The sequence below is a fragment of the Olea europaea genome, unplaced genomic scaffold, assembly GCF_002742605.1.
Source record: "Olea europaea var. sylvestris unplaced genomic scaffold, O_europaea_v1 scaffold364, whole genome shotgun sequence".
Lineage (NCBI taxonomy): Eukaryota > Viridiplantae > Streptophyta > Magnoliopsida > Lamiales > Oleaceae > Olea > Olea europaea.
In genome coordinates, this window is record NW_019255650.1 from 110,135 (window position 1) to 182,223 (window position 72,089).

Genomic DNA, 72,089 nt, shown 5'->3' on the forward strand with positions numbered 1-72,089 from the left:
GGACCTTAGCTACATTCAACAGGTTCCATGCTTCGGGTCGTGGGCCTCGGTAGTTGGACTTCGGCAGACTCGCGTACATCGGATAGAGGAGCCTCGATGGATGGACCTCGGCTTGAAGCACTTCGGATATAATCCACCTCGGCAATGTGTGCCACCTCGGCAGGAATGCCATGTGGATCAGGATGAGTGGGCCATTGGCCCAGGTGGGTAGGACAGGTGTGACAACACGCAACAATAGCCCCCCAAGTCCAAGTATAATCATTAATGTAATGCGTGGACTTTAATGGAGTAAAAGTTGAAAGAATTTTTGAACCCCAAATAATAGTCCCCCAAGTCCAAGTATAGATATTTATATCATGGTTGGAGTTTGAGAAGTGTTGCTATGGGTGAGCGATAAAGTAGGCGAGGTTTTTGAACTCTGAAGATGAGCCGAGGTGGTTGAGTAGCCGAACCTGCGAGGCTTTGATGCTGAATGGTGAAGAGGAAGCCGAGGTGGTTGAGTAGCCGAACCTGCGAGGCTTTGATGCTGAATGGTGAAGAGGAAGCCGAGGTGGTTGAGGAACCGAACCTACGAGGCTTTATTGCTGAATGGTGAAGAGGAAGCCGAGGTGGTTGAGGAACCGAACCTGCGAGGCTTCATTGCTGAATGGCGAAGAGGAAGCCGAGGTGGTTGAGGAACCGAACCTGCGAGGCTTTATTGCTGAATGGCGAAGAGGAAGCCGAGGTGGTTGAGGAACCGAACCTGTGAGGCTTGATTGCTGAATGGTGAAGAGGAAGCCGAGGTGGTTGAGGAACCCAACCTGCGAGGTTTTATTGCTGAATGGCGAAGAGGAAGCCGAGGTGGTTGAGGAACCGAACCTGCGAGGTTTTATTGCTAAATGGCGAAGAGGAAGCTGAGGTGGTTGAGGAACCGAACCTACGAGGCTTTGATTACTGAATGGCGAAGAGGAAGCCGAGGTCCAATGGTAATGATTGTGCCTTGGCTGCTGTGCCAATGATTTGATGTTTTGTGCTTGTTTTCGAGGAAAAGTGGCTGAACCGTTACAACTTCCAAGGCGTTGCTGTCGTCGAATTAAAAATGCAATTATGAGGGCAGCTGGCACTTCTAGAAGCAGACGCGTTGGAGAGGTGTGTGGGAGGCACGCATAAATTTGAAGCGTAGGATTTAAAAATCGTTTGAATTCAACGCCTCAGATTAGATCTGAAATGGAGGGCTCGGATTGACTGAAATTTGATCTGACGGCTGGGGTTCGACTTGGACCTTTATAAAAGGTAAGAAAATCCCAATTTTCAGGATTTTTGAACACTTTGCACTCTGAAACTCTCTCAAATCTCCAAATTTTCCAGCGTCGAGGTTGACTGTAATATTAAATTTCGGCCAGTCTCCGTTTGTGTCGAATTCCCTTAGGTATTGTTTGCACAAAAACCCTTCTTACTGCCTTTTTACTGAGAAAATGGAGTCCACTTCGGGTAGGGAGCTTGTTACAGTGGCGTCTTTAGACTATGGGGTCGGTCACGGGGGGATGTCTGAGGTGGATAGGTATGCCATGACCGAGGAGCCTGTAGATTATACCCAGGAGTGAAGGGCTTCTAGGGTGCCTTCGAATATGACGTGGAAGAGGTTGGGAAACTTAGGGAGAGGTACAGTATACCCCACTACATAGAAATGTTAGTCCCTGAGCCGAACGAGCGGGTCTGCTATCCGAGGCCCGGCTGCGTGGCCATTAGTGAATACCTGTTCAAGGCAGGTATACGTCTTTCTCTGTACCCCTTCTTTAGGGCGGTGCTTAGGAACTTCATGCTGTAGCCGACCCAGGTTCTGCCGAATGGGTGGAGCCAGCTGGTCGGCTCGTACTTCCTGTGGAAGGAAGTGTCACTTGGGGAGGACATGCCTCTTCATGTGTTCATGACCCTGTTCCAGCCCCGGGTAATTGGGAAGGAGTCAAGGGGGTGGTACTACCTCACTCCTTGGGGAGCTCACGCACCCTTTGTGGTGGGACTTCCTTCCTCTATCAAGGGGTGGAAGGAGTCCCGGTTCTGGGTGCGAGGTAAATGGTAGGTAGTGGAGGGGGACAAAGCCCTGTCATGCACAGTGCTGACCCAGTACTACAAAGCTCATGAGTCTCCCGACCTCTGCTTGTCTTTTGAAGTCAAAATATGAATTCGTCCAACTGTTGGGGGTTCCTTTGCAGATAGTAGTACGAGGTTCGAGCTCAATAGGGAGGAATTCGAGGTGATAGAGGACATTTACAAGAGGCCTCTGAAGCTTCACCACTTCGATCACCTGATTGATAGGAGCAGATACTTTCTGGACTTCGAACTGATGGCATCCAGAGATACGAAGACCCAACACTTAAATTTTCCTGTCCCTTGTTTTTATACTGATGCTGATCTGACCTATTGTGCAGATAAATTCAGGAAGAGGGAGTACCCAGCTCCAGACATGGCCTCTATCTTGAAGGCCATGTCTACTGTGAAGGCAAGGCCCCTGAAGCCTGGGTCCAGCGGGGCAAAGGAAGTCCGAGGCAGGGTTGAGCGACTGTCCAAGGACTGTACTCTCAGGGCTTCGGAGGAGGCAACTCCTCAGAGGCCAGAGAAGCCGAAGGAGCCTCGGGGCAAGGAGAAAGTCCCTGAGGAGACTAAGAAGAGGAAGTTGGTGCACATCTCCAGCTCAGCTGGAAAGTTTGGGACCTCAGTGTCCTATAGGGCCGAACAGACTGGCGAGCCGAAGCTTCTTGCTGCAGCCTCCAAAGCCATCAAAATGGAGATGGTTAGAGAGGTAGAGGCTGAAGAGGCTAGAGCAGAGGCCGCAGGGCGAGCTGCAGAAGCTGCCGAGGAGGAGGCAATAAAGGAGAAGCCGGTGCGGGAAAAGGGAAAGTCTCCGAGCTTCCTGGCTAGGAAGGAGGAGGCACTGGCCCCAACCTTGGTGGAGGCTCTCCCTGAAGAAATCAGAAGTGCCACCGAGAGCTTTTACAAGTTCTGGACAGAGAGGTGGCAGCTGCATGCCTCCTCTTGCGATGCCACCGACTTGACAAGGGCATTGGTGAGCCAGAGCGTCCGAACTTTTGGCCTCGCGCTCGAATGTAGGGAGGCTTGAGCGAATTTCAGATAAGGACCCAGGCCTTGGAGGGGAAGACTGCCTCCCTCGCAGAGGAGGTGAAAGCTACTAAGGCTGAGGCCGAAGAAGCCAAGGCCCAGAGAGTTGAAGAGGCGGCGAAGCTTGAGTCTGCTATGGCCCAGATTGAGGCCTTAAAGAAGGAAGTGTATGAGTCACAGTGCGAGGTGGCCTCCTTGACAAAGAAGGTGGAGGTCTCCAATGAGCACCAAAAGGTGACTGCTGAGGCCCTTAAGAAGACGAATCTCTCCTTGGCTGGTGTTCAAGATGCTTATCAGTTTCTCGAAGGCCAGGCGAACTGGTACATGAACGACGCCTCTGTTGCAAGATAAGAGGCCCGAACTGCAAGGGAGGAGGCGGTGAAGGAATACATCGCCAATTTCCACACTACAGAGGAGTATAAGAGCTTCAGTTCATACTGGAGGAACTTCGCCTATACCGAAGTGCTGGAGCGGGCAGAGGAGCTGTATCCCAATTTGGACCTGGCTCAACTTAGGTCCGAATTTGTGGATGAGGTACCTCATACCCCAGCTGAGGAGGTCCATGGTGATGAAGAAGTTGATGCCGAAGCCCCAAGTGCTAAGGCAGAGGAAGCAACTACTGATGCCCAAGTTGCCGAAGCCCCAAGTGCTGAGGCGCCTCCGTCATCTAGCCAGGCATAGACTAGGTTTTACTTTTCAGTCTTTTGGATGTAATGGCCAGAGGCCCTCCTTTGTAATCTTCTTTGAAATATCAATATAATGTCTTTCTTCTTTCATGTTGTTCTTTGTCCAAGTTTTTACACCTCGTCAAACAAATGAACTGGAACTTGATAGAAGCATGAACTAAATAACTTTAACTTGGTACTTTGGCTCCAATCAATCAACTTTGTGAGCCTCGGACTGAAATAAACGAACATAACTTGAGTGACTGAACTGTGCGAACCTCGGACTTAAGCAAATTAACATGACTTAAGGAGATGAACAGCGTGAACCTCAGACTTAAGCACATTAACATGACTTAAGGAGATGAACTGTGCGAACCTCGGACTTAAGCAAATTAACATGACTTAAGGAGATGAACAGTGTGAACCTCGGACTTAAGCACATTAACATAACTTAAGGAGATGAACTGTGTGAGCCTCGGACTGTAGCGGTTGTGGCTTCTCCCCTCGGCGTTCAGCAAGGCCAAAGGGAGGCATGTAGTATCGCCTCGGAGTTCAAGCAAGGTAGCCCAGAGGTGGGTCTCGAGCCTCTCCTTCGAGGTGACGACGCATCCCAGACATGGTGGATGGTGTAGCCATGTTGAGGCTTCTCCCCTTGGCGTTCAGCAAGGCCAAAGGGAGGCATGTGCTAGCGCCTCGGAGTTCAAGCGAGGTGGCCCAGAGGTGGGTCCCGAGCCTCTCCTCCGAGGTGACGACGCATCCCAGACATGGTAAATGGTGCAGCCATGTTGAGGCTTCTCCCATTGGCGTTCAGCAAGGCCAAAAGGAGGCATGTGCTAGCGCCTCGGAGTTTAAGCGAGGTGGCCCAGAGGTGGGTCCCGAGCCTCTCCTCCGAGGTGACGACGCATCCCAGACATGGTGGATGGTGCAGCCATGTTGGGGCTTCTCCCCTTGGCGTTCAGCAAGGCCAAAGGGAGGCATGTGCTAGCGCCTCGGAGTTCAAGCGAGGTGGCCCAGAGGTGGGTCCCAAGCCTCTCCTCCGAGGTGACGACGCATCCCAGACATGGTGGATGGTGTAGCCATGTTGAGGCTTCTCCCATTGGCGTTCAGGAAGGCCAAAAGGAGGCATGTGCTAGCGCCTCGGAGTTCAAGCGAGGTGGCCCAGAGGTGGGTCCCGAGCCTCTCCTCCGAGGTGACAACGCATCCCAGACATGGTGGATGGTGCAGCCATGTTGAGGCTTCTCCCATTGGCGTTCAGCAAGGCCAAAAGGAGGCATGTGCTAGTTCCTCGGAGTTCAAGCGAGGTGGCCCAGAGGTAGGTCCCGAGCCTCTCCTCCGAGGTGACAACGCAGTACGACACGTTGATTTAATCAATGCATTTTATTGAGCCATAGAAATATTACAAAGGCTGGGGAAAGTCATCCAGCATGGTATAATTCATTGATAATAGATTCTGAGCTGTTCAATGTTCCATGGACGGGGTTGCGCCTTGCCGTCCATGTCTTCAATCCAGTAGGTTCCAGGTCGGATTTCTTCTCTGATTTTGTACGGACCTTCCCAATTCGAGCCTAGGGAACCGGAACCAGGTTCTTTTGAAGATAGGAAGACCCTCCTAAGCACAAGATCGTTGATTCGGAACGACTTCTTCTTGACTTTGGAGTTGAAGTACCTTGTCATCTTTCTTTGATAGGTGCCAAGCTTCAGCTGGGAGTCATCCCTTCTCTCCTCAATGAAATCGAGGTCGAGCCTCCGGAGCTCGTCGTTGGTCACTTCGCTGAAGTGCAGACATCGTGGAGATGGAAGTTCGACCTCCACGGGGCTCATCGCCTCAGTCCCATATGCCATGAGAAAAGGGGTCTCCCCAGTTGGGATCCTGGTGGTGGTTCAGATTGCCCAAAGTACTTGGGGCAGCTCATCAACCCAAGCTCCCTTGGATACATCAAGCTTCCTTTTCAGGACGTGCTTGATTGTCTTGTTTACGGCTTCAACTTGGCCATTAGCTTGTGGGTGGTGAGGTGTAGAGAAGTACTTCTTTATGCCGAGCTCTTCACACAGTTCTCTAACCTTCTTGTAATCGAATTGTATGATATTGTCTGAGACGATCGAGTAGGAAATTTCAAACCGGCAAATAATATTCTTCCATAGGAACTTGGAGGTGTTTGCTTCTGTGATTTTTGCCAGTGGTTCAGCTTCTACCCACTTTGTGAAGTAATCAATGGCCACTATTGCAAAACTTGCACCTCCTCTACCCTTAGGTAGAGGGCCTATGAGGTCCACACCCCATTTTGAAAAAGGCCAGGAGCTGGAGACTGCAGTCAAATCCTGTGATGGTCGTCTTTGTATAGGAGAGAATCGTTGGCATTTATCACATTTTCGCACGAATTCGACGGTATCCCGTTTCAGGGTAGGCCAGTAGTACCCTTGCCTCGGTATTTTTTGTGCCAGAGATAGGCCTCCAGAGTGGTTGTCGCACACTTCCTCGTGGACTTCTCTTAGTATGTAGGTAGCCTCTTCTCCTCCGACGCATCGTAAGAGTGGAGAGGCGAAGCTTCTCTTGTAGAGAATGTCATCAATGAAGAGGAAGTGGGCTGACCTCCTTCTCAGCTTATAAGCCTCATACTTGTCGGTGGGTAGCACCTGGTCTTTCAGATATGCTATGATTGGTTGCATCCAGGTGGGAGTTCCACCGACCCACATCACATTAGGGCCTCGGTAGAAGGTAGGAGGAGGTGCTCGATAAGCACTACAGTGAGTAGCTTTGAGTCTTTACTACTAGCAAGCTTGAAGAGTGCATCCGCATGAGCATTTTCGATGTAGAGAATCTGGGTTAACTCGAACTTTTCAAGGGATAGGATGAGGTTCATCACCATTTTCAGATAGGAGGCCATCGTTTTGTCTTTGGCTGAGAAGTTACCATTGACTTGGCTAACAACCAGCTGGGAGTCACTACTGACGAGTAGCTTCTTTACTTGCATTTCCTTGGCCAGTCTGAAGCCTGCAAGGAGTGCTTCATACTCTGCAACATTGTTGGTGGCTTTGAATCCAAACCTCACGGCCAAGGTGAGTTTGTGACCCTTTGGGCTGAGGAGGACAACCTCGGCACCTGAGCCAACCTCCCCAGCTGAGCCATCGACGAAGAGGCTCCACTTGGGGGGTTTGACGGATTCCATGATTTCATCTACCTCGGGTAGGTTGGCGAATTCAACAACAAAGTTAGCTAAGGCTTGCCTTTTGATGGCTGCCCTAGCTTTGAACATAAGGTCAAATTCACTTAGTTCCACTGCCCATTTCAACAATCTTCCCGAGGCATCGGGCTTTTGGAGTACTTGCCTCAGGGGAAAATTTGTAAGTACATGGATGGTATGAGCTTGGAAGTAGGGTCTCAATTTCCTAGAGGCCGTGATTAAGGCCAAAGCAAGCTTCTCCATATCGGGGTATCGGGTCTCCGGCGATAGGAGCACTTTACTCGTATAGTAGACGGAAAGTTGGGTGGACCCTTCTTCTCGAATCAGAACCGAACTAATGGCGTCATTGGAGACGACAAGATATAGTTGCAAGATGTCACCGAGCTTCGGTTTGGAGAGGGAGAGGGCCTACCCCAAATGCCTTTTCAGTCCTTGGAAGGCCTCTTCACATTCCGCAGTCCATTGGAATTTCTTCCCAACCTTGAGCACTTTGAAAAATGGGAGGCACTTGTCAGCTGCTTTGGAGATGAAGCAACTAAGTGCTGCCACTCGTCCAGTTAAGCTTTGCACCTCCTTTGGCTTTTGAGGGGACCTCATCTAGCACAGAGCCTCAATCTTCTCGGGATTTGCTTCAATTCCGCGCTGGTTGACCATGTACCCCAAGAACTTGCCGGAAGCCACCCCAAAGGCACATTTCAAGGGGTTGAGCCTCATCCTGTACCTTTTCAGGATTTGGAAGGTGTTGTTGAGGTGCGCTATGTGGTTCTCTGCTTCTAAGCTCTTCACCAGCATGTCATTCACGTAGACCTCCATTGTCTTGCCAATGAGGTCGGTAAACATTTTGTTCACGAGTCTTTGGTAGGTTGCTCCAGCGTTTTTCAATCCAAAGGGCATCATTCTATAGCAATAGAGGCCTCGGTCCGTGATGAAAGAGGTATGCTCTTCATCGGCCGGGTGCATGGGGATTTGGTTGTAGCCAGAGTATGCATCCATGAAGCTCAACAACTCGTGCCCAGCCTGGAGTCCACCAATTGGTCAATCCTTGGAAGCGGAAAGCTGTCTTTCGGGCAAGCTCTATTGAGGTTGGTAAAGTCGATGCATACCCTCCATTTTCCATTGTGTTTCTTAACCAAGACCGGGTTGGAGACCCACCTCGGATAGGTGGCCTCCCTGATGAAGCCATTTTGGATGAGCTTCTGAACCTCTTCCTTTAGGGCCTCATACCTCTCAGGGTTGAGGGCTCTCCTTTTTTGTCTATGCGGGGCAACATTAGGATCAATTTTTAAGTGGTGGCAGCTGATCTTAGGGTCTATGCCCACCATGTCCTCATGCCTCCAAGCAAAGACGTCAAGGTTCTTGCCTAGGAAGTCCTTAATCTTTTCTCTCAAAATGTTGGATAGGCCTCTGCCTACTTTAAACACCTTGGACGGATCTCGGGGGTCGGCTGAGAAGCTCTCAAGTTCCTCTACAGGGGATGCTTGAGGCTCATGTTCCATTACGCAGGGGTCGATCTCATCAACAATCAGCACCTCCTGATTAAGCGGTGCGTCAATCATATCAACATTTTCTTGATCAGTGGGAGCGTCACCTTGGACATCCGCCATGACCACATCAGCCATGATCACGTGGACGTCCCGGGGCTCTACCTTCTTAATGGAGCTTAGATAGCACTCTCTCGAGCCTCTCTGGTCGCCTCTCACCGTTGCCACCCCATTTTCTGTTGGGAATTTCATGCATAGGTGGTGGATGGAGGTGACTGCTCCCGATTCCTTTAGGGCCGGACTGCCCAAGACTCCGTGGTAAGCCGACCGGCTGTCAACTACGAGGAATTCCATGAAGTTCATCGTAGTTTGAGGAGATTCTCCCATCTCCACTGCCAGTGTTATCTTTCCCCTCGGAGTGATGCTATCTCCGGTAAATCCATACAATGGAGTGGTGGTGGGCATCAACTGATGGTCCAATATCATCTTGTCAAAGGCGGACCCGAATAGAATGTTGACGGAGCTGCCGTTGTCGACTAGCATTCATTTGAGCCCATTTCGGGCTATGACAGCCCTCACCACCAGCGCATCGTAGTAGGGGTAATGAACTCCTTCGGCGTCTTCCTGGGTGAAGACAATAGGTGGTACTTGGTTTCTTCGAGAGCTACTGTCCACGATGTAACTCGTCTGAGGGGGTGCTTAGCCTCCCTAGCATAATTTCTTTTGGCGTTTCGTGTTTCACCGCCAACATAAGGGCCTCCAAATATGTTATCTATCTCGTGGATAGGGGCCTCATCTTGAGCTTGCCTATTTCTTCGGTGTCTACGCCCTTTCCTGGGCCTCTCTGTGTCTTGCTCTCTTCGCCTTGGGGATACATCCCTTTGACGAGGAGCGGCCGTCTCACGCCCATGTCGGTTGTCGTGCCTGGGCGGGGGCCTGTTCGCCTGGGACGAGTCATGTCTTTCTCTGGCGGGTTCCTGCCGGGAGCGGTGTGCATAGTCTCTACAATCCACGATGTCGTGCCCGTAGGACCTGTGGTGCAAACAGTATCCTGGGAGGTTCGAATTGGACCTATTTCTAGGTACAAAACATCGGCCTCGGCCTCGGCCTCTCCCTCTACGGGGTCCCTGCTGGGCCTCCATCTGATGTAGGTCAGCAGTTGGGTTGACATCCTCATATGCCAAGGTAGGAAACGCGTTCAGAGTTGTGGTGGCCAGAGCTTGGCCGGAGTTCTCATTTCCGGCTCAGTTCATCTGGTAGTCCATGAGGTGGGAGGTCGGACCCCTACCTCGCTGTCTTTGAGGAAGTGGGAGGCCTCTGCTTGCCCTGTTCCTATGCTCAATCAATTCTTCATTGATTATCTCCCTTCTCATCATCTCTAGTAGGGCGTCATAGGTGGTGGGGTCTTGATTCTGCACATCCCTCCAGAATAGGGTGTTCATGTTCAAGCCTCCTCTCAATGCAGATAGTGTTTCTCTATCGGTGACTTGTACGCAGTAGGTCATCTCATCAATGAAGCGGGATAGGAAGCTTTTTAGGGACTCGCCATGCGCCTGTCTCATGTCTTGGAGACGCTGGATGGGGGCCTCTCCTTCCTTGCTCACTGCGAACCTCTTCAAGAAGGTAGTCTTGAACTCAGGTCAGCTTCGGATGCTCCCAGGTGGTAGCCTACTATACCAGGTTTCAGCCGCTCCACTGAGGGTTAAATGGAATGCTCTGCACTTCACGGCTGGGGTGGCGCCCCTCAGGCTCATGTGAGTTTTGTAAGCATTGAGGTATTTTTCTGGGTCACCTCTTCCATCATACTTTGGTATTTTTGGCATGACATAGTGGCTCGGGACCTGGGCATTTCTTAGTTCTCTTGAGAATGGCAGGTTCTCATCTTTATCGTCCAAGTCACAGGACCTCTGCTGCTCATCAGAATCATAGTCATCGACCTCGTACCTTGGTTGTTGGTGAGAGGGCCCGGGCCGGTTCCTAGCCTCTTCCTCCCTCCTCTGCGGCCTACTTCTAGGCAGGACAGCGCGAGAGGCATTTTCATGCCTTCTCTCCGACTGCTGGGGCATCGGAGGTGGAGGCTATGGCCTCGTCCGAGGCTACTAAGCCTGCTGTTGACTGGGCCTTGGTTTGACAGGGCTGATTCTGTCAAAAACACTTCCTGCTCTCCTATGTCTTGAGTCTTGCTCATATGGAGGTGGAAAGTTATCATGGCTCATTTGGACCTCAGTGGGTCGGCCAGATGCATAGTTGGAGGAAATGTTGACTCCCACTTCCCTCTCGAATGGGCTTTCACCTCAGCCACAGTCTGGCGAGGCAGCCCTATGACTCTGAACCTCGTCCTCTTGCTGATAGTGCTCGTGGGGGGCATATGGAGGAATGGGAAAGCCTCCCTGGCCTTGCATTTGGGCCATGAGCTCCCTTATGGCCAAGTTTTGGTTGGCTATATCTCTCATGTTGGCTGCCATGGTAGCCATTTCTCTTAATAGTCGTGTTGTCGCACGCATCCTACCTCTCCTTTGGTGGTGGTGGAGCCTCGACTGAGCTGCTGGGGCAGCAGGCTGGGGAGGCACATTCGTGCTTTCTCTTACCCTCCTTGGGGGAGTATCTTCGTTAGAACTCATTTTTCTTTTATCAAACTTAGATTTCTCTAAGTGATAGGGGTTCCTCCTGTTCTTTTTCAAGAACAAATCCTTTTTCAAGGGGGTTGCCCAAATGTTTTTCAGTAAGCTTCTACCACAAGGTTGCTCGTGGTTATGGTATGGTTTCCCACAAACGGCACCAATCTGTTGACCCCAAAAAGTGCGTCAATAGATGCCGGTCCCACCCGCGCTTGCGTGGGCGAATGTCCAACACGCTAAGACACGTGGACAGTCTAAAATGAGCGGTTCAAAGGGGCGTGGGAGTAGCCCAACGACGCAGGACGGTGATGTTCGGAATCCGACGGGTTGTTCGTAATCCGATTGTACAATAATTACCGACCGGTGCTCGTAAATGTATATGTAAAAGTGTATAAACTCGATTTGTGTATTGCAAGTAAATGAGAGAGAGTTGAGTAAATGTAGTCTTTAGTATTGATTCTTGCATTAGCCTTTGACATTACACAATGGAAGTATTTATAGTGATACATATGAAATGAGAGCCCTTGGATGAAGTGGCACGTGGCCTCATCTCTTTAGTTCAAATGTCTTTTCGTAGGTATGGGGCTTGACTTGCTAGCTTACGGCGCATTTATTGCTTGCGCATGTCCTCCATACTAGTGACAAGACTTGACCTTTATGCTTGTGACAAACGTTCCATCAGTCATTCGAATAAGATCTCTGAGCAGGCGATCTCTTGGGAGAAGTGACTGTGGAGGAAGCTCCTTGTGGTTAAGAGGCTCGTGCATCAGCTTCAGAGCTTCGACCATTTGACAAATACTTCCACTTGAGGAACTCAGCTACATTCAACAGGTTCCACGCTTCAAGTCGTGGGCCTCAGTAGTTGGACTTCGGCAGACTCGCGTACATCGAATCGAGGAGCCTCAGCGGATGGACCTCGGCTTGAAGCACTTTGGATATAACCCACTTCGGCAATGTGTGCCACCTCGGCAGGAATGCCACGTGGATCAGGATGAGTGGGCCAAGGTGGGTAGGACAGGTGTGACAACACGCAACAATGACAATATTTCAATTGGGTTAATTAATGAATACTTTATAAAAATCTAATATACAAAATATTGAATGATCGGGTCTTTTATTTAGTAACAATGCAAACAATCTAGATATGTTGTCTCTCATCAATACTTTGTTGATTGTTCTACGTAGACCTACATTAAATTATTTGTTTAATTGAACCTCCTATGCCAAATTTGAAAGATCTATTTAATTCATAATTCATTGAAAATGTAAAAACATAGGCTTACGAGTGACATGATGGTTATGTACTCAAATCAATAATATGGACCAACTATTATGGGACTTAATCAATAATATTCTACGACCTAGTTCCGACTCCCATTGTGGAAGTTTGTATTTTACAGGGAAAAGTGATTATAAGAGATCATGTGATCACATCAACGGACCACTTCGAAATCGTCACTCTTTGATTTACTCTGATACAGCACTTAGCACAAACAGATGTGCATGCCCACAATTGTCTAGTGAAATTATTGCACCATTATTAACAAATTCTGGAGAAGTCAATTCATATAAATTTTTCCCTAAAATTGTTCTATTTCCGAGCACCTGAATAATCCACAGCCAACTTAACAATAGAGACATAACGAAGAAGAACAAGCTATTTTCTCTTGCTACATATATCAAACTACATATTAAAACGACCCCATACTTCGTCTCAGTAAACTACAAACTTGCACGCAACAAGATTAAAATGATGTCCATGAAAACGTTTGCACGAAACTATCCGCTACAAAAAAGTTCTTATTGCTGCCAGATCACCCAACAAAACTTCAAAACACTTTTTAAAACTTTCAAAGTCATTAAAGTGCTCTCTAGCAATAAAACATCACATCCTTGACATTATCCTTGATTGCAGGCAGTGAGCGAACTTCCAAATTCCTCTCCCTTGTTGCCACGTCTCTTCCAGGGGCAGATCCACTGTTAGAGAGCTTGCCACCTTCGACATAGTATCGAGCACGGAATGCAGCCAAATGGGCATAACAAACAGGAGGAACTACACCGTAACCCAAATAAATCTCAGCAATTTAAAATCTTGATCTTCACAATAATTAAACCGAGTAAAATGAACACAATGAAAAGAGGCTTAACTAACCTATAGAGACTGATCGAGTACACCTAGCATACCTGAAAGAGGGAGAATTCAAGTAAAATAATGAACCAAGTAAAGCTCTTCACTCATAACTCGAAAAATTTAAATTTCATTACAAAGATTGGCAGTGGAATCTTACGTATAACACAAACTGTTGGTTAACAGCTGCAGAGCATCAGCACTGAATCCGTGACATCAAACAGCACATGGTAATGTGTGGGGCGGCTGGTTCCCTGTTTGAGGTATAGAAATATATCAGAAATCTAAAGCAAAGCATTAATACTTATCCTATTAAAGATAATCTGTGCTCTAAATGCATTTCTTATGAAGCAAATGCTCCAACGAAATAATGCCTGAATCCCAGCATGGCTATGAATCGAAGTACCTGAATCCCAGCATGGCTACAGAGGTAAAAATCGAACTCGCTGGGGTGCCATATCTTGGTATCAATGACAGTACCTGGTCATCGAAGCAAACCATGCGATCAAATGCAGGAAAAACAAGTGACAGATGCTGCTCCATATACGAACCAAAAAATTTCATACCTGGCAAAATATTTCCACTCTTGTCTGTTGTATTTCGATTCCCATGATTGGCAGGGAAGAGACGTGTATGGTGCCTTTTTTGAACCACAATAAAGGAAACACGTGGTAGATAACCATCTCTAATTGAAACACAAGCCTGACGAAAGCTCCAATTGAGATATAGTATTATGACAAGGAACACATCAGAATACATTTAAAAGGAAAAAATAAATAAAAAGAACCAAAAGATCACATGCCTTGGATTGCATTCATTTCATGCAAAAGAACTTGGTTAAACTGCCCTTCACTAACTCCATCACTGTCATTCAAAAATTATCAGCAATACATTTCATAGCATGTGTAGCAAAATGCAGGAACAATTGAAAGAATAGTTCGAGTCTCTTAACCGGTTGAAGATAATTCTTTCAGGCATACAACCAGTAGACTTGCAGAATGCAATCAACAGTTCCCTACAAAATGGAAGTGAATGGTAAGACAGGAAGAGGAAAAACATTAGACTTAAGAGGTAATGTTAAGGGCTTTCTGACCTTATCATGCCACTATGAACAATGCCACTATTAGGATCTTCAGTTTTTTTGTAGAGATCTTGTATAATCTCTTCCCGGTGAGATTGTGCAGAAACCAACGCTCTGTACGTTGATACTTGTGGCCAGTCAACTGAAGCCACTACCTGTAAATATTAAGGTCTCAACTCTTATCTTTCCTTTTCAAAAGAGGGGAGGAGCAACAGAGAGAAGAAGTTTCAACGTACCGCAGCAATAGAAGGGCTTGAAGACGCCCTGGATGAGGATGAGTTACATCGGCCCCAAATATGATTGTATGGAGATCAGTTAGATAAGGAATTATTCCACTAATTGGGGGTTCCAGAACAGTATTTCGGCCACCAACCTATTTGGAAATATAACCATGAAAAAAATAGAGATAAAATAAGAAGCATTGTAGAGTAGAAAGGAAGTTGAAGATCAAAGTAGACTATTTGGGCACATGATATCCTAGCAAACCTTCACATTGACTATTAGAGCAACATTCAAAAGATATTGTTTATTGTATCTGGATGCATTCTTGGGCTGACAACATTGCGAGATGATTCCCAACTCTGTTTCGTAAACTCGCTTGATCTCACCTGAAAAACAGAATACCATAATTCAAGAAAATGAATAGCTTTAGAAATTTGGAATCCGAAAGGTTTATAGCTAACCATAAGACCCCTTGACATCAGGCAAAATGACTATTAGCAACTGAAGTTGTTTCCCAGTCAGTTTCAAGCTTGCCAGTCTAGTTGAAGAATCAGTGTGCAAATCAAAGAGGGCCTTCTCTATCTGATGAGGATCAGCAGATCGAATAGAAACCAAAGGTCTTGGATTGAATTCCTAAAAGCAAGCACAAGATTCCAGTGCGGTAACTAACATTTGAAGTGCAGTGAATGCTTGTCAAAGCACAACTCAATGCAGAAATTAAAAGGCCATACCACCCCTTTGCTATTACACATGCCAATTAAATCATTGCAGAATAAATCAACATTAAAACTCGATGAGAAGTTTATGCATGTCCAGAATTCCACTTTGCCACCATAATTACGAAGGAAAAATCCTCCATAATACGGAGGCTTGATCTCTTCATAATATGGAGAGATCAAGTCTCCATAATAAATATGGAGAGATTCCTTTGATATATATTTTTTATTTAAATGATATTTTATTTATAGATCATCTATTTAACATATAAGTTAATATTTAATTTTAAAACTTAAAAGGATTTTGAAAGGTCTTAGAGTTGAGCTTAATCATACAGAGCATGTCAAACGTTACAAAATATCAGGAGTGTCAACTGTACCAGCACAACAACTGATGTAAACTCATTCATTTCTCATTGCGTTAAATTTGTATTAATTTGGGTGCGATAGAATAGTGTGGGGACATTTCAAAAGGCGTTAACATGTAGCAAATTTTTTTAGTTATTATCTTGTAGAAAGAAATATCTTATCCTTTCCTTATAATCATTTTCAATTTTCATCATCTCTTCTCTGTAGCCAGGCATTTTCAGTTTACAGTAACTATTTTATAATTATTAACTGATTTGCTTTTTGTAGTTGAATCATGCTATAATTCAATATTTGTTTTTTGACTCTTTTCCTTCCAACCGAGTAGGTTTTCCTTGGATGATACGGGGGCAAAAATATCAGTAGTGCAGTATTTTCGACAAAAGTACAATATTGCGCTCAAGTTTCCTCACTTGCCTATAATTCAGGCTGGCAGTGATACAAAGCCTATTTATTTTCCAATGGAGGTTTGTTTTGATTATTCTGTCTGCGATATTCCATGGACCCTGCCTCTGGATTTAGCTATAATGGTGTGTTCTTTCTATACAGGTTTGTAAGATTGTTGATGGGCAAAGGTATTCACAGAAGTTGAATGAGAAACAAGTTACTGCACTTTTAAAAGCTACCTGCCAACATCCACAACAAAGAGAACGAAGCATCATTGAGGCATTGATAATTAAGATCCCAGCATTTTTTCTTTTCTCTTTTATTTCTATATAGTTATATCTTAACAATTATTTCGATAAAGGAACTATTGGTTTTATGATAATTTGGTTTACTTGTAGATGGTTAACTCTAACAATTACAATGGTGACATGCTTGTGAACAAAGAGTTTGGGATTCAAGTTAGGCCTGAACTCTCATCCATTGAAGCAAGGGTTTTGCCAGCTCCGATGGTAAGTTTTCTCAATATTTGTTTTCTGAATTTATTAATCACACTTCTTTGGCGACTTCTGACATTCTGCTGCTTTGGATGTCAGCTAAGATATCATGACACTGGACGTGAGTCTCGTGTTGAGCCAAGAGTAGGAGTATGGAATATGATTAACAAGGTGCGGACCCAAGCGGGGTCTTGGGGAGTCACGTAATCCCCAACTCTTGAGATTTTTTTTTTGAGTGACTATTCGTAACTGAATGATGTCTTCAGGTTGTTTTAAGCCTGTCACCATAGTTATTATCATCATTAGATGCATAGTGGGATTTATTTCTTTATTCACATGCATGAAAGTTCAATAAGTGAATTGAATGAGCACATATGAAACAATTAAATCATTACCCAATTACTTCACGCTGAGTTATAATTTGTAGATGATGTTGAATTGTACTTTTTGAATATTATTGCTTTTTTCTATTGTTAAAGTTGTCTTCAATTAAAACATTTGTGTTCTTGTTTAGAAAATGGTTGATGGTGGCGAAGTGGAATTCTGGACATGCATAAACTTCTCGCCGAGTTTCAATGTTGATTTATTCTGCAATGATTTAATTGGCATGTATAATAGTAAAGGGATGGTATGACCTTTTAATTTCTGCATTGAATTGTGCTTTGACAAGCATTCACTGCATTTCAAATGTTAGTTACCGCACTGGAATCTTGTGCTTGCTTTTAGGAATTCAATCCAAGACCTTTAGTTCCTATTCGATCTGCTGATCCTCGTCAGATAGAGAAGGCCCTCTTTGATTTGCACACTGATTCTTCAACTAGACTATTGAGATAATTAACCTGTTTGACAGAGCTTTAACTTTTAAGGAGATGGTAACATAGGAGCAAAAGGAAAAGAAATATACTATTTGTACATAACGCGATGTCATAAAAGTGTCTACTCCCCTCATATGGAGGGAACCACTCCAGATAAATTATATCTTAGTCGGAGTGGGTCCCCCTCCATGTAAGAGGGTGGACACCGTTATAAATATCCTGATGTACATGTAGGATCATCCGAAAAGAAATTAGAGTTAGTTACTAGGTACATGTTTGACTAAATGGGAACTAGGGTGGGCATTTGTAGAGATAAAATATGTATTGAGGAGTAAAATTATCCCACCAAATTGTCTATAATACTTGGAATCTTCCAACTTTTCCAAACATCAGGTAGGGCATCAAAACTAGTATTTGATATATCTAATGAATTATAAAAATATTCAACAGAGAAAGGCTGTTTATTTACTATTATAACTAGAAACATCCAAGTTTAATGAATGGAATAAAGTACTATAAAGACCTTAGATATACATGTATGGAGTAGATATATAATTGTTATCCTTAATATCAAAAGCATATGTTTGAAAGATAAACTAAAAAAAATTACGGGTTTCTCAGAAAACTGTCATTGTTAGAACTCCAGATTCTTCAAAACACAAGGGAATTCATGCCATAGCGGTGTAAAGGACCCCAAGTCATCGGGTTTTTTCATTGTACCGGATTCTACATTATAATAGAGGAGACTTTCCTTTGAAACAAAAACCAGCTTTTCAACATGACCCACCAATACCCTTATTATTAGTGGCACAATGGTGTTGCATATAGATGGAAAATTGATGTAATATTCTAAAACCCAAACACTATTTTTGGGTCCTTGAGCCTCCAAATTTTCACAATCATTTTTTTCCTCCCAACAGCGTGCCAAGTATAAACACTCATTTAACTCTGCCAAGTAAGCACTGACATAAGGAATTGAATTAATTGGCTTGCAAAGGGATGGTATGGGCTGTTAATTTCTGCTTAATTTTGATTTATCAAGCATATGAAACATCTCAAATAGTTAAAGAACAATGCCCTGCGTACAGGGCACTGTTCTACAGGGGGCTTACAGGGCCCCTCACTGTAGCTGCAGGTCGGTCCCACTGACCTGCATTAAAAAAATAATAATAATAAATTGTGCGGGCCCCGCCCTTGTGTCAGCCCTGGCCGACCCTTGTAAGTGCCTCCTTGAACATAAAGCACGATTCATAGTTAAAAGTACTTGTATTTAGGAATTCAATCTTTCTGTTGCTCCTCCCCTCTTCTGAAAGGGAAAGATAAAAGAGTTAAGTCAATATTGTTTACAGGTAAAGCGCAGAGGGTTGGTTTCTGCACAACCTCACCGGGAAGAGATCACAAAGATCTCTATAACACAACAAAAACTCTTTCCATCATCGACTCAATGAACATTCCCTGTTCGTACAATTTATGTCCCTTAGAAAAGTCGTCTTCTATAAATAAACTTGGTATAAGTACAACTATCATCGCATAGGGAACGTAGGATTCCCGTATAAATCTAGACTAATAACAAAGGAGCAACAGACAGCTATAGTTAAATATAGATGACAGACCTGCTGGTCATTCATGGATGCTATCGAAATGTATAGATCCCAAAGACTAAAACATGCAACAACAAAGCTACAAAGGCAGTTGGTACTGGATTGTAGTAATTGCAGGTTGGTGAACTGTTACCAATTTCTCCAGCATTGACAAATTCAGTTTTACCATTACGGGTAGTTGTCGAGACATTGACAGACGATGAACCTGTATGATATAAAGTCAAATAGTTGAATTAGAATTAGGATCAAGATACTACTTTGAGGCTGCTACTAAGGGTAATTGGCACAAAACGTCTCTAACTTTCGAGTCTATTGGGAAAAATATCCCTACATTTCATTTTTTGGCATTTTTGCCCTTATTTCAACTTTTCGTTGCACAAAACGTCATTTTCACTGTTTTTGAACCTAAAATGACAATTATACCCTCTTATTTAAAACGAAAAACCAAAAAAGAAAAAAATAAATAAAGCACAAATTGCAATCATACTCCCAAATATTTTGAAAAAATGTAAATCAATCCAATAAATTATTAAAATATTAAAAATTAGAAAAATTCTATCTTTCTTCTCTCCTCCTCCCCCCTCCTCCACGACCAAAACTCCACCCTCAGGCCACTTTGGGCACCAGACTAACATACCACCTTGAAGCGTAACTTCCCTCTTCGAAACCCGCCCATGCTCCGACTATAACTCCAATTGATTTGGCTGGAAATTCAAGCCAAAATAGGCTGCCATACAACAAATGATGAAATAATCAAAAACCTGAGGTAGGTGTGTGTAATTTGATGAAATGAATATCCTAAAATGTACATTATCGGAGCCGGAAAATCCGCAATCCCCTTGGCGATCCATCACCACCACCATGAGCTCAATCACTTCTCTGTACTCATCCCCTTAACAGTCCACATATAAAACCCTCTTTTTTCCAAATTTTCCTAAATTTCGAATTTCAATTTCCAATTATCAAATTGGTTCTCGATTTCAAGGTCCAGCTACGATGAGCTGCGGAGTAGCCGGAGGGGGGATTTATTGGGTCAGAAGTCAGGACATTAATTGTACTGAAGAGTTGAAAAATCAAGGGAATAATTTTGATTTTCGCATGGGTATCCTCAATTACTGAAAGCCAATTGAAGGATTATGTCAATTTCTATACTTCTCTTGGATGGAACTCTGTGGTTTGCCAATCCCATTTTCTCAATCCGTTTGCTCTTCCCGTTATATATATGTATATATATATATATCATTATAATCACACCACAATTGAAATCTATTTTTAATAAATCCACCGCAACAATTTACAATTATATTCTTAATCAAATAAAAATAAGTACTTATCATTTATCAATCATCATCCCAATATTAGCATTCATCTTCATCATGTATATCTGTATGTATATTTGAGAAAAGCCAAAAAAATCTGAACCTGTCGTTGAGCAAACCCATTCATCTCTCTTCTTTTCCCTCAATTACCGATGAACTCCGGCAATCAGTGAGATCTCCATTTGTATTGATTTCACTCATTCATTAGCTCTTTAATTATAAAGAAAGATGAGATTTTTCATCTGGATTTTTTCATCTGGCTATTGAATTTCTTCCACTGAATAAGAATTGGATTCAACGCATGTGCTGTGGAAAGTTTAGAGCGACATTTCCTACTAACTCACAAGACACTAGATATTTGGTGAAGGATCTTCTTGTGTTAAAACCAACTAATTTTTTTGGAGTTCCTAGACTTGGAATATATGATCGAATACAGACATTATTCAAAATTATTATTTTCTGAGATTTCTTGGTTAATTTGGCTCCTTTCTTTTTCTTTTGATTTTGTTACAAATCCTTCGTGGATCTCTCTCTCTCTCTCTCTCTCTCACTCTGTGTGTGTGTGTGTTTCCCCGGCAAGCTTTCACCCATAAAGTCAATTCAAGTCCTAGAGGCATTACCTGAAGGTCTCAAACCAGAGCTTACGCCTAAACACGTTACCATCATTTTGGACGGTAATTTAGATGGGCCAAGGACATATGATTTCTGGACTTCTTTTGTTGCTGCATTTTCTTGAGTATTCAAGTTAAGATATTCCACATCACAAATTACTATGGTGTAGGATGAGGTTGACATTCTCATGGGCCTATTTGAAGAGGAAACACAAACTTTTATGGAGGAAGATTTGAGGAACTCTTTAAATGTTTATACTATTCTATGATTTAGCACCATTTTTAGTTTATTAAAACCCTAATTATGAGATGTTGAGGAAAAAGAAAGAAAGAAATTAAGTTTTATATTTGTGGTGTAACAATAATTTATTTAACTAAAAAGTATATTAAAACCCTATAAGTAATTTTACTTGAGGATATTTAAGTAAATAAAGAAATTGTGGTGTAGTTAATAATTTTTATAGTGGTAATATAATTACCCATATATATTGAGTGTGTGTTTAATTGTGGGGGAGAAGGAGAGAAGAAAGATAGAATTTTTCTAATTTTTAATATTTTAATAATTTATTGGAGGGATTTACATTTTTTCAAAACGTTAGGGAAGATGATTGCAATTTATGTTTTATTTTTCTTTTCTTTTTTGATTTTTTTCTGTTTTAAGTAAGAGGGTATAATAGTCATTTTTCGTTCAAAGCCAGTGAAAAGGACGTTTTGCTCAACGAAATGTTGAAATAAGAGCAAAAATGTCAAAAAATGAAAGGTGGGGACGTTTTCCACAATAGACTCGAAAGGTAGGGAAGTTTTGTGCCAATTACCCCGCTACTGAATACACCTTCCGAAAGCAGGTATCTTGTACCTAAACTATTGATACATAGGTGAAGAAGGAATCAATCTTACAGTCATAATCGGTCCATCCAATCCGTTGACCAGCCAAATCATAAACAACAATCTTATTTTGCATAAGGAGGTCTGCAAAAAGATGAACCAAACAAAGAGAAAAAGGGAAGATTAAATATAAGACACTAATGAATGAACACTACAAAGGGTAATTATATTACCACTACAAAATTTAATTACTACACCACATTTTTCTTATATTCTAAAATAGCCTTGAGTAAAATTAAGATAAATTATTATTCCACCACAAATAAAAAACTTTTTTTTTTCAAACGTAATTGAGCATTCAAGCTAGCACACAATAACCAATTTCATCTTCTTATTAGTTTCTGAAAGATTACCGTATAAAAAGATGGAAAGAAAAAACAAAAACACAAGTGATGCCAGATTGGAAGCACTTCTTAAAGTAGCGGAAGGAAATTTATTCCAGAAAGTTAGAAGAAGAACGTGAAAAAGATGGCCGGCAAACTCATAGACGTAGAAAGAGTGGGAAAGTGTAATTACAAATTGATTAGAACACAGGACCAAGAACCAAAGTGAAAATGTGGAGGTGGTAGAGGCGGAGAAGGTGGTGCCGCCAGTGGTCCTGTGCTTTGGAAGGTGATTCGAGACAACACATGACTGGGCTTATAAAAAAGGTGAGGCGGAGAAGATGATTCGAGACAACACAGGACCAATCTGCAGGCTTCCTGGTTCCATGATTGGGCTTATAATGGGAGGAGCTTCTCCTTTGGAAACCTGCAGATTGTGGTGATGAACATATTAATAGGGGCTTCAACTGAGCAGCATTCTGTCGACATATATACCTCTGTTGGCCAAACGTTTTCACTAAAACTTATCAGCCTGAAACGAGTATTCTCTTTGGATTGAGGTTTGAAGAGGATGAGAAAAATTAGAAGTAAAGTTAGAATGATAAATACACCACAATATTATTGTATTTTTATTTTTTATTTTAGTTTTTGTTCAATTAGGAGTATAATTGTAAATTTATAGTGGTGTATTTATTAAAAATATATTTTATTTGTGGTTTAGGAATTAAATTTTGTTGTGGTAATATAATTACCCAACTACAAAATGCCCTTAACATAACGGAAATATGAAAATTTTGCCACTGGAAATTTAGAAAAACAAGGGACAAGTTGAAAATAGGTATTTCTAGTAGGAATGTAACTTGCGTATAGAGGTATATGTATCTGTGCTCGTGCAAACAGGGCAGGGAGCAGAAAAATGTATCTATTATATGTGTTTCCATGCTGGAAATGAATCTCAAGCCGAGATCAATTTTGTTTTCCTTCCGAACCTTGAATTTTTTGAAGCCAATGCCTCAAACTGCACAAGAAAATAATGGCAAATAAATTACAATATTCTGTTTTAGACTTTCAGTTGAAAAGAATACCATAACAAAAAATACTCTACCCCATAAACAGTGTGTACAAGAATCTCAAAGACAGATGGTAAATTATTAGCAATGAAATTACTATATTTATATTTAAGGTCAAATACATTTAAGCATTCTCTACAATCCAGATTTGTAAAAGATGTGGAACTAGAAAGTCATCAGCTGGAATTTAAAATAAGACTCGTAGGACCATTGACAGATTTGCAAATTTCATCAACGAGGATAGAAAAAGATATCAGTCTAACTTGTTGAGTTTGCCAGAATCTTGAAAATTAATGCAGGTGAAGCACAAACTCTCAGTAAATCAGCAATTTTCAAATTTAGATTGCATCAAAGGAGGGATAGAAGGGGCCATGCATCCTGGCCAAAATCAGTGATAAATTCTGGGAACTAAGGCATTAATTCAAACAGATGTTAAACATGACTTACAACTAAGTTCTGCTGTAAAAGGTAATCCTCAGGCTTTAGTGTCATCGATGCACTGCCAGCAAAGTTTAAACTAACCAGTGGAAATGCCACAGAGACACTGGAGATATTAAAAAAAAAAAAAAAAAAGAATGAAAAGTTAGATTCTCATATTAAAAGGAAAAGTGACAAATCTTCTACCTCTCATCATAACCTTTCTGACTCGAGTTATTAAGTTTGTAAAGGTATTTAAAAATTTGGTGTTATATAGTCATTTGATTTGGGTACATGCATCATTTAGAAAGCTTAAAAAGAGAAGTCTTGTACAGGAGATGTAAAAAAATGATCTAAATAATCAAAATTGAGATGTGTTGGCTAAAGACTTTGAGATGTAAACTCTAGGGTTAGCAGTGTGACTTTAAGACACATTTACCACATTTTTCCTAGGTTTACATATATCCAAACCACTTGAGTGAAAAATGCATTATTATAATTTTTAGAAACCCATATGTGCTAGAAGTACCTCGTGCTTTGGGAGAAAACATATGGATTGATCATGCACGAGAGGCGTGAGGAAAAACTGACCACAAGAGAATTGGGATTGTGCATAAATCAACATTACTCTATTAGCTGTGTTCTGAGTGATACATATAATTGCGCCACATTGAAATAAAGAAAAGTAGCACCACAAAGCCAACCGATATGTACTATAAAATCATTGAAAATCAAGATTGAGCAATAAATGCACGGTTAAAACTACAAAAAGAAAAGGATTGCATCTCAGGTTTTCCAAAACGTAAGAACTTGTAAATATATTTGCTCATTTTAGCACGTAAGCAAACTAAATATATATCTTATAAACTAAAATTTATTGTTATCATGCTGTACCTTTGCTAAATCAAAACCAAGTTGTAAAGCACATCATGTTTATTGTTCTTTCTTGATTTATTCACTGTCTTCTTTTTCATTCTAGTTATAGTGGGAAGGAGTGAAGGAGATAAATTTGCGACTAATATCCCCCTTCTATTTTCTCTTTTTCCACTATTTAGAATAATCAGCCAAATAATCCCGCTTTCAGAAATCAAAACCTCGAGGACTTGAGTGCGGCTCGTTGTCTTTCCAGTTTCTCAGTTCCCAAGTAAAGATAAAACTTCAAAGCCATAACAGTTTCTTGGCACCAAATCATGAAGACTCCACAACTAGCCTGTTTACTTTTCACTATCCAACATTTAATATTAGAAAAAAATGGCCACAAAATTTAAATCAAATAAATGATGTGCAAGAGAATCTGTCCATACAACTTTCTCTGAAAGAATTAAGTCAATCATGTAGAAGTATTAACAGTGAAATCACACCAAGCAAGCAAAATCAAACTTTCAAGATCTCAAGTAAACAAGTACTAAACGTAATCAGATTCCAATAGTCAAGGGATTAAACTGAAAATTAATGCCAGTCACGAAAATTGTCAAACAGATTGAATACATACTGTGATGGGACTAGTGGGGTGTAGACTCTGTTTGGCTCCACAATCTGTCCCAGCACCAATATACCACCTCCACCATTATCTCCATTCAAGCAATGAGAAAATGCATTAGGGGCAACTCCCTGTGAAAAAAGTTGTGAAACCACAGATAAGCCCTGCTGTCCTAAGCCAAATATACCATCGACTGCCCTTTCAGATTTAGTAAGATCCCCAGTCTGTGATGTGCTACAACTGTGTCAAAACAGCACAGGAAAGTACAAGATTAGACGTGATTAAAGAAGAGATTTATAAAAATATTGTTTGTCGTCCAGTATTGTCCACTCTAATGTACAAAACATATAGATAAGGAGGTTACCCAAAAACAACAAGTGCTGATGAATTTGAAGTCGATGAATCGCCAACAATTGTGTCGAAATATATCAAGTCTGATACATAATAACCTGATGCTCCACTTCGATCACCATATTGGAACTTGTAACCACATTGGTTCTGATTTAAACAGCTAGAAACAGAAGACTCTTCTCCCAAAGCACACATTTGGTCTGAACACGATATAAGAGAAGTTGTCGATGAGGTCGAAGGATCAAAGAACTCAAGCTGAATCTGTTACCAGTGAATTGATATAGCTTGTGTTTGATGCACATTTTAATCTCTTTTTTTTTTGAAATCTCATTTTGCTACAGTACCAACCAGACAAATAAATACAGCAGGTTCTGATTTTGTCAGGAATATAGTGCAGTTGAAAATCGATGGACTATTTCGCCCCCAGGAACAATTGAAAATTACATCCTCTGCCATTTTTTTCTGTAGGCACCAAAGGTTATTAGAAGGGCATTTTTGGCAAGTGCAAAGTTCTGAAATGAATCTTACAGTTGACCGTCCTGTTGTCTAACTGGGGCCCACAACTGTTGAGAAAAAATTTGGAAAGAATTGGAAAAAAATGGATACCAAACACAAGCATACTGTGTAAAATTTCAAACAGAAATTAAGGGGAAAATTTTTCATTAACAATCGATGTATTTACATTTGTAAGCCCAACAAAAAATGGTAGAAAGTCACGGTTAAAACCTAGAAAGGGCATACAAGACTACAAGTATAGGATTTAGTAACAAGCCCTTTCAAATAGAGAAATATATTACAATAACTCTAGATCACATTAAATAGTTTGAGTAGAAAGGGCCAAAATTTATTACAATATAATACTGCACCTTTAATAAATATATATACATACATGCATACATATATATTTTATAGAGATAGAAACGACGTGAAATCATATATATGCCTACCCCACAAGAAACGGATCATCGGTGCCTTCAACAGGGAAATCAATGACTCTAGAAGGACGTTGCTGCAAGATTCTGCCGTGTCTATGTTGGGAATTAGCTTATTATGCACAGTGAAAAATTAAAACAATTTCAATTCTCACCCCAGTATCTCTTTGTGTTTAGATAGGAATTATGATAAAAGTAATACATTTTCCTAGATCTGAGATTTCCTTTGCTTTTCTTGGATTCCAGCAACCTCGATCTGTCACCCACGGCTGTCCCATTGTCCAGCATCCAACGGTGATCCACACAGAGAACAACATTGTAGAATTAGGACTTTCTTCTTGTGCTAACAAGAATAATGAATCTATACAAAACCCTAAACCATAGCCACTTATTTATGCAAGCCCATACGGGCTTGACCCATCTTCTAACCCAGTCCAAATTTAATTAACCCATTTAATTAAATTTGGTCCCTGAATTAATTAATCCAATTAATTCGAGCCAATAAATAAGTAACCCAATGAATTAATTTATACAACCCTTGTTAAATTAATTAATTGATAAAACACAATCTTCAAATTCTCTTTTTGTGTGTGACCCATCAGGTTCCCAATCACGATGTCTAACGACGTGAATTATTATTTTGATCTAATCAAAATCGATAAATTAAAACACCATTTTAATTTATCACCAATTCACACTCGTCGTCCTAGATTAACATTTAGCAATGTGTCAGGGCAATACATGTGACGAGAAATGTCACGTGGTATGACAAAACCAAATTTGATCGTTTACCGTGAAACTATAATCTTTCGTCAATATGATACAATCAATTACGAGATATGGAATTGTGTCAATCTCAATTATTGATCATATCTTTCATCCACTATTAAGTCAATATAAGTTGAAAACTCCTTTTCGATTTATGAGTACACCTTTGCCAAGAATTTCGCTATCGATTTAATTGAATGAAATGCAGATCATAATCTCTTACTATCTAAGAATGATGAATCCTCTATTAGTCATTCACAACCTTCATACGATTCTTGACATACCCGAGCGATGCCGTATTAGCGGCTCTTGACAAAGCAACATCCAACACCGTCAAAACATGACTGTCCTCGTATAAGGTACTATGACAACCTCAAGTCAAATGACCGATTCCATTACCAAACGTTGGAGATTAACCACTGACATTCAAATAGTTATCTATGTGGAATCTCTCAGCGGGTCTCCAATATTTTGTTTTATAACAAAACATCCACGTTTTCATTCAAGTGTCACCACAATTTAGCTTGTGAGATCAGCTACTTACTTCACAAGTAAGAAATATCACACGTGATGATCTATCCGTAATATCGATATCCGTATTTCGTTATTACTTACGACCACGAACAATTAAGATTCAATCATATATAATTTGTATCTCACAATCACAACTCCTTGTGATTAACAAATTACGAAGATTTGAATCTACGGACTCTATTATTTAATTCAATTGTCTATTAATTAAATAATAGATCTGCCATTAAATTGCATTAATTATATATATTAAAAGTATTTATGTCGAAGATTAATTGGACTTAGGGCATAACACTGACAAACTCTCACTTATGTATCCTATATCATAACAGTCTACATGACGGATAACGATCATGTTTATGCTACAATAACTTTTTGTCAGTGGATCTGCAATATTGTCAAATGTGGGAATTCGTTCTTTCTTTACGTCATTTCTATATATTATCTCTCTGATGAGATTATACTGCCTTAATACATGTTTGAATTATTGATGAGATCCTAGTTCTTTCGCTTTCGCGATGGCTCTATTGATATCACAATACAATAGTATGTAATCAGCAATATTAGGAACTACTCCAAGTTCATTAATGGACATCTTGATCTACATTGCAACTCTTTACTGCTTCTGAAGCAATCGTGTAATAGGTTTTCGCTATTAAATCAATAATTATTTCATGTTTGGAATCTTTCCAACACACCATTTAAGAGTAAACCAATTTCTCTATATAGATTGGGATGCGTTAAGTAATCTTCTAAATCTATAGATCAAGTTGCTTCCCCATATCGTTCATGAATAAATCATTTAACAACCATTATTTCAATGATTGAAATATAGGGATGTCGTTTCCTACAATATCAGGAATGGTTTCCTACAATATCAGGAATGCGATAATGCTCCCACTATCTTCTTATAAACACACAATTCGTCTTCATATTTGATAAAATCAAACATTTTGATTTTTTCATCAAATCGAAGATTTCAACTCCAAGAGATTTGTTTTAACCCATAGTCATGGTATGCAACTATTACAATCAAAATACGAATGGACCTCAGCATGGCTACAAGCAAAAGGTTCATCAAGGTCAACACATTTTCTTTATTTGTTACCTTTTGCTACTTGCATTACTTTGTATGTATGAACATTTCCATCTATGTCAACCTTTTATTATAAACAATTTACAGCCTATGGGTTTTCTCCCATCAGGAGGGTTGACCAAGGTCCAAACCTTGTTCACATACGTCGAGTTTATCTCGAGTTTCATGGCCTTTTGCTATCTCTTTTAAGTCAATACTTGACTTTATTTTTGTGCAATTAGTAGATCCATCATCCCGGATTAGTAATACCTAACTAGTAATCGTGGATTCGTACCTTCTTTAAGGTTGAATGATCCTACTAAATTTAAATGGAGCTATCATGTCATCAGGAGTCTCTACTTCCTGATCAAGAGTATGTCCTATATCAGATATGGGATCAAACTCGAATTTATTTACTTGGTTAACTATATCTGTGGACTCTTGAACTCTTTCAAATTCTATTTTGCTCCCATTGTCCTTCTCTAGAGTAAACATTTTCTCTAAGAAGACGATATGTCGTGAAATGAAGACTTTTTTCACAATAATAGAATTTATATTCAAATATCAGCTTTGAATATCCCACAAATATGTATTTATCGAATTTAGTCTCAAACTTATCCGATTCAAGGCCCTTCAAATAAGCGTCATGGCCCCAAACTATCATATGAGATAAATTGGGACTATTACTTTTCCATAACTCGTATGGAGTTCGATTAAACCAACTTAAATGTGATATGATTTAATGTGTTGTACACTGCAATCAGTACATGACCCCAAAACGATTTTGGAAGATTTGCATGGCTTGTTATTAATCGCACTATATCTGATAGTTAACGATTCCTCCTTTTAGATACATCACTATGTTGCTGTGTATATAGAGGAGTCCACTGTAAGAAAATCTCATTCTCTCTTTGATAATCTAAATTTTATATTTAAGATACTCTCACTTCGATCGGATCTTAATGTGAGAGTATCTTCAACTATTTGTTTCTCTTCTTCTAACTTGAATCCTTGAATCTTTCAAGAACTTCAGGCTTGAATTACATCAAGTATACATGATAATTGATGACATAAAAGAAACATCATTTGATATTAATTGACATAGGTCCATATACATCACTATGTATTAGACCAGTAATCATGCAGATATTTCTCCCTTTCAAGTAAAAGGAGATTCAGCCATTGTACCTAACGAGCATGATTTGCACTTGTCAAATGATTCAAAATCAATTGACTCCACGTATACGTCTTTATGTAATTTCGGAATTCCATTTCATCTATATGACCAAATCTGCAAAGTCAAATGTAGGTATTATTCAGATTATCATTTTTATGCCTTTTAACTTCTATATTCGTTATCGAATCCGCAGTATTAAAGAATATAAACGTCGTTTTGTAATTTACCATAACCATTAGGTTCTTTATCAAGATAAGCAGGAATAACAATTGTCCTTAACATTAAAACAGTTCATGTCCGAACATGAAATTTATAATGTTCCAGCTATGGTGAGTACAAAGCAATATTTCTTTAATTCCAATAATAAACCTAAAGGCAACGGTAAGAAGTACGCTAAATCCATACTTGACTCCCAGTGGACTGGGATTCCATTTGTTATATTAAGACCTTGGGTATATTCATCAAGCCTTAATAAAATATTTGTGTAGATACTATTATCAATTGTATCTCCATACAACTCTCAGATCATTAAACTGACAACTCTTTGTCTTTAGTCACTCTTCACACATTTTATGTGTTAGCTTAACATGTCTTTAAAATTTATCTCCTTGAGTGTATTCAACAAAAGATAAATTTTAGTTAAGTCGAACCCATCATTCAGAAATATTTAATATTTCATAGTGGCAAATATAAATGTGACTTAATATTTTATTAAGGGGTTTTGCATGCAACTCCCATATCATTAAGCTGACAATTCCTTGTCTTCACACATCTTAACATGCCTCTAAAATTTATCTTTTTGAGTGTACTCAACAAAAGATAAACTTAGTTAAGTCGAACCCATCATTTTGAAATATTTGATATTTTATAGTGTCAAACATATCCATAATAGATCAGTCTTGAGTGTACTCAACAAGCTGAGATCGATTTAGAACTCTGATTTTCCACTATAATGATGGAAGATGAATGTAAAATGTGATTTAATATTTTATTGGGGTTTTTGCATGCATAGGTCTCATCAATATCGATATAATCACACACACATGTGTGTGTGTAGATGATTATGGATTTTTACTATCTAGTCTTTTCGAGCCATAAAGAAGACTAATTGGTTAATTCCTATGGGGTATTGCATTGAATCAGCATCAATGCACCATTTCCATGGCTTTCTCTTCTTCTTGCATCTTCAATTAGACCAACTGCAACATGTATCATATACTAGTTGACACACAGACCCATAATAATTATAACAATAACGGACTCGTAGATCCAAAAGTGATTAAGAGCTCACAGACCCATAATAATAACAATAATAACGGGCTTGCAGGCCCAAAATAATTAAGAACTCCCAGACTCATAAAACATCAAGAATAAAATTAACTATTCAACACATCCACATGGTTGAGTCCATAATCATCCACTAATAATACATTCATCACATAAATGTATTTCTATATAATATCTAATATTATATACAAATGTATCTCAAATTTCTAGCAATTAATGTCATCTAAACTTTTTAGACAAATGGATTGGAACAATTAAATAATTAATTAATCATATTAATAAATTAATTGAATTAGCGGGTATATTAGATTAAAATCAAATTTTAATTAAATATCGAATTAGAGTCCAACTCTAATTGCATAATCATAACGCGGGATTAATTAATTAAAATCAAATTTTAATTAAATATCAAATTACAGTCCAACTCTAATTTCAAAACTCAAAACGGTTAAATTTAATCAAAATCAAATTTCAACTAAATAGCAAGATTAGAGTCCAACTCTAATCCTAAAATTTAGGATGAATTTATTTAATTAAAATCAAATTTTAATTAAACAAAATGTTAGAGTCCAACTCTAATTTTAAGAAAAAATTTGGGGCAAGAAAATTTAATTAAAATCAAATTTTAATTAGTGGTAATTACACCAGGGCAGAATTTTTAAAATTCAATTTCAAAAATCAGACAGTCATCAAGATTGTTAATACAAAAATCAGAGTTTAATTCAAAATCCATCACAAACCCTAATTGCTATATCCTTACATTTCTTTCTCTACATACCCATCCTTCTCTTTCTCTCAAGGTAGCTGACTGCGAGATCTGCACAGCTACAGGAGACTAACGTTGACGCTGCAATGAGAGGACTGGAGCCACCACCAACTGCGAGCCCTGCTGTGCCGCTGAAGGAGGAGCGCCGTCGAAAGGTCTCTGCTACTGCAAGAGACTGGCACTGTCAGAAAGAGGAGCGCGCAACTTCTACCTAGGAGGGTGGACGGCGATATGATATCGCCGCTTGCAGGAAGGTAGGTAGCGATTTCAACATTGCACGATAGGAAGGTGGGTTCTTTTGACATGGTTGGATTTTTTATGGTTTCCGGCGACTGCTTCGCTACTGCGGCGATGGTCTTGGGGTGATTTTTGTGATTGTTGGTTGGCGGTGGATTTCGAATGGTGGTGATGGTGCTTATAGTGATAATGACTGAGATTGATGGTGGAACTCGTGGCGGCGGCGACGACGGTGACGGTGGACGGTAGTGGTGGTTGTGGTGATGCTGCGGTAGTGGTGTAGGTGTTGTTGGTATTGTGGTGGTGCGGCGGTGGTGGCGGCAGTGTGTTGTGCAACTGTTTGGTGTGATTGGAGGTGGCGGTCGTGGTGGTTTCTGGACGCGGTAGAGGTTGTTGGTTTCGGAGTTTGGTGTGTGGTGGTGATTTTGCAATCTGATGTGGTCGGGGTAGATGGATGGGACGTGGGGGTGTTTGTGAACAATTACTTGATTGTGACCCATAAATTAGTTAATTTGTGTTCAATAAATAATATGTGACTTAAAAAATGTAATCGTGACTCGTAATTTATTAAAGTTGTGACTATAAAATTAATTTTGACCAATAAAAATTTTGATTTTGTGACCAATCAATGAAATGTGACTTGCGAAATTTTTGTTTTGTGACCGACAAATGAGTTGTGGCCAATAGAAATTTTGATTTTGTCCCTAATCAATGGATTGTGACTTACGAAATTTTTGATTTGTGATTGATAAATAAGGTGACGAATAAAAATTTTGATTTTGTGATCGATTAATGAATTGTGATATATGAAATTTTTTATTTGTCACCAATTAATGAATTGTGACCAATGAAATTTTTTATTTGTGATCAAAAAATAATGTGTAACCTATAACATTTTCGATTTGTGACTTAGGAATAATTGTATCCAATTAATTATATAGATTTGTGACCTTAATATGTTTAATTAATGAAACATTTTTTAATCAATTATTTCATAAATAAATTTAAATAGTATTTGAATTTTGAAATTGGAAACTATCTTTTCTTAGTTTTGAAATGGACTATAGTTAAACTCTTATAAATGAATTTTTCTCTTTTAATTAAACATCAAATTAGATTCCAATTCTAATTTCTAGAATATGTTCGGGTGAATTATTTAATTAAAATCAAATTTTAATTAAATACTTAAACTAGAGTCCAACTCTAATTTGAATTGAAATAATATTTTAATTTAGGACAAAACTCCTAAATAAAACAAAATTCAATTTGAGGTCAAATTTAATATTTAAGTTAAAATCTGATTTTAACTAAAACATAAAAAGTCGTCAATTTTTAAATAAATTTTCATTTGGGTCAAAATTAATATTATATGTCAAAGTGTCATACCCATTTAAAATATGATTTTAAAACCATTTTAAAATTCAAATTCAAAACAATTTTGAAATTGTAGTTTGACCCAAATTTGAATTTATAATCAGGACCTCCATGTCTCGCAAATTACAAAGTAAGTCTTCCTTTTAAATTTGCATTTGACCCCCCCCTTACATAATTGTAGCCAAGGACCCACAATTTCCTAAATTGCATATCAAGCCCCTCTCTACAATCAACCACCCGATTTCAGAAAACCCTAGAATTTCTAGAATTTCCACCCCTCTTCTTGTGGCCTTCTAGGCGGCATCGACCGGCTCCACCAACTCCTTTGCGAGAGGCGCTTGGGCGGAAACCACCGCTATCAAGCGGCTGATTCCCGCCGAGCTGCTGCTCGTGCTGCCACTGTATGCAGCTGCAACGTATATCGTTGTGCACCGCTGCCTGGTGCCGCAGGTTGTGCAGCAGCGTGCTGCGGGCCTGTACAGCCCTTTTGCGCGGTGATGCGCTTTGCCACCGCACCCCACCACCTCGACCTACTGCTCCTCCCTCCTCTTTATTATTATTATGGGTAATTGGCGCTAAACGTCCCTACCTTTCAACTTCATTGTGAAAAATGTCCCCAACTTTCATTTTTTAACATTTTTGCCCTCAATGATACCTTTCGTTGCGATAAAGGGTTCAATGGGTGAGGCCCTGGCCCGAATTAAGGGGGGACGTTTTCCACAATGAAGTTGAAAGGTAGGGACGTTTAGCGCCAATTACCCTTATTATTATTATTCAACTTTCAATCCATAATCAGATTTCAAAAAATGAAAATCAGATTCTTTTACAACCTAAGAATTTATTTTCTTTTCAAAATCAGATCTTGAAGATAAAAAAATAAATTTTAATTGCTAGAACCATGAATAATATGCTAAATCAACTTTTGAGTTCAACAATATATAAATCAATTTGTAGCAAACACAAAGTCGGCTCTGATACCATTGTTGGGAATTAACTTATTATGCACAGCGAAAAATTAAAACAATTTCAATTCTCACCCGAGGATATCTTTGTAAACATAGGAATTGTGATAAAAGTAATACCTTTTTCTAGATATGAGATTTCCTTTGCTTTTCTTGGATTCCAACAACCTCGATTTGTCATCCACAGCTGTCCAATTGTCCAACCTCCAACAGTGATCCACACAGAGAACAACAATGTATGATTATGACTTTCTTCTTGTGCTAGTAAGAATAATGAAATCTCTACAGAACCCTAAACCATAGCCACTTATTTATACAAGCCTATACGGGCTTGGCCCATCTTCTAACCCTGTCCAAATTTAATAAATTTAATTAACCCATTTTATTAAATTCAGTTTATGAATTAATTAATCCAATTAATTCGAGTCAATAAATAAGTAACCCAATTAATTAATTTATATAGTCCTTGTTAAATTAATTAATTGGTAAAACACAATATTCAAATTCTCCTTTTGTGTATAATCCATCAGGTTCCCAATCACGATACCTAACGACGTGAATTATTATTTTGATCTAATCAAAATCGATAAATTAAAACACAATTTTAATTTATCATCAATTCACACTCGCCGTCCTAGATTGACATCTAGTAATGTGTCAGGACAATACATGTGATGAGAAATGTCACGTGGTATGACAAAATCAAACTTTTTCATTTACCGTGAAACTATAATCCTTTGTTAATATGATCCAATCAATTACGAGATATGAAATTGTGTCAATCTCGATTATTGATCATATCTTTCATTCCACTATTAAGTCAATATAAGTTGAAAACTCCTTTTCGACTTATGAGTATACCTTGGCTAAGGATTTTGCTATCGACTTAATTGAATGAAATGCAGATCATAATCTCTTACTATTTAAGAGTGACGAATCATCTATTGATCATTCACAACCTTCATACGATTCTTGACGTACTCTAGCGATGCCGTATTAGTGGCCCTTGGTAGAGTAACATTCAACACCGTCAAAACATGACTGCCATCGTATAAGGTATTATGACGACCTCAAGTCAAAGGACCAATTCCACTACCGAACATTGGAGATTAACCACTAACACTCAGATAGTTATCCATGTGGAATCTCTCAACGGGTCTCCAATATTTTGTTTTATAACAAAACATCTATGTGTTCATTCAAGTGTCACCACACTTTAACTTGTGAGATCAGCTATTTACTTCACAAGTAAGAAATGTCACACGTGATGGTCTATCCATAATAACAATATCCGTATCTTGTTATTACTTACGACCACGAACGATTTAAGATTCAATCATATGTAATTTGTATATCACAATTACAACTCCTTGTGATTAACAAATCACAAAAATTTGAATCTACGGACTCTATTATTTAATTCAATTGTCTATTAATTAAATAATAAATCTGTCATTAAATTACATTAATTATATATATTAAGAGTATTTATGTCCAAGGTTGATTGGACTTACAGCATAACACTTACAATCTAATCAGGTCACGGTTCCTGAGTTGACTCAGCTCCGTCCCCTTGTGACTCGCCCTCTCCAGAGTCAACGTCACGCTTTTCCCTCCACCACCAAGCACCACCTCCGTCACTTTCAGCACCACTATCACCAACACCTAAATTCTTGCCCGCGCCATTTCCTCTCTCTCATCTTTCCTTAACTGTCTTTTACTTACAATCTATAAATAATAATAAAAACAGTGTATTATTTGTGTAGAATGGACAAATCGCATGTGTTTGTTTGGGGATTCCAGATTTGTCGAAGAGAGAGACCGGCAGGAGCTGGAGACAACAGCCGAGGAAAGCAGTTTGAAAAAAAGTTGGATTTCGTTGTATTAATAAAAACTATAAAATAATAATCTTAAACCTCCAGCACAAAAAACTTTACTTTCGCTGGTAAAAACTATTTTTTAATTCGTTTTACTGTTGTCAACTTGTTTATTTTTACGAAAGTGTCCCTAATTTTATAAAAAGTTGTCTCATAAGCGAAAGTACCAAAATAATTGAAGTCTTTTTGTCCCATCTTTCATGCGTATTTCTTTAGAGAAGCTAAAGAATAAGCCATATACAATGACTTATTTGTAACCAATTGAATCACAAATCCTACATTAATTTTACAAAAAGGTTGACCACTTGTCTCATAAATTCTATATGTTTACTTTTTTCATTTTAGCGTACAATTTCCAACCTTTTAAATTTATAGAAAGTAAGTTTCAACTTTCCACTGATAGATTCTACATCATCGTTAAAAGTTCATCTTTTCGTCAGAAGATTAGAAGGAACAAGAATTAAGCTATTTGTACCATCTTCTTTACACTCTTGTTTACCCGAAACCCCACCCGCCTCCTCACATGAGGGTTGGGTCCCACATCCAATAAATGCTCAGGCCCCGTTCCCAATGTGAGAGGATGGGTGGGACCGAGTAAACCAAAGTGTAAACAAGAGGGTACATGTAGCTCAACCCAAGGAACAATTAACCACATACTTACTTTTAAACTTATTTTTCATTCTTAAAATAATGATATTTCATTCTTTTTTTTTATTTTAATAAATTTTATAAAAGAACGTGTACATATTTCACCATCCCTGATTCCACCACAGCTAGCCCCCTTATAATATATTTTGTTACACTATCACACTCGTCACTATAAACATAATCATCATCAGCATCACCATCTCCACTGTCGCCTTCCCTCATTAAGACCACCACCACCTTCATCTACGAGTACATCACTCATTCCACAATAATGATGGAATATCAATTCTCCTCCCACAAAAAAATAAAAATCAGATCAAAATTATATTAAATTTGAAATCCATAGGAACAACTTTGAAATTTGATATTAAATTTGTTGGATTTTTGGAGAGTAGATGAGTAGAATGTTGAAATTTTGGAGCGTACATTTTAGGCTTCACAATTTCTTTCATGTGTGTCAGACACAGTTTTTCAAAAGTTGCAGCAAATGTTGAAAAAATGAATGTGTATGGAAACTCTTGCTAACAACAACCGTATTTTTGGAAGAAATTTTTGCCATACATTTAATGCAAGACAACTTTGTTGAAAAATTGATGGACATGCATTTAATGAGGAAGGTGGGAATTTTACTATAAATATGAGGCCAAAGCAGGAGCAAATGATATGAGTGAAAAGAGAAGTGCAAGAAAAGTGTTGAGTGGCAAGAAAAGTGTTGAGTGAAAACACGAGAGACAGTGAGCAAAGCACAAAAGTGAGAAGCAGTTAGGCTTCAGTTTGTGCATAAAATTAACGAGAGAAAAATTGAGAGATTTTCTTTGCATAGGCAAATAAAATACAGAGAGTGTATTTGTTGTATTCATTTTCTTCTCTTGTTGATATAGTAAAAGAATTGGTGTGAGTTTGTGGACGTAGGCACGATTGCCGAACCACGTAAATTCTTGTCTTACTTGCACTTATTATTTTTGCTACATTTATTTCTTCTCGGTTCAAATTATTTTGCGTCCCATTGATCCTGGGGGAATTAGTAATGGTCTAATTCCTAACAACTGGTATTAGAGCTCCATAATTTGAGTGGAAGGAATGGCAACAGATGAGAAGATATTCAAAATCGACAAGTTTGATGGTACAAGCTTTGGATTTTGGAAGATGCAAATGGAGGACTATTTGTACCAGAAGGACCTGTATAAACCACTTCACATAAAGCCGGAAGACATGAACGACGATGAGTGGGAATTACTCGATCAAAAAGCTCTTGGCGCAATAAGGCTGACATTATCAAAATCAGTCGCTTTTAACATAAAAAATGAGAAGACGATGGCATCTCTCATGGTGGCCCTGTCTAGCATGTATGAACAACCATTTGCAGCAAACAAAGTCCATTTAATCAAAAAGCTATTTACTATGAAAATGGTGGAAGGCGAAAGATTTGAAGAACATCTAAATGTGTTCAATGAAGTGACGGACCAGTTAAACACAGTCGAAATCACGTTCAGTGATGAGGTCCGAGCTTTGTTGATTCTCGGACAGCTGCCTGAGAGTTGGAATGGCACAATTACAACAATTAGTAGCTCTGTCGAAAAGTCCAAATTGAAATTTAAAGATGTCGTGAGTATGATCTTGATCGAGGAAATACGAAGAAAGTGGGAGCCACTTTGAACGTGGAGAGTAGAGGCAGAAGTTCAAACAGAAGTAAAGGGCATAACAGGAGCAATCAGAAATCCAAAAAATTCCAACAAATCAAAAGTTGTTAAATGTTAAAATTGTGGCAAGATTGGACACTACAAAAATCAATGTCAAGTTTTCAAGAAAGAAAATGAAAACAAGACTGAGGCCAATGTTGTAGCAGAGGAATCAGATGATGCTTTGATATGCTCTTTGGAAAGCAAAGCAGAATACTGAGTAATAGATTTTGGAGCATCTTTTCATGCTACCTCAAACAGAGAACCCTTACGAGTTATGAGCCAGGCAATCTTGAAAAAGTATATCTTGGTGATGATCAACCTTGTGATGTAGTCGGCAAAGGTGAAGTACAGATCAAGCTTAATGGATCTGTATGGAAATTGAAAGATGTCAGACACATTCCAGACTTAAGGAAGAACTTGATATCTGTGGGCCAACTATCAAATGAGGGTTATGTCACAACCTTCAAACGTGATATTTGGAAAGTTTCCAGAGGTGCAATGACCATAGCACGAGGCAAGAAAAGTGGTACTTTTTACACAACGAAGAGTGCTTGCGAAATAATTGTTGTTGCTGATTCGAATGTAGATCTGAATCTATGGCACCAGAGACTGGGGCATATAAGTCAAAAAGGACTCAAGTGCATGCATGATAAAGGAAAACTACCAGGACTTCAATTTATTGATGCAGGTCTATGTGAGAGTTGCATCTTCGGGAAGCAGAAGAGGGTGAGTTTCAACAAGTGTGTCAGAACTCCAAAGCAAGAAAAGCTAGAGTTAGTCCACACGGATGTCTGGGGACCAGCTGCAGTTCCATCTATTGGTGGAAAGTCTTATTTTGTGACTTTCATTGATGATCACTCCAGAAAAGTATGGGTTTATTTCTTGAGACATAGATCCGAATTGTTCGAGATGTTTAAGAAGTGGAAAGCTATGGTGGAGAATGAAATAGGCTTGCGAGTAAACAAATTGAGATCAGATAATGGCGGAGAATACGAACATGCTGATTTCAAAAGGTTTTGTTCCCAGAATGGTATCAAAATGGAAAGGACGTTGCCAGGAACATCGTAACAAAATGGTGTGGCTGAACGAATGGACCGAACGTTGAAAGAGAGAGCTAGAAGCATGCGGTTACATGCTGGTTTGCCTAAACAATTTTGGTCTGAAGCTATCAACATGATAACATACTTAATCAATCGCGGGCCATCAGTGCCTTTGAAGTATGGAGCAGAAAAGAAATAAAACTTTCTCATTTGAAAGTTTTTGGCTGTGTCTCATATGTACATATTAGTGATCAAACCAGGGGTAAGCTTGACCCCAAATCACTAAAGTTTACCTTCATTGGATATGGTGGAGATGAATTCAGGTATCACTTTTGGGATGATAAGAACAAAAAGGTCATCAGAAGTCGGGATGTCATATTCAATGAAAGGGTGATGTACAAGGACAGAGATACAGTGCAGTCCAGTGACATACATGATAATCCAACATTTGTTGAGTTGAATGATACTCCAAGCAGTAGTATGTCAAAGCAGACAGATGAGAGTCACCAGCCAGATGAAGCTGTTGCGGAGACTTTGCCAAAGTCTCCAACTCCTATTCCTAGAAGATCTTCCTGACCACATGTTCCAAACAGAAAGTACATAAATTATTTGTTACTTACTGATGCCGGTGAACCTGAATGCTATGATGAGGAATGTCAGGGAGAAGATGCGATTAAGTGGGAATTATTTTGCGATTAACCTGAATGCTACATTTATTTCTTCTCAGTTCAAATTATTTTTCGTCCCACTAATCCTGGCGAAAATAGTAACAGTCTAATTCCTAACATAGAAAAAGGGTGTAGAAGGAGATGGTGAATTATATTGTGGTGGACGAACAAAAAAAAAGAAAAAAAGGAGTATCTATTCCTTGTATAAGTTATAACAACTCTACCTCAAATCTGACACTTATAAATCTACAACTGGATGATTGTCACATCACATTATAGACACCATTATGTTCAATAATTATTGCACATGTAGAATTTTCTGGCAATTTAAAGGAAATTAAGATAAGATGACTATGATTAAATTATAACCCAATCAAAGTCTAAGATTACTTGGAGATTTAACAGATTAATGACACTTGTAGCATAAAACTTAAGCTTCCATATTAACCCCCACATATTTTCGTTTCTTCTAAAATTTGTAATACTGCCTTAAACATTGGCTTCAAAGGAGAAAAAAATTCAATGAAATGATCATATATGTTATTGGTAGGATTGATAATTTTAAACCGTAACACCTCGGCATCCGAAGTAGTAAGAAAGAAACAAAGTGAATCTCAAATGCCGATATGTCATTATTTGAATGGTTCGAAATTCGAGATGTCGTGATCTAAATAGTCGACATATTACATATACATATAGAACCGTCCTATCAAAACATAGGCAATAACAAGGTTCAAGCAAGACATACATGGGAAGCTTACCATCTTAAATTACGACGTCGTTTTGTTTATAAAATTGCTAATTTATATCAGTCAAGTCAAAACCTACCTAAGTAACGCTTGTGTACCATTCACAACTCTGACTATTCAATTATTCAGCTAACAACGTCGGTCATAGTTCCTGTTTGGCCTAGTCACGCCTTACGGGATCACACTTCATTATTTAACATTGTCTTTGACACACTGAATAAATACACATTGAAGGAACCAGGAAAGCAGCTTCTTTGAAAATATGGAATTTCTGGTGAAAGGTTATTCACCAGACAAGTAGGCAACTAGGCATTGTACCCGACAATTAAATGAATGTCACACAGGGGCCTGCTCATTTCTCGCACTTGGCTGCTACTGCATCATCATAGTCAAGCAAAACCTAACCTTTGAGAGAGTCACTTTCTTCTTCTCACATGTGATGTGCCCAGGGATGGGCAAATCATGGGCCCATATTTAAGTTTTCTTATAATACCATAATGATGACATGCACTAGTTGATGAGGCAATCATATTACAAGTAGTGCAGACAGAATTATGTTTGGCTCATTGGAAGAAAGTTATAGTTCAAGGGAGGCAGTAAGGCCTACAATCCATTGGCTTAGAAGCTTGATAACGACAACGTCTAACATCAAATACATGTGCGACTCGCGTATACTGTGCATTGTCTGTTGGTGATTCATAATCACTTCTAGTCACACGTGCTTTTTATCCACAAATTTTGTAGCACCCATAATTATCATACATTTATAATTTGAGCACCAACTAAACATGTACTAAGCAAGCAGGAAAGCGAAAATCCCAAGCTCCACGGGCAAGGATACGAAAAAGAATGCGAATTTCATTACTATTTCCCCAGTCCGTGGAGATGTGGCATCAATGGACATAACCACCATTCCTCAACAAAAATGCCAACACATACTGGGTAAGTTTAATCCACAAATGCAAATGCCAAAAACCACCAGACAGCCAATTACAGTGCAAATTCCGGTGTCAATAAGTAAAATTCAGATGTGTGGAATGGGAATGGCTGATTTGATCTGCCTGTCAGCAAATATGTACACCAAAATAATATGCCAAAACAATAAAACAATGGAAAATCATAGTGGCAAGACGATCAAAAAAGGGAAGTAATGTCAATGATATACGGGTTAAGAGGCAAAACAGGATTCTGACCAAGTTGCTGAATCTTTAATCATGAGAAGAACGTAAAACGTTAGGTAGGCAAGTGATATTCTGAAACTTAATCGTTTATTAACCAATGATAATGCAGTGAGCACGTGTTCCAACAAGAAATTTGTGACATTAATTTCCCTTTATGACATACCAGGGTAAGTAAAAAACTAAAGAAGAAATTGATCGTGTTTCATAAGAGAATCTACTCCATTGCAAAGATACCAAACTAAATGTAAAATTCCATTGAGCGGAGACCTGCAAAAGCAGTTCCATCGTCCCTTCTGGAAGTCGAGACACTGATGAATGATACTAAAGCTCAAAACAGGATTGGAAACATGGTAATTACCAGACGGTAATCACACAAGTTTATTCTGCTCAATCTTTGATTATGCTCATGCAAAGCAATATTTTTATTCCTTATTTCACTTCCAACAGAAATGAAGTACAGGATAGAAGCGATGACAACTCATCTGGTGTTGCAAATCCAGAACCTTGCTACCGAATTCTATCAAGTTTGTCGATCAAATAAATATACCTGCAGATCATCAATGCTTGTTATGCTCCAATTAACTTGATCTGGCCAATCATGGTGGAATGTTGAATAAATTTTAAGAATAGAGAAGAAAAATAGTGAGAACACTAGATACCCAGTAAGAAGGTTCAATATTTTAAGCTCCTTTCTGAAGTCATAATGATCGCCAAAATGAGTAAACTAGTTGTGGCTGCACTATATTGTTCCTTTCTGCAGGCTTAGATTTCCTCATTATCCGAAGTAGGATCTTCTTTATGGGATTTCGAGGGGTTAATTACCCCGATAGTCACTGAACTTTGCGAAATGGAACTTGGGAGGTCATCGAACTTCAAATGTTTCTTAGGAGGCCACTGAACTTTGCCAAATATTACCTGAGAGGTCACCGAACTTCAAGAGTTTCCCGGGAGGTCACTGAACTTTGCAAAAAGTTCCTGAGAGGTCACTGAACTTTACAAAAAGTAACCCCATACATCACTGAGTTGAGTGACCTCTTAGGAAATTTTTGCAAAGTTCAGTGACCTCTCAGGAAGTTTTTGCAAAGTTCAGTGACCTACTAGGAAGCTTTTGAAGTTTAGTGACCTCTCAGGTAGTATTTGGCAAAGTTCAGTGACCTCTCAGAAAGCTTTTGAAGTTCAATGACCTCTTAGGTGGCACTTGACAAAGTTCAATGACTTTTGGGATTATTAACCCTACGACGTACTGAAATAGACAATGATAAATCGCCAAGGATCTTCGTATAAATATTTCCTGAGAGTCGATAAACAACAATAACAGAAACATTATGTAAAAGAGAAATTGAATAAAAAAGTAAAAAAGAGCAGAGAAATGAAATAATACTCCAAAAGGCAAGCACGTTGTCCTCGTGGAATATAAAATTCATTACCAGAATAGATAAGAACCTTTAGAATAAAATACTTTTTGAGAGATGTGATCCACATAATAAAATGCTCAAGGGAAAGAAAATATAAGATTTTTCTTCTGAAAAAAAAAAATACACACCTTCTCATTCAACCATCTTAGTATCTTCAATGTTTAGCTTTATCCTATTCTCTTATATCGAATTTTAAGCCAGACCCTTTATGGTAATTCTAGATTTTCTGTAATTTTCAGGGTCTTTGCAACAGCCAATTATTTAGTAATGTTATCAGTTTTTATGTCCTAATAGGAAAAACAGATGTTTTTGAGTTTATTAATAGTCTACAACTTTTTTGGTAAATTAGAGTTCTTCGGACATTTTCTTACAAAAAATTGTGTAAATGCAATCAAACACTTGGTGATGCCATGATATGGATGGCTTGTCTTGTCAGTGCTGGGAAAATACATTTACTTTATTAGATGCAACAGAATATGAGACCAATAGTTAAGATTTCGATTCTTCCAAGCTCTCCTAGAGACTCGGTGAAGATGAGAATGCAAAGACATTTCTTTAGGATTTGGTCTCTTAATTCATGGTAGGATAAAGATCATTGGGTTAATTATATAAATGGTCACTGAATTTTGTTCTATGTTACTACGTAGTCACTGAACTTAAAAATATAATTCAATGGTCACTGAACTTCGTCAAGCGTTACTACTTCATAACTAAACTTTAAAATATATCTCAATGGTCAACAAACTTTGCATCGTGTTACCCATCCATCACTCAAATAGAAAAATTTGTTAAATCCAACAAACGACGTCAACTTGAGTGACGGATGGATAACACGGTGCAAAGTTCGATGACTATTAAGATACATTTTAAAATTCGGTTATGAAATAGTAACACTTGACAAAGTTCAGTGACCATTAAGTTACATTTTTTAAGTTCAGTGACTAAGTAGTAACATAGGGCAAAATCCAGTGACCATTAAGATATATGTTTAAATTGAATTATTAAGCTCTTGTTTGATTCACATTCTTTTCCAAAAAAAAAATATATTTTTAAACAGTGATTTGATATCATTCAACTATACATTATTCAATAAAATAATATTACACGCAAATCTAAAAATTTTCCTTATTTTTTAATTGCACATTTTCCGTCAATATACTGTTCAAAAATTCATTTTATCCCTCAAAATGGGGATCAAACAAAGGCTAAACTTTTCAAATCGACCTCTATGAAAGAAGAAATCAAAGAAAATGAAGGGAAAAAAGAGGAAACAGAAAATCAGAGACCTATAAATTAAATAAACAGAAAATCAGAGACCTATAAATTAAATAAAAATAGAATTGTTACTAATATCCATCCATCATAGTGAAAAATTATGTTTGATTTTTAGATCAACTGGTATCAGTTCACCGTATTTCAAACTCCGCATAATAGAATGAAAGAGAAACAGTTGGAACATTAAAAGAAATTGACAAAGAAAAATAAAATAAAAGTACAAAAATGTTCAAATAGTGCCAATGTAATTGAGGTCGATTTAATTTTTCAACTATGTTACTATTTAGTCACTGAACTTAAAAATGTAACTCAATGGTCACTGAACTTCGCCAAGTGTTACTACATCATAACTGAACTTTAAAATGTATTCCGATGGTCACTGAACTTTGTACCGTGTTACCCATCCGTCACTTGAGTTGACGCCGTTTGTTGGACTTAATGAATTTCTCCATTTTAGTGACGGATGGGTAACACGGTGCAAAGTTCGGTAACCATTAAGATACATTTTAAAGTTCGGTTATGAAGTAGTAACATTTGACAAAGTTCAATGACCATTGAGTTACATTTTTAAGTTCAGTGACTAAATAGTAACATAGGGCAAAATTTAGTGACCATTCATATAATTAACCCAAAGATCATTAGATGAGTCAATTGGCTAGTGTTACCTTAGACCATTTCCAACCCTGCACCAAAATCTACACCATTTTGCACCAAATTTTGCGTCAAACTAAAAATATCTCAAACACATTACACCAAAAGTTGTACCAAATGAACAGTATTTAGTCATTTTCTTCATTTCTTTTATTTTTAACAATTTATATAGCTAAAAAAATATTTATTTATTCAATTTACTATTACATAAATTACTACATACATAATTACGTTTCATTTACGAAAATATATAATTATTTAATATATTTTTAAAATGTACTACAATTAATAAAAATACCACAAAAATAAATTATGAAATCATGTTATTGAAAACAATGGAGTATATTTCGAATCCCGAAATTATGGTACGGCGAATTTAATTATAGGAATTTATATATTCATCCCACAAATGTTCGATTAATGCATTTCGAAGTGCGAGGTGAGCATCTTTATCATTGATTTGTCTATGACAAGCAATGAACTTTTATCACGTTTGGTGCAAAAATGGTCCAAAATTTGGTGTTAGGGTAAAGTGGTGTTTTTGGTGAAATTTGGTGGAAAATGGTGAAATTTTGTTTCGCAAGTGTACGATCCATAACAAGTAATAGTGGATCTAAGAGTCCGGATTGTCGATCCCACAAGGACTATTTTCTGGCATTTAATTTAATTTTTCTTTAACTACTATTTGACTAAAACAAATTAAAGGTTGTAAAATTTGGGTTTTAATCTAAATTTTAGAAAATAAATAAATGTTCCACACGATTGGTTGGAGAATCAAATAATGAATGGATGTTAGGATAGAATAACTTCACCAATTGATCACCTTTACATCTCAAGTTAAAACTCAATTCTGATGTAGTGTTCGGTCGAATTCTCCTATTGTATTCAATTTACCCCTCTCAAGTTCTCATTGAACTTATTCAACTAATTAAATTTCATATTTCTATACAAATTCAACTTAGTTAAATGAGTTCTATATTCTAAGAATTCAATTATGACCGCAATAAATGGTATATGTATCTCTACTCATTATACCAATGTACTGAATTTTACTACATGGTCTAAATCCTAAACTCATATCTCTATTTGTAAAGAATTCATAAAAATCATCAAATTGTTGATCAGATAATTTAATGCTTCAACTCATAGCAAAATCAACTCATGGAAAAATTAAAAACTGAAAGTCTTAATAAGAGAATGTTAAAAATCCCAATTGGTTACATTATTCCCCCTAACAATGAATTTAGCTACTCATAATGCAAGAAGAAAAGTAGGAAATTGTCTTAGAATACATCACCGAGTTTGTAATAAAGATGTCGAAGAAAAAGTAGAATTTTTGCACTAAGATCTCCTTCCTCTTCCAATGAATACTTCTAATCTTCAATTGTTTGGTGTTAATTTTCTTGAATTTCTCTTTTGAATCTCCCTTTTTGTTGTCTTGTCTCCAATATGTCAAGAACCCTTCAAAAGTATGAGAAAGACGTATTTATAGCTGCCCCTCCATTTTATGTAGTAGTATGATTTTTATGGATTTAAAAGGGCCCAAAAAAACGCTCCCTAGATCTTCAATCGCAGCGCCTAGGCGCTACGAGACAGTGTCTAAGCGCTGATGATAGCACCCAGCGCCTAGGCGCTAATGGTAGTGCCTATGCGCTATGGTTGCGATGCCTAGGCGCTGTCTTTCGGGTCCAAATTTGATCTTTTTTTTTCAGTTTCGTAGCACCTAAGCGCCGTCTTTCTGCCTCAATTCCGTGTTTTTGGCCTCTTTGTTCACTTTAATACCTCTTTTCACATTGCCTCTCCTAATCTTCAAAACAACACTAACAAACACATCAAAACGTTCTATACTCACAAGATCTAACATTTAATCAAGCTAAAATTGTGCAAAAATCATGAGTGAAACAAACTCATCACTCTTATAAACGAAAATTTGATTCGAGGTGTCTCTGCTTCAAAAACACTACATGACCAAAATATTTACAATCAAATAGAAACCAATATATCAATGATTGTGGCAGGAAATATTTTCATTGCCATTGGTTTAGCACTAAGCATCTCAGAAATGGAGTCTAAAAACTAGGAAAACTGTGAAGATTCCAAAAGATAAGCGGTTAAAAGTTCAATCGGATGCTAGAGACTACTGTTCGAGGCTTGTTTAGAAAATCATTTAGGATTATAAGGCAGTTTGTTATGAAGTCTTAATCAAGATTATTTCGAAAAATTATTTATCCTTTTTCTTTATTTATATATCTTATTCCTTCACTGAATTTTCCTTTTCTTTCGTAGGAAAAGATACCTTTGTTGTTTCCTAAAATGCTGCAAATCAAACAATTTGTTAACCTAAAAGTCATTGAAGTTAGCAAAACAGGATTACTACTATCTCAGGATTTATCAAAGATGGAAGTTATTGACCATCAATGAATACTTCATCCATCTTTCTGAAATCTACAAATTTCTTCCCCACAATCCAGCTTCATTTCCAAACTACTGTAAAACCTGCTCTTAGTCTTAAAAAATTTAAACTTAAAATGTTGCTCCAACTTCCAAAAACACCGTTCATTCTCATGAAATCAGACAACAATTCTATATAAACGACAACTTAGCTTTCAGCACCATCAAGCAACGGGTTAAGAGAAAACAAACTGCAACAAGAAGTGCACTTAGTGCAGAATTTATCTAGAGGACTTCAAGAGCTAGTTGAGATCTATCCCACAAATGCATAAGTCACCTACTGGGAAGAGCTGGAAACATGCTGTACACATCCAAGAAAACCACTAGAAATTGACCACTTGCATATACGAGCATAAAGCGCCAACATGCCAACCAAATCAATGTAACTACTATGCCAACCAATAGATCAGTAGTGTTGCTAATCGTAAACGATGCTCCACTGAGATTCATGTGGAAGCCCCATGCTTATACACGTGGCATTGTTCACAGAGTCAACGTTTGAGGTTGTTGAATTAAATGCTAAGGTCGTTTTCACTAGAAATATCCGAAGCGGTCCTAACCTTACGCGTCCCAGGTGGGTTTGCTCCTTGCTTTCGGGGTCCTAAACAATGACAAGCGTATTTCTGGAGTTGATTGATGTGATGTTCCCGCTTAATAAATGTCAGGGACGTCAGCTTAAAGCTATAGGTGGTTGACCTCTTGTCAAAAGTTTGTTAATGTAATTAATGTGAGTTAGAGTCAATGTGACGCCTGGAGCTAGCAGATCAAGCCACGTAGATCGGATCCAACGATAACTGTTGACCTTGCGAATTGGATCCTCCACATGGCCAACGGATAGCTACTTCACGTAATCCTCACTGCGCACAACAACGCACGATCAGAACCACACGACCGGAACCAACAGTGGTGGTGGCAGCCGTATACACTCTGACAGTCAAATCAGTGTTGAGTGATCAGAACAGTACTCAAGTTATGCAAGAGAGTGGGGAGGAGAATATGTATTTCTTAATATGGAGAGCTAGGTTGAGAGTTTCATTACCTTTCTCTTGCTAAACCTTGAGTATTTATAGACGTAGAGCATCGTTGGATGTGGAAGACATGTATGCATCTGACGGTGTGAGGCGTCCACTCGTAGGTGTCAATCAGCAGTGTCTAGAGTGGATGAGCAATTAGTTCTTCTGAGTTGAGTTGACATAAAGTTGATACGTCACATCAACTAGAACTATGGAGACATCACATCAATTAATCCTTAGGGTAGAGAGGATCCTGACAGATATCTTTCTAAAAGTGACGGTGAAGAAATCTATTAGGGGAGCACCCCAAAGTGCTCAACGCTTCAGAATAAAGGGGCACTTTGATTGCTTCGGTGGATCTACTCTTCATCTTGTAGCGCGTCACGTTGGAGGTCGTCAGGAGTTGGCATCACTTCGAAACCATTTCGGATGGACACATGTCACTTCGGGGAGTGGTTTTCAAAGCGATTTAGTTAGGGGTGCAACGGTGGTCCTCCTAAGTTCAGGAATGAATATTCATATCATGGGTGGACTTGTTTTCCTGATCGTGTATGTCGACCTTAGGGTAGGTACTGCGAATTTTGATGAAGTGCTGATGTGAAAGGGTGAAGTAAGCAGATGTGTCGAATACATGTTGGCTGAGGCGAAGTGATAATCGAGGCGATGTGGGTTGGGCATCCTCTCGATCAGTTGTTGTTTCGTGGCGAGCCTTTAGTGTTCCACCGAGTCGTATGAGTTGTGATTCCGTTGGGGGAGGAGCTCATCTACCACCGATGTGCTGACCCAAATAGGACGAGGCGTTGGGAGATAGTTGGAGCTTTGTAAAACTTAAGAGGGAATGTAGCAACCGAGACGATGACCCACAAGGGACTCCGCGTCAGGTGCAGTTGAGCTTTGTGAAGCTGAGTGAAGAGCTCATCTTCCACGATGCGCTGACCTAGAACGACGCTTTGGAAGATAGCTAGAGTTTTGTAAAACTTAGGAGAGAATGCAGTAACAGAGGCGATGACCCATAGGGGACTTCGTGTTAGGTGCGGCTGAGCTTTGTAAAGCTGAGTGAAGAGCTCATCTTCCACCGATGCGTTGACCCAGATGGGACGACGCGTTGGGAGATAGCTAAAGCTTTGTAAAGCTGAGGGAACGCAGCACCAAGGCGATGACCCACAAGGACTCTGCTTCAGGTGCGTTGAAGCTTTGTAAAGCTGAGAACTTCATCCGAGGTAAATTGGGATGGACTGTCTCTGATCTGAAGCGTCTTATTATGACATTAATCGATGTGACAGCTATCACATATTTTTAAGGTGACAGTTGGATGTGCTGCCTGTTCCCAAAAAAGGGCTGCTGCAGTCAATTATTGTTGACGGCTGTTATTGTTCGAGGTGACGTATTTTATACGTGCATAAGGGGCACAGTCAGATCCTGGGCGTTGAACAAATTTGGCGTTTCATTTTAATGATCCAGATTTTTGATAAGATGGACGGCCTAGATTGACATCGTTTGAATTCAACGGTGCGGATCGTCTGAGTTCTCCTATAAAAGGGGAACTTAGTGCCATTCGAACATTTTTACCTTTGCAAACTCAGAATCCCCATTACTCTCAAATTTCTTGGCAATTTTCAACGAGTTTTGGCTCTTTTTGTGATCTTCGGTGACTTTAAGGAGTTGGTTTTGAGCTTTCCGACATTTGGGCACCGATTCCAGTCAACTTTCGTAAGTATTCTCGAGTTTTTTCACAATTTTTTTTGAAAAAATGGCCTTTGAGGGTAGTGGGTCGTCTGGGATGGAGTTGGAAATAACGAGGGTTTACCAGCCAACGTTGACGACCTCCTCATAATTGTTTGAGGCGATATTAGGAGGGAAAACATTTGGAGACGACCTAATAGTCCAGTAGACACTTCCATACACTGGGGGGCATCTGACTGCCCTTCTAAATTGAAGTCTTCCGACCTTGAGAGGCTTAGGAAGGAGAATAGGATCCCAGATAGTGTGGATCTGATTTTACCAGAGCCAGATGAGTGGGTATGTTACCCTAGGCCGAGGTGTGTGGCCATTAGTGAGGCCATTTTGAGGGCGAGACTTAGATTACCTATCCATCCATTCTTTAGGTACGTCTTGAGGTCGTATGGTTTAGCTCCGACCCAGTTAAACCTAAATTCTTGGAGCCAAATGGTCCGGTCGTGGATGCTTTGGAAGGAAACGTCTTATGGGGTGGAGATGTCTTTCCCTGTTTTCCAAACCCATTACATTCCTAAGGTAGTAGCGGGGGTGATAGGACCAAAGGATGGTATTATCTGACCTCAAGGGTTTCCCACATTCCATTCTTGCTCGATTTGCCGAGCTCCATTAAGGATTGAAAGAGCTCGTGGTGCTACGCTTCTGGGAGATGAGATACAATGGAGACTTGAGATTTTTTTTTGTTTATCTTAATCACTTCAGTTCGATTGTTAACCCTGTTATTTTTGTAGGCATCCTTCCTCGATGCAAGATATCCACGAGGAGTTTGATATGATTTGCATCATGTACCAGCTTCTCCCAAAGAAGAAGTCTACCACGAGTTGATTAGGAAGAACATTTACTTCGTTGAACATGAATTGATGGCTTCGTAAGGCAATTTACCCGAACTATTATGTTATACTGCTTTTCGAGGTCGCAACGCTAATTTTCTTTATTGATGTAGATGACTTTAACAAGAAGAGGCACTTGAAGCTGAATTTTAAAACAATCCAATGGACGATGGCTGAAGCGAGGGCCCTAAAGACCTCCTCGTCGGCCTACAAAAAATAGACGGAGGACCTGGTGGCTACGAGCAAGAAGCTCCAGCCAGTGGTCGGCGAGGAGGAGGATCTTGGGGCCTTCCTGTTGAAGAAGGGTGAGAAGGCCATCGGTGAAGGGGCCTTCAGTGGCCAGGCCTGCATCATTACTTCGCCAAACAACGATCCCCACTGGGATCATGATCAGGGAGAAAGTGGTTCCTCCCCCGAGGCATCTGCTGCTGCTCCGATTCTGGCCACTCCGATAGCACAAGTGCTGGGTCAGTCGAAGAGGAAGAAGGCGAGGCAGGAGAAGGAGGTGGACTTCCTCGACACGAATGACGAGGAGCCAGTTAAGAAAGTGTTGGAGGCTCTGCCTTCGAAGACTACTGTAGTGGCACTGGTCCATAGCAGGTATTGAACTGAGGTGTGGAAGGATCATACGGCCTAGTGCACTGTGGAGGACTTGGTCGCGGAAATAATGCCTGCCTTGCTAGAGCCCTCAGTACTAGTATACAGCTGGAAGGTTTGGTGAAGGACCTCCGAGCCAAGAATTGATGCGTGTTTTTTTCTCTGACAAGGACTGCGCTGACAGCCTCGTCTGAGACCGCTAAGGACTACAGCAGTGGTTTTTGTGGTTTAGGTTTGGATAGTAGGGGTGCCTCTCTTAAGTACTTCTTCAGCGGTTGAAAGGCTTTTTCGCATTCATCTGTCCATTAGAACTTCTTTCCTTGCTTCAAGACTTTGAAGAAGGGTAGGCTTTTGTCAGTGGCCCTAGAGATTAAGCAGCTAAGTGCAGCTATCCGACATTGAGGCTTTGGACCTCCTTTAACTTCTGAGGTGACCTCATTTCCAGTAAGGCACTTATCTTTTTCGGATGCGCCTCGATTCCTCTTTGGTTCACAATATACCCTAGAAATTGACCCGAAGCTACCTCGAAGGTGCACTTGAGAGGGTTCAACTTTATTTTATACTTTCTAAGAATCTGAAAGGTCTGGTAGAGTTTACTTATGTGTTTTTTTGTCTGGAGGTTTTTAACTAGCATGTCGTCTACGTAGACTTCCATAGTTTTACTAATGAGCTCGGCAAACATAATATTGACCAGCATCTGGTATGTAGCTCCAACATTTTTTAATCTGAAGGGCATCACCTTATAGCAATACAGTCCTTTCTCTGTGACGAACGATGTGAATTCCTCATCGGGTCGGTAGATGGGTATCTGGTTATACCCTGAGTATGCATCCATGAAGCTCAAGAGTTCATGTTCAGCAATGGAGTCCACAAGCTGGTCTATCCTTGGGAGAGGAAAACTGTCATTAAGGCATGCCTTGTTCAAATTTGTGATGTCCACTCACACCCTCCATTTCTCGCTAGGTTTCTTCACGAGGACTAGGTTGGAAATTCACTTCGGATAGATGGCTTCTTTGATGAAGCCGCTGCGGCTGAATTTGCCGACTTCTTCTTTAAGCATCTCATATCGCTTCGAGTTGAGGGCTCATCTTTTCTATTGGTGTGGTACACAGGAGGAGTTGATATTAAGGTGGTGGCAACTGATCCTCGGGTCTATTCCCACCATGTCTTTGTGTTTCGAAGCGAAGACGTCTAGGTTCCTTTTCAGGAAGTTCATCATTTCTTCTTTCACTTTGGGGGTAGTGCCTTTCCAATCCATAAGATTTGAGTGGGGTCCTCAGGATTGGTGGAGAAAGTTTTCAATTCTTCCATTGGGGTTGCATTTGGTTCAGACTCGGTAATTCAAGGATCTAACTCATCAAGGGGGTGCTCTTCTTCAGGGGCCTCTACCATGTTGACGTCTTCCTTCAGTTCGAAGGTATGCTCTTGTTCAAGGACGTCGAGCATTTCTATTTCCATGACTTCATTGGCTTATGTTATGATGACATTAACAGTGCGGGATTCAAATTTTCGCAGAGAGTTGAGGTAACATGCTCTTGAGCCCATTTGGTCACCTCGAACTGTAGCAATCCCATGCTCAGTTGGGAACTTCGTGCACAAGTAATGGATGGAGGTGACTGCCCAAAGATCTTTCAAGGTGGGTCGGCCCAATACACCATGGTAAGTTGATCTGTGGTCTACCACCAGGAACTCCATGAAGTGGTGGGCCACTAGGGGGCTGACCCCATTTCGACAGGAAGGGTAATTCGCCCCCGTGGGATGATGCCGTCGTCGGTGAATCCGAATAGTGGGTCGGTCATGGAGATCAACCCATGTTCAATCTGCATCTTGTCAAAGGTGGATTCAAATAGTATATTCACTGAGCTTCCATTGTTAATGAGCATGCGCTTGAAACCGTTACGAGCAACTACGACTCTCACTACCAACGCATCACAGTGGGAGTGATGAACTCCTAGCCCATCTTCTTGAAAGAAAGTGATTTGGGCTATCCTATTGGCTTTTTGAGTTTGATTGACAATGTAGGTAATCATTGGTGGATCCTTTACTTCTCTTGCGCAGTTCCTCTGGGCGTTCTTGGTATTGTGTCACACCTCCATTCATATACATAACTATCCATTAACCTGTGTGGGAATAAAATTGATGACTCGACCTATACATAGAATTTCTCACTTTTTTTTCACCTAATAAAACGACATAAGCTATGTCTCTAAACCAAAATCATGTCACCATAATCAAACATATATATTTTGAGATTATAAACAAGTCTACATGCCATGTCAAAAGATATACAACACACAATCCCCACCATACAACACAATAGGCCATAAGCTCAAAATAGCAACTCACAACATAACCTTACAGGTCGTCATCCATGTACATCGACCTCTGGAATCCTGTAAGAGCTCCACAGCTAGTCGTGCTTTCTATGTAGTTTCATGCTCACCTACAATGCAAGAACTAGATAAGTCAATGCTTAGTAAGCAAAAATCATGCATGTCATCAATATGAATAGATATATGCCCCTATGCCATTTACTTCAGACATCACGATAAAGGAGCATCATATTCCAATATGTATCAAAGTCAACTTGAAAATCATTTCATTTGAAACCTTTCATTTCATTGGGCCCTTGACCCACCTACTATGCACCGGATAGAGCTCTGCATAATAGCAATTTCAATAATCAAATGCCCAATATGAAATCGACATCGGCAAGTGGACCATCCTCTCGTGACCACTAAAGGCCCATCCTCTTACTACCTCTATGATCCCCCAAGAAGTATCCCACTGACAGTGTTAATAATCATAATATCACAAGGGCATAGTCGAGTGGTCCGCTCTCCCGTGATCACCAAAGGTCCATCCCTTGTCTACCTTTGAAATCACCCAGGAAGTAATACCCAAGATGCCAAACATATCACATAAGCATGTCTCACATGCCTCGGTGCCTTAGCAGTGGTCAATAAAACATTTATAAAGAAAACTCAATTTGAAATAATGTTTTGCATGCAGGATTTTCAACTATGATCACATGTTGTGCATGCTAATGAAAATGCTCGTGAATGACACGCTTAATGAAAATCGATGTCAACAGGTTCCACAACTTTATACTCAATGATCATAATCATCATATGAGGTGCTATAAGCCACTTATCAAAGTTAAGTAAATATTTCAACATTACTATATCACATATACTAGGTTTTTGCATCGTAGTTGCAAATGGATTTTCACTTACCTTTCACCTTTGTGTGCGCAAGCTTCTACAGAGATTAGATCAATTTTCTTTTTCACTCGAAGTTCAAAAATCACCTGTGTTACCATTTAATATTAAAGACAATCCTCAATTTAATAGCCTTAACACAAAAATCCCAAAATACTTCCATTCTCACCAAAATAATTTAGACGGAATCATCATTTCAAGTTATCGATGGCATTACAAACTTATCCCCTAAATCTCTCTATTTTTCGAGTCCAATTGTGAACATCAACATCATCCAACTGTTGTCGACAACCTAATACTCCTTAGGATATATTTTCTAGGCCCAAGAGATGATTAATAGATATGTAAAGGTTGAAACCACATTAAACAAGAAAATTGATAGATTATGTTTTTTCAGGTTTCATCACCATCCAACTAATTTTCTAATCCTTTTTCACCCCCCTTAACTATATCCAACGACTCCCAAATTTTAACCACACTTCTATAACATGTATATGTAGGTCATCACGCCCAAAATTCGTGACAAGAAAAGTGTTTTCAGTCTCAAATGGTTCATTTCCACAACACCAAAATCAGACAATTTTCATTGTGACAATGTTCGGTTTCCATTTTATTAGCATGTCACCAATCATTCAGGATATTATAAGACCATTTCTATCCTTCTAACTCCCATAAAACAACATTCATTTACATAGATACAAGTCATATCTTAAGTATTATCCAAAATCAAAATTTAAGCCATCCAAATTCATCAATCAACACATCTCTATTCCTGTTGGTTTCTTTCAGGTTCTTGTACTTGATTTCCCCTCTTTTTGCCATCATAAAATCATCAAAAACCCTTAAACTTAACCTCAATTAAGTTTATAGTTTTAACGTATTATAAAACACCCAAAAGGACTAAAGAAAAACTACAAAATCGTGACTTAAACTAACCTTTTCAAACTACAATCCCAGCTTCTTACTTTTCTATCTCTCTTTGCTTCCTTTGCTCTCCCTTTCACTTGGGGATATATTTGGAGGTTTAAATGTCTTATCCAAGAGATGTATAAGTAGCCTCAAGGGTTGGAGTCGTGAATGATGCTTAATGATGAAGGAAAGTGTAATTAAAGGACAAGTATCATCAAAACATGAGCTGTCCAAGTAGCAGGTGGATTCATGCATCACACTTTGACCTTTCCCTTACCTTATATTGAGGCATATGTGTCTTATAAGATGTATATATATCCAATATAAAGTAATAATGATTTAGGAGACGTGCTGGAAGTCTTAAGGCTGAAGGAATTAAATGTTAGATTGACAAGTTTTCACAAGGTAAGTAGGAGGTGTCTCCGTTGCAGCAACATTTGACTTTCTTACTATTATCTTTGGATCCATTATGATATAAAATATATATATTCATCCTATATTCAGTTCTCAGGGAGTATGACACAAAATTGATGCCTTAAGCCCAAAGGAATTGGGCATTAACATGACAACTATCCCAAGCATGAGGTGTCCAAGCACGATGTGTCTTCATTGCAGCCATACTTGACTTTCAACCATTATATTTGGATGCATTTGTGACTTTTTAGATTTATATCCATTCTATATTAATTGCTTGGGAGTAGACACGAGATTGATGCCTTAAGGTTGAAGGAATTGAGTGCTAAAATGACAAACATCCCAAGCACGAGGTGTTCAAGCATGAGGTGGTCACTTGTAGCAAAAATCTGATTTTATATCTATCTTTGCAGGCACAAACCAAGTGTCCTTGGCTTATTTTGACATGTTTACAATTCATTTCACTTGTCCTAAGATCCCAAAGTATTTTATAGAACTAATTTCTCAACCGTTCGTTTAATTACTTACCCGATTGATACCCGATTCTTGATTAATTTCCACAATTCGCACCTCAATATTTATAACGTCATATGAGACATATATTATCATGTCATGATCATGTCCCTTTATGTCTCATGTCCCAAATATGTCAATTACCTATCTAGGGTTTAAGGTGACCTCGAACAACCGAATAGAAAGCTCGAACTTTTGTCGATACTAATTTCCGACTTTCTCGATTTTTCATTACTTACCAAACTAAATTCCAACATTTAGTTAACCTAATTTTTTATCATAGTTCAATACAAAATTAAACACCTAGGTCGAGGAGTCGAAGACTAAAATCTTAAACTATCCATAATCGTATGCACCATTTTGAGATAAAGTAATCAAGAAAACTAATGCAAGTGACATCGTAAATAGCATGAAATGCATGAATCATATTGGTCAAAAGTGCAATATGAAGTTTGGGGTATCACATCCTCCCCTCTTTATAAAAATTTCGTCCTCGAAATTTGCTTTCTCAAAAAGTTCTGGATATTTTATCCGCATTTCATCTTCTCTTTCCCAAGTGGCCTCTTCTTTTGATTGATTTGGTCACAATACCTTAACCAATGGAATTTCCTTGCTTCTAAGTTGCTTCACCTCTCGTTGGAGAATCTCTACAGGTTTTTTCTTCATAAGTCAAATCTGGTGTTATCTCTATCCGCTCATTCTTTAGTACTTGAGATGGATTTCCAATGTATTTTCTTAACATGGATACATTAAATATATTGTGAACTTGGGACATTGATGAAAGAAGGTCAAGTTTGTAGGCACTATTTTCAATTCTCTCAATAATAGTAAATGGACTAATATATCTTGGGCTTAGTTTTCCTTTATTTCCAAACCGCATCACTCCTTTCATTGGTGCTATTTTTAAAAATACTTGATCTCCCACAGTAAATTCTAACATTCTTCTTATTTGGTCTGTATAACTTTTCTGTCGATTTTGAGCAGTTTGCATCCGCTGACGTATTTGTGTCACAACCTCAGCCATTTCACGTACCATATCTGGGCCTAATAGTTTCTTTTCTCCAACCTCATCCCAATAAACTGGAGATCTACATTTTCTACCATATAATACTTTATAAGGAGCCATACCAATTGTAGCCTGATAAGTATTGTTGTTTGTAAATTCCACCAGAGGTAAAAATTTACTCCACTAGCCTTGGAAGTCCAATACACAATCTCTCAGCATATCTTCCAATATTTGTATTGCTCTTTCTGATTGTCCATCAGTTTGAGGATGATAAGCTGTGCTAAAAGATAACTGTGTTTCCAAAGCTTTATATAAGCTTCTCCAAAAAATAAATAAAAACTTAGAATCCTTGTCTGAAACAATAGATAGTGGTACTCCATGAAGTCTGACTATTTCTTGTACATAAAGTTGAGCATATTGGTTCATGGAATAAGTGGAACAAACTAGAATGAAATGGGTTGATTTTGTTAACCTATCCACAATAACCCAAATACTATCATATCCTTTAGTCGTTTTTGGTAATTTCACTACAAAGTCCATTGTGATTCTTTCCCATTTCCATTCTGGGATAGATAATGGTTGTAAGGTTCCTACTGGCCTTTGATGTTATGCTTTTATCTGTTGACAGGTTAAATATTGTCCCGCATATTTGGCTATCTCACCTTTCATGTTTGGCCATCAATAATGCAACTTCAAATCTCTATACATTTTAGTAGCTCCTGGATGAATAGAGTATGGTGTCGTGTGAGCTTTAGATAAAATGTCCCTCGGATATTTTCTACATCAGGTACATATAATCGTCCTCTAAATCGCAAGATGCTATCTGCTGATATATCAAAATCTGAAGCTTTTCCATCATGTATATCATTCTTTATCTTGGAACAATAATCATCTTCCTGTTGCCCTTATTGAATTCTGTTGAGAAAAATTGGCTAAGTGTCAACGCTGCAAGTTTAGCCTCAATAGATCCTTGCAGCACAACTTCAATGCCCATTTTTTTGTAAATGTATCAATTCTGATTTTTGTGTTAGAATCATACTCGCAACACTGGATGTCGACTTCCTACTCAATGCATCAGCTACAATATTAGCCTTACCAAGATGATAGTTTATCACACAATCATAATCCTTTGCCAATTCTAGCTATCTTCTTTGCATGTTCAATTCCTTTTGTGTAAATAGATATTTCAAACTTTTGTGATCATTGTAAACCTCACATCGCTCTCCATACAAATAATGTCTCCATATCTTAAGTGCAAACACAACTACGGCAAGTTTCAAGTCATGTATATGATAATTCTTTTCGTACTCTTTTAGTTGTCTAGAGGCATATGCAATAATTTTACCATTTTGTATCAATACACATCCCAAACCATTCTTTGAAGTATCACTATAAACCATAAAGTTTCTAGTACCAGATGGGATTGAAATGATAGGGGTTGAAGTCAGTCTTTTCTTCAATTCCTGAAAACTTTGCTCACAAGCATCTGTCCATTCAAACTTAGTACTCTTTCTGGTTAATTTCGTTAAAGAAGAACCTATTTTGGAAAATCCTTCCACAAATCTACGATAATATCCAGCTAAACCCATAAAGGTTCTGACCTTTGAAGGGTTTGTCAGTCGTGGCCAAATATTAATAGCCTATACTTGGATCCACTAATATGCCCTCACCTGACACTACATGTCCCAAAAATACAACTCTATCTAACCAAAATTCACATTTCTTAAACTTAGCATATAATTGCTTGTCCTTTAAGACCTACAGAACTATTCTCAAGTGTTTAGCATGTTCTTCTTTGGTATGAGAATAAATAAGAATATCATCAATAAATATAATTACAAACTTATCGAGAAAGTTTCCAAATACCCTATTCATCAAATCCATAAAAGCTAATGGAGCATTTGTTAAAACCAAATGGCATCACCAATAACTCATAATGACCATATCTCGTACAAAATGCTGTCTTAAAAATGTCATCTTCCTTTATCTTAAGTTGATGGTATCCAGATCGCAAATCAATCTTCGAAAATACAGATGCACCCTGAAGTTGATTAAACGAATCATCAATCCTCGACAATGGGTATTTATTTTTAATTGTTACCTTATTTAACTATCAATAATCGATACACAATCTCATTGTACCATCCTTCTTACAAACAAATAATACTGGTGCACCCCATAATGAAAAGCTAGATCTAATAAAACTTTTATCTAATAACTCTTGTAATTGTAACATCAACTCTTTCAATTCAGTTGGGGCCATTCTACATGGAGCCTTGGAAATTGGAGATGTTACTGGGATTAAATCAATTACAAACTCTATCTCACGATCTAGTGGTACCCTAGATAAATCATCAGGAAATACCTTTGGAAAATCTTATGCCACGTGCACATTACTAAGATTTGGATTGTGTTGTGCTTCAATAGCCATAACACTCACCAAATACCCTATACACCCATTATCTAGTAACCTTTGTGCTTTTGATACCGACATGGTTGAACTCTAAAACCTTTTTTGATCCCAATAAATGTAAATGGCTCATTCTCCAAAGGTTGAAAAGTAACTAACTTCCTCTTACAATCTATAGTAGCTTGATATTTTGAAAACCAATCCATACCCAAAATTATATCATAATCTCTCATATCTAACACAATTAAATCTGCACAGAGCTCCCGATTTTTCAGTCAAATTGGTTTGTTGTACATCCCTAGATGGAATAGTAATACTATAACTGACCTTTTGTATATCAGGTGTCCTACCCAACCTCCCCTACCCAACCTCCTTACACACTCAGTAGACACAAATGAATACGTAGCACCAGAATCAAATAATACAAGTGTTGGGATGCCAAAAATAGAGAATTTACCTATAACGATTGATGGATTTGCCTCGATAATAGTAAACACCCTGGCTGGTACCTTTTTCTGCTCCGTAAGATTTGGATTACTTAAACATGCTCTAGCAAGATGTCCCTCATTTCCACAAACATAACATGTCCTAGTCTCTGTAGGACATGCTCCAGTATGCTGTCCAACACATATGGGGCAAGATGGTTGTGCTATTGAGGCTTTTCCTTGATCTATCATTGGATGCTTGCCCTAATCCCAATGTTGTTGTCCTTAGCCCCTCAAGAAATCTTTCTACCTTTAGTGTATCAATCTTAATCATGTGGGTAGCAAACCTGGATAGTTGTTCAAATTTACGAATATACTCTCCCACTATCATCCCTCTTTGTCTTAGCTGTATAAATTCATTCATCTTCATGACTCGAAGTAGGGCTATAAAATATTTATTACAGAATATCTCTTTAAATCTTTCCTAAGTCATGGCACTAACATTTACAATGCTACTCATCGTATCCCACCAGTGTCCACCTCATAGCATAAAAGATGCACAAGCTACTTTTTCTATTTTTGAAACTCTCGAATACCAGAACATATTCTCTAAAGTTCTCAACCAATCCTCTGCTGTTGTTGGATCTAATGCATCCTCAAATGTTGGAGGATTTAGTTTTCTAAATCTTTTCCCAACTGTTTCAATATGTTCAACCATTTGTTGTGGTTGTAAGAATTCAGCCCTTTAATGTTCTCCCCTTTCTCTTTGTTGTATTAATTGCTGAACTTGTTCAGATTGTCACTCAACTAATTCCGTAAGTCTATCAATAACAATGTCCGAACTGTCATCTTGAACAGACACCTCTGGCCTTAGAGTTCTAAATCTACTACTACTAGCATCACTGGTTCTTACCATGGTTGCAAGTAAAGATTGACCAATATCATTCATGAAGTATGTCAAAAAAATAATGCAACAAAATAAAACTTACTGGCTAAGCTGTGCTCTTTCGTACTCCGAGATCATGTACATGGACAGTCTACAGAATTATAACCTCGCTCTGATACCACTCTCTATCATACTTCCATTCATATACATAACTATCCATTAACCTGTGTGGGAATAAAATTGATGACTTGACCTAGACATAGAATTTCTCACTTTTTTTTCACCTAATAAAACGACATAAGCTATGTCTCTAAACCAAAATCATGTCGCCATAATCAAACATATATATTTTGAGATTATAAACAATTCTACATGCCATGTCAAAAGATATACAACACATGATCCCCAACATACAACACAATAGGCCATAAGCTCAAAATAGCAGCCCACAACATAACCCTACAGGTTGTCATCCATGTACATCAACCTCTGGAATCCTGTAAGAGCTCCATAGCTAGTCGTGCTCTCTATGTAGTTTCATACTCACCTACAATGCAAGAACTACATAAGTCAGTGCTTAGTAAGCAAAAATCATGCATGTCATGAATATGAATAGATATATGCCCCTATGCCATTTACTTTAGACATCACCATAAAGGAGCATCATATTCCAATATGTATCAAAGTCGACTCGAAAATCATTTCATTTGAAACCTTTCATTTCATTGGGCCATTGACCTACCTACCATGCACCGGATAGAGCTCTGCATAATATCAACATCAATAATCAATAATCATATGATCAATATGAAATCGACATCGGCAAGTGGACCATTCTCTCGTGACCACTAGAGGCCCATCCCCTGACTACCTCTATGATCCCCCAAGAAGTATCACACCGACAGCGTCAATAATCATAATATCACAAGGGTATAGTCGAGTGGTCCGCCCTCCCGTGATCACCAAAGGCCCATCCCTTGTCTTCCTTTGTAATGACCCAGCAAGTAATACCCACGATGCCAAACATATCACATAAGCATACCTCATATGCCTCGGTGCCCTAGCAACGGTCAATAAAACATTTACAAAGAAAACTCAATTTGAAATCATGTTTCGCATGCAGGATTTTCAACCATGATCATAAGTCATGCATGCCGATGAAAATGCTCATGAATGACATGCTTAATGAAAATCGATGTCAACAGGTTCCACAACTTCATACTCAACGATCATAATCATCATATGAGGTGCTATAAGCCTCTTATCAAAGTTATGTAAATATTTCATCATCACTATATCACATATACTAGGTTCTTGCATCGTAGTTGCAAATGAATTTTCACTTACCTTTCACCTTTGTGTGTGCAAGCTTCTACAAAGATTAGATCAATTTCCTTTTTCACTCGAAGTCAGAAAATCTCTTGTGTTACCAATTAATATTAAAGACAATCCTCAATTTAATAACCTTAACACAATACTTCCATTCTCACCAAAATAATTTAGACGGAATCATCATTTCAAGTTATCGATGGCATTACAAACTTATCCCCTAAATCTCTCTATTTTTCGAGTCCAGTTGTGAATATCAACATCATCCAATTGTTGTCGACAACCTAGTACTCCTTAAGATATATTTTCTAGGCCCAAGAGATGATTAATAGATATGTAAAGGTTGAAACCACATTAAACAAGAAAATTGACAGAATCTATTTTTTCAGGTTTCATCACCATCCAACTACTTTTCCACTCCTTTTTCACCCCCCTTAACTATATCCAATGACTCCCAAATTTTAACCACAATTCTATAACATGTATATGTAGGTCATCATGCCCTAAATTCGTGACAAGAAAAGTGTTTTCAGTCTCAAAATAGTCCATTTCCACAACACCAAAATCAGACAATTTTCAATTTCCATTTTATTAGAATGTCACCAATCAGATTCCAGGATATTATAAGACCATTTCTATCCTTCTAACTCCCATATAACAACATTAATTTACATAGATACAAGTTATATCTTAAGTATTGTCCAAAATCAAAGTTTAAGCCATCCAAATTCATCAATCAACACATCTCTATTCCTTCTGGTTTCTTTCAGGTTCTTGTACTTGATTACCCCTCTTTTTGCCATCATAAAATCATCAACAACCCTTATACTTAACCTCAAGTAAGTTTAGAGTTTTAACATATTATAAAACACCCAAAAGGACTAAAGAAAAACTTCAAAACCGTGACTTAAACTAACATTTACAAACTGCAATCCTAGCTTCTTACTTTCCTATCTCTGTTTGCTTCCTTTGCTCTCCCTTTCACTTGGAGATATATTAGGAGGTTTAAACGTCTTATCCAAGAGATTTATAATTAGCCTCAAGGGTTGGAGTCGTGAATGATGCTTAAAGATGAAGGAAAGTGTAATTAAAAGACAAGTATCATCAAAGCATGAGCTGTCCAAGCCGGAGGTGAATTCATGCAGCACACTTTGACCTTTCCCTTACCTTATATGGAGGAATATGTGTCTTATAAGATGTATATATATCCAATATAAAGTGATAATGATTTAGGAGATGTGCTGAAAGTCTTAAGGCTGAAGGAATTAAATGTTAGATTGACAAGTTTTCACAAGGTAAGTAGGAGGTGTCTCCGTTGCAACAACATTTGACTTTCTTACTATTATCTTTGGATCCATTTATGATATAAAATATATATATTCATCCTATATTAATTTCTTAGGGAGTATGACACGAAATTGATGCCTTAAGCCCAAAGGAATTGGGCGTTAACATGACAACTATCCCAAACATGAGGTGTCCAAGCACGATGTGTCTTCATTGTAGCCATACTTGACTTTCAACCATTATACTTGGATGCATTTGTGACTTTTAAGATTTTTATCCATCCTATATTAAGTGCTTAGGGAGTAGACATGAGATTGATGCTTTAAGGTTGAAGGAATTGAGTACTACAATGACAAACATTCAAGCATGAGGCGGTCACTTGTAGCAAAAATCTGATTTTATATCTATCTTTGCAGGCACAAACCAAGTATCCTTGGCTTATTTTGACGTGTTTACAATCCATTTCACTTTTTTTAAGATCCCAAAGTATTTTATAGAACTAATTCCTCATCTGTTCATTTAATTACTTACCCGATTGATACCCGATTCTCGATTAATTTTCACAATTCGCACCTCAATATTTATAACGTCATATGAGACATATATTATTGCGTCATGATCATGTCCCTTTATGTCTCATGTCCCAAATATGTCAATTACCTATCTAGGGTTTAAGATGACCTCGAAAAATCGAATAGAAAGCTTGAACTTTTGTCGATACTAATTCTCGACCTTCTCGATTTTCCATTACTTACCAAACCAAATTTCAACAATTAGTTAGCCTAATTTTCTATCATAACTCAATACAAAATTAAACACCTAGGTTGAGGAGTCAAAGACTAAAATCTTAAAATATCCATAATCGAATGCACCATTTTTAAGATAAAGTAATCAAGAAAAGTAATGCAAGTGACATCGTGAATAGCATGAAATGCATGAATCATATTGGCCAAAAGTGCATTATGAAGTTCAGGGTATCACATATTGTCCCCAATGTAAGGTCCTCTTATGATTGTATCAATTTCCCAGATGACTTGGCCACCAGATAGGGCCTGATCCCTTTGCCTGGATTCTCTCCTCTGAGGTGACTGGCCTCTATTTCGTTTTTCTTCCCTATTCAGGGAGATAGATCTGCGGAGATTCTCACCCCTACTTGAGGAGCGTGGGTTACTCTGGTTTGAGGATCAAGGAGCATCCCTACATTCGCTGGTGTCGTGTCCGTAAAGTTGGTGAAAGGTGCAGAATCTTGCCCCTTCAATAGGTCTATTTGATCGCTTCTTCTTCTTTCGATTGCTGTTTGTACCCCCAGATGGTCCCACCTCGACATGGGCATTTTCGTATGCCAACACCGGCACTGTATTTAGTGTGGCAGAAGCCAACGCTTGTTTGGACGTGGGAGCTATTGTGTGTCCTGCTTGGGTCCATTGCTGGGTGATGAAGTGTGCTATCGGTCCTCGACCTACCTGCCTCTGAGGTGGAGAGAGTCCCTGTGCTGCACGATTTCGGTGGTAAATTATCTTTTCATTGACAATCTCACCCTTATCATCTCAACCAATTCGTCATAGGTTGTGGGATTCTTGCCGCGTACATCCCTCCAGAACAAAGTACTCATGTTTAGGCCACCTTTCAAGTCTGAAAGGGCCTCTATATCAGTGACTTGCTCACAGTATGTGATTTTATCAGTAAATTGGGCGAGATAGCTCTTTAGTGTCTCGCCAAAAGCTTGCCTCATATCTTGCAGGTGTTGCACTAGGGCTTCTCCTTCCCTTCGTGAAAGGTATTAGTTCAAGAATGTCTTCTTCAAGTCTGGCCAATTTCTGATGCTCAGAGGTGGTAACCTGCGGTACCACACCTCAGCAGCTCCAGTGAGGATTAGATGGAAGGCCCTACATTTCAGTGCCAGCAAGGCTCCTCTGAGACTTATCTGTGTCATGTACTTAGTTAGGTGTTTTTGTGGGTCCCCCTTTCCTTCATACTTTGGGATTTTAGGGGGCGTGAAGTTTGCAAGCATCGGGAAGCTTTAGATTTCTCTAGAGAAGGGGAGGTTGTCACCATTGTAGGAGTGACATGGTCCTTTAGAGCCTTCCCCCTCTGAAGCATTTTGCGGAGGTAGAGGTGCCCCTCCCCGACTACCACAATCCACTAGGTTCTTCCTCTCCCGCCTATTTCTAGGCGGAGGCGGTGCTTGTTCTTGTTCATGCTCTCATCGAATTAATCTTTGCACCGAGCGCCTATTGCTAGGGTTCTGTCCTATTCAATCGAAGACACTGACAGACCTTTGCGGCTCGTATTCTGGTAGGAAGTTCTCTCCTGACGGTGGTTCTGCTGGTTGGCTTCCTTGTGCGTAGGATGTGACATCTACACCCACTTCTCTTTTAAGGGGGTGTTCTCGGTGTTGGGTCAAATGGCCTCGGCCATGGGATGCAGGAATTTCTTGAGCTGGGTAAGATCCTTGAGGTATCTGGAAGCCTTGATGACCTTGAGCTTACATGAAGAATTTATGCATCCCCACATTCTAAGTTGTAATGTCCCTCATGCCTGCAGCTATTTGAGCCATTTCTTCAGTGAGCGTAGCTGTCCTATTGCCTCGGTGACACCGGTGATGGGGTTTCCGATTTGTGACATTGGATCGGATCAACTCTTCTTCAGAGGCATCCCTTCATCCTTCAAAATTTGCATCTTCATTACTGTAACTCATCTTGTCTACCTTTTCAAGGGTGTGAAGAACTTTGATTGTAGGTTGACTTTATTCTTTTTCAAAAACATGCCATTTTTAGGGTAAGTCAATGGTTTGCCAGTGGCTTTTTTGGTAGACAATGTAGAACTTTTGGACGGGAAGAGTTCCCACAGACGACGCCAATCTGTTGACCTCGCTAATTGGACCCTCAACGTGGCAAACAGATAGCTACTTCACGTAATCCTCCCTACGCACAACAACGCACGAAACGGCGGTGGTGGTGTCAGCATACATTCCGACGATCAAATCAGTGTTGAGGGATCGGAACAGTACTCAAGTTGTGCAAGAGAGTGTGGATGAGAATATATATTTTTTAATATGGAGAGCTAGGTTGAGAGTTTCATTACCTTTCTCTTGCTAAAGTTTGGGTATTTATAGATGTAGAGCACCGTTAGATGTGGAACATGTGTATGCATCTGACTGTGTGAGGCGTCTGCTTATAGGCGTCAATCAATCGCATCTAGAGTGGGTGGGCAATTAGTTCTTCTGAGTTGAGTTGACGTAAAGTTGATACGTCACATCAACTAGAACTATGGAGACATCACATCAATTAATCCTTGGGGCAGAGAGGATCTTGACAGATATCTTTCTAAAAGTGGCGATGGAGGGATCTGTTAGGGGAGCGCCCCAGAGTGCTCAATGCTTCCAAATAAAAGGGCACTTCGGTTGTTCCAGTGGATCTACTCTTCGCCTCGCAGTGCGTCATGCTGGAGGTCGTCAGGAGTTGACATCAATTAGGAACCACTTTGGACGGACACGTGTCGCTTCGGGGAGTGGTTTCCAAAGCGGTTTAGTTAGGGTTGCAACAGTAACCACGTTGGTTTGATCGTTATAAATAAGCAATTCTTGTATCATTTGAAGGATGAATCTTTTAAATCAAGAAAAGAAAGAATAGCATATTGTCCACTGTTTATCTTCTTATTCTTCCACGAATATACGTATTTACAACCAATATATTACAATAACACGTCCACACATGTACTATATTCTAACGACACCTGTTGGACATTTTCGGAGGTCAACAAGCAACATACAATTCACACTCGGCTAGAAATCCTTTCCCCTTTGCTTCACTTCTGCAAATGTTGCAAAACAATAATCAATCATAACCTGGAACACAACCAGACCAATAGTCAAACCTCCACCAAACAATTGGAAGAAAAATTATATGCAACATTTCAATTTTCACATGTAAACAAATTTCATTCAAACATATACTATATAGAAAAGTGTGGACGACTTCAAAGAGCTTTCCCCAATTGTGGAGAGTCTAAGATGCCTTAGATTACTCTACAGAATGCTAAGAAATAGAAAAGGAACAAGGCATCCAAGTTCTTGCCAAATCACTATGTCATTTCTAGTAGAAAATTTAAGTGCATGTTTGGTAATGCTTTTAAGAGTTATAAGCTGGCCACACATCATTTTTAACCAAATCCCTTGAGACTCACTACTTATAAGCACTTAAAAGTTTAGTCAAGGAGGCACTAAGTAAAAAATTTCATTTGTTCGTTGAGATGAAAATGAGGAATTTAGAAAAGGTTAAGAGAGTTAGGAAATAAGTTCTATTGAGAACATGACATAATTGTTAGACAACAACAAGAGAGTTAGGAAGTTGAGATTACATATCACTTTAAAATCACCAAGTTCTCTTAGGAGTGCGAGATAATTATTCTCACATCCTAATATTAAACATTACATTTATCTTGGTGCATGTGAGCAAGCGAGAAATTCGAGGAGCACAAGGAAGACAACTGGACTACATGAAAGGAGGTAAGATAAGCTCTCATAGTGAGTGTGATTGGGAGCATGTGAATTTGAAATGTTGATAGGGAGAGGGCTAGGTTGGGGCAGAGTGAGTAAAAACTGGTAATTTTGTGTTAAGGCAAGATAGAATAATCCTGGTAGGAAGTAAAAAGATTTTGGTTTTCCAAAGCTTTGCTTTAAGTTCATAAGTCAAATTTGTTGAGGTTGTCCCATATCGGTTGTGGATGGAGTTCATATTTAATTTATAAGTGTGAGGGAAACTCTCACCTCTTGAGCTAGTTTTTAGGGTGAGAGAGACCCAATACTACTCAACACTGGTATTAGAGTCTGGCTTATCAATAAGTCTACGACCCACCAGTTACGGAGATACGGGTTTGTTTGAGGGGGAAACGGATTTGGTCTCCCATAGGGGGAGATGGGTTTGATCTCTCGTAGGGCCTGATGTGTGGAGGGAGACGTGACGTGTTTGGAAAGATGCTTGATTTTGGTTTGCAACGGTCCAAAAAGTCATTTTTTTCCTTGAAAAGCGGTTCTAGACAAACCCTTAGTTAACAAATCCTATCAAAAGCAAGTGTATTCTGTAATAAAACCCCGTTTGGTAGTAATTTTTCATTCAAAAATTAATTTTTTGACAAGTATTTCATTATTCCAGTCGTCATTTTTTACTTTTTCACTCTCAGGTGAGACTCACTTTTTTGTTTAACTATCAAAAAATCAATTCTCATGATTACTTCCGAACGAGTCCTAAAAAATTATCATCTTCTGCTAGATTATCATAGTCTGGAAAACAATAAACTTATCAATCAACAAATCAATTCTTAAAATGCAATGTCCCTTAAAATTCGAATTATGCCTTGTGTTAGTTTAAATAATATTTCCAGTGAATTTGTACTTACAATTAATATTTGATTACAGTGAAACCCAAACAAGCCATTAAGTGTTGAATAATTCCACTCTGTCGGTGTAAATTTTTTTTAATGTGAACTGCAAGATTTACAGAATAATTTGTAGTAGAAATCTTCCCGGGAAAAGGATATGGCGGGAAATCTCATACACTCTCTTTCCCATATATAAACAACCCGCCACACAAACCCTTCTGTTCTTCTCCAAATAAAAATAAAAATAAAAAATCCCTTTAGGGTTTTTATTTCCTCATTTTTCTGAAAACCCCAAATTATGCCTACAGAATTGTGTTAGACACACAGCAGTAGAAACTCTAAACTTCATTTTCTATTCAACTTCGCTCTGTATTGACACAAGTAAATGGGAAACAAAGGCACGGACGAAGTAATTTCAACAGTCAGATCGATTGTCGGCCTGGAATTTTCCGACATGGACATCAGCCGAGCCCTCCACATGGCCAATAACGACCCTACAGCTGCTATTAACATTATTTTTGATAGTCCGAGGGTGTTCAAGAAACCTGAATACCTTAAAAAAACTGGGCTCTCCAACGGCAATTTGAATCCCAAGCCCCCATCTGTTGAGTCAAATTTAGAAGTCAATGTTAAAAGGGTGGGGAATTCTGATTCGGCTTCGAACTCAAATGGGAACCTGAACGCCAGGAGTGGAAGAATTCAGGGTGCGGATAATGATAATAGTAATAGTACGTTGGGGAAAGAAATGGGGAGTGAGTGGTGGTTTGTGGGAACCGCTGAGGTGGCGGGGCTGTCAACATGTAAGGGAAGGAGCTTGAATCCCGGTGATGAGGTGGATTTCACATTCCCGGTTGAGAGGAAGTTGACGACACCCTCACCTAGGAAGTTTGGGGGTGGCTGAAGCCGGCCGGCAGCAGCTTGCTCAGAAATTGTACGATTTTCAACTAAAGCTCATGGTGAGGTAATGTATGTGTGTCCTCTATTAAATTGCATTTCAAGAAAATATGAATTGTAACCAGTTATTTATTTGCTACACTAGGTAGATGTTTCCATGTATAAGTTTGAATGCATCACCTTCAATTTAAAGGAAATAGAAAGTTGAAGTGAAAATGAAATGTTGGGCAGATTGGCCGCATTCCAAATGAATGGGCTAGGTGTCTTTTGCCGCTAGTGAGAGAAAAGAAGGTTCGACTTGTGGGGTGCTGTAAATCTGCTCCTGCTGTGCTGGGAATCATGGATGCTATTATTTTGAACATGAGGTATTCATTTTGTTGTTTTAATTTCTATGTTCCTATAACTAGAAACTGTCATGTTACCATCCTACTAGTGGAAAAAAGAGTATGCATGCAATGTTGTGTGGGCCTGGGGGATTGAGAGAGATGATTTTGTATTGTTTTTTTGTTATGTGCAGTGTGTACATCAACAGTTCCATGTTGCGAAACATCCATCAAACTTCACTGAAGACAGCCACTAACTCCGTAGATGAATCTATTCTTCACCCTCTGCCATCTTTGTTCAGACTGCTAGGTCTTGTTCCTTTCAAAAAGGTTATTATTATATGTTAGATTCAATTATAAAGGTTTAATTCAGAATATATGGTAACCCATATGATGAAGCTGGCCAACTTGTCAATTGACCCTCTTTGCTTACACTTTCCTATAGTGATTTAATGCTCTCTATCATTCTAGGCACAATTCAGTCCAGGAGATTTGTACACAAGGAAGAGGCCTTTGAACCCAGAGGTAAATTTAGCCCCCGTTTGGCCCCCTATTCTCATTCTCATTCTTTTTGTTTATCTTATTTTCAACCACATAATCTTCCATAAAATAATATTACACGCAAATCAAAAACTTTTCGTTCTTTTTTAACCACACATTTTTCCAAAAAAACTATTCCAACCATTAACATTTGAAAAGAATGGGGTCCAAACGGGGGCTTAATGATTTCATTGGTCAATAAAAAATGTAGAAATGGATATTAATTCTTCAATTTGCTCGGACAGGATACCTCCTTCGTGCATATCAATAAATTCAAGAATCCATCTTCAACAAATGGAAATGAAGTGGAAAATGAGGAACCGAT

General features: G+C 39.0%; 1 protein-coding gene, 1 long non-coding RNA gene and 2 pseudogenes across 2 annotated transcripts; 1 reads left to right on the plus strand and 3 right to left on the minus strand.

Annotated features, from left to right (window-relative positions):
* Positions 1–12,687: 12,687 nt before the first annotated feature.
* LOC111386644 lies at positions 12,688–15,225 on the minus strand (annotated as a pseudogene).
* A 9,647-nt stretch (positions 15,226–24,872) lies between these two features.
* Positions 24,873–27,894, minus strand: LOC111386645 (aspartic proteinase-like protein 2). The gene is made up of 5 exons (XM_023011112.1): positions 27,843–27,894; positions 26,443–26,583; positions 26,256–26,352; positions 25,322–25,573; positions 24,873–25,197 (listed from the first exon to the last, which is right to left on the minus strand). Exons 1-5 carry the CDS (start codon positions 27,892–27,894, stop codon positions 24,927–24,929), a joined length of 813 nt encoding a protein of 270 aa, XP_022866880.1. The 3' UTR covers positions 24,873–24,926.
* Positions 27,895–42,330: 14,436 nt separating this feature from the next.
* On the minus strand, positions 42,331–43,222 carry LOC111386653. The gene is made up of 2 exons (XR_002701270.1): positions 42,922–43,222; positions 42,331–42,809 (listed from the first exon to the last, which is right to left on the minus strand). It is a non-coding gene; the product is annotated as an uncharacterized LOC111386653 (long non-coding RNA).
* Positions 43,223–70,207: 26,985 nt separating this feature from the next.
* LOC111386652 overlaps positions 70,208–72,089 on the plus strand; it is a 10,718-nt pseudogene continuing 8,836 nt past the window's right edge.

What these genes read in the sequence shown, in the direction of transcription:
- LOC111386645 (XM_023011112.1), bottom strand. Translation starts at nt 27,894, where the DNA reads ATGATCGTTATCCGTCATGTAGACTGTTATGATATAGGATACATAAGT. An exon ending in AATCTCAGATCTAGGAAAAT is followed by an intron (nt 26,353 to 26,442) that starts GTATTACTTTTA and finishes GTGCATAATAAG; the next exon opens with CTAATTCCCAACATAGACAC. An exon ending in GATGATCCGTTTCTTGTGGG is followed by an intron (nt 25,574 to 26,255) that starts GTAGGCATATAT and finishes AATTCACTGGTA; the next exon opens with ACAGATTCAGCTTGAGTTCT.